The 72,089-nt window shown below is 38.5% G+C and overlaps 4 protein-coding genes and 1 pseudogene across 4 annotated transcripts; 1 reads left to right on the plus strand and 4 right to left on the minus strand.

Annotated features, from left to right (window-relative positions):
* Positions 1 to 8,633: 8,633 nt before the first annotated feature.
* LOC145628033 (uncharacterized) lies at positions 8,634 to 9,305 on the plus strand. Its single transcript, XM_081680364.1, has one exon. It carries the CDS (start codon positions 8,634 to 8,636, stop codon positions 9,303 to 9,305), a length of 672 nt encoding a protein of 223 aa, XP_081536490.1.
* A 2,996-nt stretch (positions 9,306 to 12,301) lies between these two features.
* On the minus strand, positions 12,302 to 24,456 carry LOC145628034 (uncharacterized; annotated as a pseudogene).
* A 338-nt stretch (positions 24,457 to 24,794) lies between these two features.
* On the minus strand, positions 24,795 to 32,627 carry LOC145627105 (uncharacterized). Its single transcript, XM_081679500.1, has 7 exons — positions 32,426 to 32,627; positions 32,231 to 32,299; positions 31,763 to 31,930; positions 31,020 to 31,190; positions 30,721 to 30,930; positions 28,470 to 28,558; positions 24,795 to 25,751 (listed from the first exon to the last, which is right to left on the minus strand). Exons 1-7 carry the CDS (start codon positions 32,523 to 32,525, stop codon positions 25,083 to 25,085), a joined length of 1,476 nt encoding a protein of 491 aa, XP_081535626.1. The 5' UTR covers positions 32,526 to 32,627; the 3' UTR covers positions 24,795 to 25,082.
* A 12,448-nt stretch (positions 32,628 to 45,075) lies between these two features.
* On the minus strand, positions 45,076 to 45,768 carry LOC145628035 (uncharacterized). The gene has a single exon (XM_081680365.1). It carries the CDS (start codon positions 45,766 to 45,768, stop codon positions 45,076 to 45,078), a length of 693 nt encoding a protein of 230 aa, XP_081536491.1.
* A 2,175-nt stretch (positions 45,769 to 47,943) lies between these two features.
* On the minus strand, positions 47,944 to 49,143 carry LOC145628036 (uncharacterized). Its single transcript, XM_081680366.1, has one exon. It carries the CDS (start codon positions 49,141 to 49,143, stop codon positions 47,944 to 47,946), a length of 1,200 nt encoding a protein of 399 aa, XP_081536492.1.
* Between the last annotated feature and the right edge of the window lie 22,946 nt (positions 49,144 to 72,089).

A 72,089-nucleotide genomic window follows, 5' to 3' on the forward strand; every position in this document is an offset into this window, starting at 1 on the left:
GGAGAAAACCTCTACCTGGGAATCGATAGTAAACGCTTTCATTGATAGGTACAAGTGCAATATTCAAGTTGAAACCGACCATAGACAACTTGAGATGCTAAGACAAAAGGAGAATGAAGGTTTTACTTCTTTATTTAATAAATGGAGGGAAACTTCCGCCAAGATGATTGAGGTCCCCACTGAAAAAGAATCCGTGAGGATGTTTGTCAAGAATCTCCAAGAGAAGTATTCGAAGCATTTAAAATATCAACACAATTTGAATACTTTCAAGGCCGTTTATAACATCGGAATTGAAATCGAAGATGACCTCGCAAAGCAAAAAGCTACTAACAATAGTAACCACGGTGGCTGGAAAGGAAAGAAGAACGACAATCCTTCTTCTTCCGAAAACGCCCACTCTAGTAATAATGTTAGTACTTTTGACCATAGTGGTGTCTTAGCCATGGACAATCAAGGATCTAAAAGGAAACCCAGGCGAGAGTTCACACCCATTGGAATGACCTACGATGCTGCTTTCGATCGTCTCTACGATCGAGGATTAATCAAACCTATTGGCCCTACCGAGGATCCAACACCAGAAAATCGATCTTCGAGATGGAATCCAAACTCCTATTGCAAGTACCATCGAGGAAACGATCATACTACTGATGAATGCTAAAGGTTTCAAAATCTCATTCAAGATCTCATTGAAGCAAACAAGGTCCCATTGCCTTTAGCTAGCGAGAAGACTGGGTGATGATGAAGCGAATGACACCAGACAAGAGGCGAGCTTCAACGACGAGATTTCGTGATCTCTTTTTTCTATTTCTTTTTTATTTACTCTTTCCCCAATAAGTCTAGCATAGGCACCTTTCTCTTCCTTTAGATTTATTTAGTAGGATCATTATATATTTTCTTTTTTAATAAAAATGAGCATTTATTTCCTTATATATGATCATTGCATTGCATTAAAAAAAAAATCCATGTCGAATTAAGCGCAAGGTATACCAATGATTTGAGGCACCCCTTGTAGCCACATCATATCTCATTTCACCCTTCAACTATACATCCTTTCTTCATAAACCACTTTGAGCCTCGTCTAACGATAGACCTTTCTTTTTTCAGCCTACATCTACCTAACCTTGGGATGGGATGGTGTGTAACTTATGCAATTGTAAAAAAGCTTGAGTAATTCAAAAGATAGCAAAAATAGCAAAAAATAAATAAAAGTGTACAAAAGGGCAAGTGTTCCAATGTCTTTGATATGAAAATATCTTTGATAAGAACACGTCTCAGATTGCGTCCCTTATCGAGTGCTCGGTACTGTGCCTGAGAAGCATGAATGCTAAGTGAGTGATAGACCGCATGATCAGTGATTGCCCACACTTATTAAAATAAAATAAATGCTAAAGCAAAGAGAGCTAAAAAAGAGTAGAAACTCAAGTAAAAATATAAAGATTCAAAAGCGAGGTTGCACACCTTGGGGGCTTATCTAGGGTCTTAAGCCTTTATCCCCTTCTTCTTCAGCCTTTAGCCTAACCACGTTACAACCCTTAAAAAGACCTTTTTGAGGTATACGCATACTTGTGCGAGGTTCGGCTAGAGCTACGTTCGGCCTGATTCCTAACGGATACGTAGGCAACCTCACATCGAGGTGCGGCCGTAATAAAAATGCATTCATATTCACATTCACACACTTACACCATGATCGTATCAAGGGATCTCCTATGCTCATCCCTATTCACTTAGAGCTAGACTTGGGGGCTTGATCCTTACATCATTAGCTTACCCAGCCTAAGAGTCACCATCATTTGACTCTTCTTGAAATAATATTTTTCCCACACACTTAGCTCTTGCGGCCTAACTTTAGTGTCACTTTCACACACATCACAGATACATAACCAAATATACTTCCCTTAGGAACCCTTTGTCATGAAATCTTAACACAGCGTTGAAGCATGCCTTGTCATTGCATCACGAAGTATGAAGTGCTTAGCCTCCGTGCCTAAGTTACCCAAATACTTTCATCATTGAGTCAACCATTGAGATAACCTAGGATGGATTAATCCTTGCACCTTGAGAGATATTATCAAACAACATTTGACTAAGCTCATTCAACATGCACCTTCAAACACTTCGATTCTTTTTTCGCGTCTTTCTTTTTCGGGAGAAAGTCGGTACCCAATGACGGAAAATTTTTGGCTTTTTTGCATTTTTGAGTCGCGCGACCACATTACTATGCACACACGAGTCATGTCGTGTCATATCTCTTTGATTTGAGTCTAACACATGTGTCATTTCACTTTGAGTCAAGTCAACCTCGAGTCAGTCAATCATATCAAGTCAAGTTTATACCTTGAGTCGTGTCAAGTCGATGAGTCAAGCAATGCTAAACCTTAGGTCAACCCTAAGATAATTGAAAAGATTTGCAAAGTTCTATGCTCAAAATAAATACAGGTGCAGCAGAACAGGGAAGACCCTATCACAGCGTTCGGCGACAGAGTCAATTCTTGGCGCCAGAAATATCTCAGCAACGACAGAGCTCGAAGCCTCTTAGAAAGGCGATTTCGACCTCATGCAGCAATTTCGGGTTCCTTGGTACGCCAGTTAGCCCCTATAAGCAATTTGACATGATTAAGTAGTCAGTTTGGTTGGTCCATGATATGGGAAAGTGTGGAAAGTCTAGTGTTGCGGAAAGTTTTATTTTCTTTTCTCTTCTCTCTGTTTTTGAAAACTTATTTTAAGAAAACATCCAATCCATTTTGGTTGGTCCATGATATAGGTCCAATAGTAGTGTAGTTGGATGGGGCTTGCAAAGACCATTCCAATGATATATTATAAGCCCAATTCCGATGAATATTGAGGAAGTTATGGCCAATTTACTAAACTGGGCTCGGTTTGAACTTTATATACGGCCCAATGATCTAGAGGAGGGCCTAATATGATTTATCATTCCTAATGCAATTAGGAATGGTTTTAGTTTTCTAGAATCTTCTAGAAGGTTCTTTTCATTCCTAATTCAATTAGCATTGATAAATTGACTTTTGTTGACTTTTTAGAGTTTTAATCAAAATCAAATAGCATTTTCGAGGAAATTATATGATTTTATCCTCCAGTACGGTAAACTTATCTGATTTTCGAAAACGCGTTGGAAATAGGCTTGGCGCCTAACCCCAGGCCTTGGCGCCTGGAACCAGGCCTGGCGCCTGGCGCTAGCCATTGGCGCCTGGCGTTAGTGTTGGTGCCTAGCGCCAGCTAGCCAAGGGTGGCGCCAACTCTGTTTTTTGTGCGTCAGACTGTGTTTTGTTTATTTTATCTTTTTGGCTGATTTTCTCTATAAATATCGTATTAAAAATCAATTATCATCATCTACATCCATCATTCATCTACAATCAGTTTTCATTCGCAATCATTAATTCTCTAATTCTCTCTTAATCATTCACCAATTCTCATGATCTACAATCAGTTTTAATTAGCATTCATCTCTCTTTCATTCATCGTTCTTTTCTAAACTTGTTTTCAAATACAAAATTCCGTATTCACAAGATCTATAAACACCTAGCCATATTCGAAGTTTCCTTCGCCCTAGACGTGAAAGGTTTAATTTCTGAGGGTTTGGTCCCAAATCCCTCTTTCAATTATTTAATTTAATTGTTTGATTATTATTTTCCTTGAAGTTACTAACGTGTGTATTTTGTTATTAGAAAGAGGTACGAAGCATCAAAGTAAGTACTTTAATGGTTTTAATTGATTTTATGATGTAGAAATCATGTTTACATTGTTATTATGATATTCCTAGTATCATGTCTAGGGTAATTTTAATATTAAATATGATTGTTACGATGCTTCCTATGTTCTTCCTAATATTTATGATTGTTAGTATCATGTTAGGGTTAAAGATTTGATTTTTATTGCTTAGTGACATGCTAGGGTTTGTTATTAATCTTGTTAGTATCATAACTAGGATCTTGCTATTATTATGCTTTAATATTAACATGAACATGATTATGATTATAATTGTTATAATTTATGGTGATTATGAATGTTATTATTATTATTATAATTATTATTCATGTTTATTCTAATCATTGATTATTTATTATTATCATGTTGCTTGATATTTTATTTATTTTTGTTGCTTGATCACACCTTTTATTGCATGTTTAAAGGGAATTAGTACTTGTAATCTTGCTTAATAAGATATTTAATAATCTTGTTAGGGTTATTTTGATTATAATTTCAAGTGATCGCCAATAATAGTTTTTTTGTGCATTAATATTCAACCAACATAGATAAACAGGTTTAGGGTTAACCTATTGATTGCATGTTAATTAAAAAGCGCACATGAATACGATCAGAATAAAGTAGAGGCCTATTATTAGGGCAGATTCAATCTCTTTTAGGTTGGATTTGTACCTTCATACCCGAACCCTTATTTGGTTCAAGACCTTATGGAGTTGACGATCTCTTGGATCGTTGGGTGTAACCTTCACCCTGTGAACGGTTTACAAGTTCCTAAAACTTGTTGGCGACTCTTTTGCTCTATCTTCTTCCCTTTTGGACGCCACCGTACTTTAGTGTATGATCACAGTGGGGTTCAAGCTAGTGGGATTAAAGCTTGAAATATTCCCTACGGTGACAGAAACACGAAGTATTTCCACCACAAAGCTTCGCAAAGGAGGAAGAAAAATGAGATAAGAGGGTTATTTGATTCGGAGGGGGTTTGGAGGGAGGACGAGGATGATTTTGAGGACATTGTTCAACGTTTTTATGCAAACCTCTTTACATCCTCGACACCTTCTGCCTTGGACCGTGAGAGAGTTTTGGAGGCAGTGGCTCCTTCGATTTCGGATGAGGATAACAGGCTGCTCACGAGACCATTTAGCAAGGATGAGATTTTTGCGGCGATTTGTACTATGCACCCTTGCAAAGCTCCGGGTCCGGATGGTCTTCATGCTATTTTCTACCAGAAATTCTGGCACATTGTGGGAGACGACGTTTTTGCTTTTGTTAGTAATATTCTTCATGGAAAATGCTCTCCGGAAGCCATAAATAATACTAACATTGCTCTGATTCCGAAGGTGAATTCCCCCACTTCTATGTCTGAATTTCGTCCTATTGCTTTGTGTAATGTGTTGTACAAAATTGCTTCTAAGGCTATTGTGATGCGTCTCAAATCTATTCTCCCCAGTATTATTTCTGAAAATCAGAGCGCATTTGTTCCTGGGAGACTTATTACTGATAATGCCTTAATTGCTATGGAATTATTCCATACGATGAAGAAAAGGAGCAAGGGTAGGAAAGGAACCATAGCCATGAAGTTGGATATGAGAAAGGCTTATGACAGATTTGAATGGGTTTTTTTAGAAAAGTTATTGTTGAAGATGGGCTTTGATGAGAATTGGGTAAAGGTTGTAATGGACTGTGTTTCAACTGTTTCTTACTCTTTCATCATCAATCGTAATGTATTGGGATCGGTTACCCCTTCTAGGGGATTGAGGCAAGGGGATCCCTTATCCCCTTATCTTTTTATTATGGTTGCAGATGCTTTCTCTGCATTAATCAGGAAAGCGTCTGATGATAGGCTTATTCATGGGGCCGGAGCCAGCAGACGAGGGCCAAAAATCACTCACCTTTTCTTTGCAGATGACAGTTTGCTTTTTGCAAGAGCCAACCGAGAGGAATGCTCCAAAATAGTTGAAATTCTCAACATTTACGAAGCAGCATCCACTAGTAGAAAAATTGCATTTGGCACCCCCCATATGGCACCGGTTCAGCCCAAACCGGTGCCAAAAACCGGCCCAAAATTGGGCGGGATTTTAAACAAAAGGAAAAGGCACCGGTTCAACTCAAACCGGTGCCAAAAATAAAAAGGGCACCGGTTTAAACCGGTGCCTAACCAAACCGGTGCCTAACTGAACCGGTTTTTAATTATTAAAAAAAAAACCCGCCCATTTATATACCCCAAACCCTAAATAATGACCCTATTCTCTCTCTCCTCTCCTCTCCTCTCCTCCGCCTCTTTCTCTCTCCTCTCCTCCTCTTTCCTTCTTGCTCAGGCCAATTCACCATTTCTATGTATTTCTGAAACTCCTCCTCCTTTCTATCACTTGAAGACGAAAAAGAAATGGAAGATAACAACAAATCGAAGACCAAAAACCGCGGTTTGATGTTGTTTTCGACTTTGATGTTTTTCGATTTCAATTTCAATTTAGATTTTGATTTTGTTTTTCAAGTTGCATGCGGTTTTGGGGTTTTGATTTCGTGATTTTCAGGTTTTTTTTTTCGATTTTCAAGTAATTTCGATGTTTTATTTTCGTTTTTCGATTTTTTTTTCAATTTCTGGGTTTTGTTTTTCAATTTCTGGATTTTTTTTTTCAATTTCTGGGTTTTGTTTTTTGTGATTTTCTGGGTTTTGTTTTTCAATTTCAAATTTGATTGTGTTGTTTTCGATTTTGATTTTGTTTTTCGATTTCAATTTCAATTTTGATTTTGTTTTTCAAGTTGCATGCGGTTTTGGGGTTTTATTTTCGTGATTTTAAGGTTTTTTCGATTTTCATTTTTTTTTTCAATCTCTGGGTTTATTTTATTTTTGTTTTCAAGTTTGTTTTAATCAAATTTTTAATCAATTTCGATTTTGATTTTTTTTTTTCAGATTTTGATTTTTTTTTTTCGATTACAATTTTTTTTGTTTTCTGGGTTTTTGTTCGATTTTAATTTTTTTGTCGATTTCTAATTTTTTTTCTGGGTTTATTCGAATGTTGTTAGATTTATTTTTTGGGTTTTTTTTTTAATCGAATTTAATTATATTTATTTTCAGGGTTTTTTTTATATCGAATTTAATTTTATTTATTTTGTGGGTTTAATTCTTTTTTTAACTGTTCTGGGTTTTTTTTTTCTTTTTTTCGCAGCTTGTTCATTTTAATCAATTTTATTGTTGATGTTTTAATTTGCGCAGGTATACATAATCCAAGAATCAAGAATCAAGAATCAAGAATATGGGGATTTTTAGATTGTGATGTTGTAATATTTTTTTTTTGATTTATATTGTAGTTTTTTTTTTTATTTATATGTTGTAATTTTTTTTTGATTTATAAGTAATTTTTTTTATTGATCTATGCTGTAAAATTTTATTGATTATATGTTAAACAAAATCGTTTATATTGATTGTGATGTTTGATTTATATTTTGTGTTTTTATTTAATTTAGTGTATTTAATTTTTAAGCAAAAAAAACAAAAAAAAAAAAAAAAAAATTATTTTTGGGGGTTTTTTGGCACCGGTTAACCGGTGCCAAAAACTTTGAAAAAAAATTTAGTGGGCCTTTTTGGCACCGGTTAACCGGTGCCTATTCCACCCTATGACACCGCTTTTGAACCGGTGCCAAAAACTTGGTTTTTGGCACCCCTCACATAGGCAGCGGTTCAAACCGGTGCCTTAGACCGGGTTTGAACCGCTGCCAAATGCATTTTTTCACCTAGTGATCCGGACAGAAAATTAATTATGATAAATCGGAGGTTTCTTTCAGCAAAGGTGTTTGTTTGACAAAGCAGGAAGAGTTGATTGATTTATTAAAAATGCGAGCAGTCAGTGAGCATGACAAGTACCTCGGTATTCCCAATGTGCTTGGTCGGTCAAAGAGATTGGTGTTTTCGGCTCTTAAGGACAGAATTTGGAAAAAACTCCAAGGTTGGAAAGAAAAGTTGCTTTCGAGAGCGGGAAAGGAGGTGCTTGTAAAGTCCGTTATACAAGCAATTCCTACTTATTTGATGGGGGTCTTTAGATTGCCTAATGGTGTTCTCGATGAAATTCGTTCTTTGACAGCTAAATTTTGGTGGGGAAATGCGGACTCTAGGAAGAAGGTTCATTGGATTAGTTGGTCTAAAATGTGTGAACCCAAGTGCCTGGGAGGCCTCGGCTTTCGAGATTTGAAGGTTTTTAACGAGGCTCTTCTTGGTAAGCAAGCTTGGAGGCTCATCACCGCTCCAAGCTCTCTCTTTGGGAGGGTAATGAAGGCCAAGTATTTTCCTCAGTCGGACTTTATTGATGCTGCTCTTGGTCTTAATGGGAGCTATTCTTGGAATAGCATTTGGGGGTCGAAGGCCTTAGTGAAGGAAGGCTTAATCTGGCGGGTGGGTAACGGTTCAACAATTAATATCTTTGATGACCCGTGGGTAGCTGACGGAGGAAGATTTATGCATACGGCTAGGATTGATGGCCTGACCCGTGTTTGTGACTTAATTGATGAAGGCACAAGGGACTGGAACTATGAGCTTGTTGCTGCCAATTTCAATGCTAGAGATGTGAAATGTATCTTAGCTATTCCACTAAGTTCCCGAGGTAATGAGGACCTCCTCACTTGGGCGTTCTCAAAACATGGGCATTACTCGGTCAAATCGGCCTATATGCTTGGGAAGGGGTGCGACTTGGATGCCTTCCACCAAGCATGGACTGACGTATGGAGCATAGGGACTATCCCGAAAGTTAAGATTTTCCTATGGCGTGCTTGCACTAATTCCTTAGCCACCAGAGCACTACTACACAGCAGGCACATGGTTGATTCGAGTGACTGCCCCTGGTGCCCGAATGTGGCTGAGACTTTTCACCACGCTATGTTTGCTTGCCCTGCTGTTGCTGACTTGTGACTTGTGGCGTATGGAGCATAGGGACTATCCCACGTTCATTTGGGGCCGAAGGAATGACAAGGTGTTTAATAACAAAGAAATCCCTCACTTGGTTATTAACGACAGAGTTAAGAGGCTAGTTGAGGACTGTGGAAAATATGCTGAGCATATATATGGGTCTATCAGCAAGGCTAAGAGGAAAAGTCCGAGGCATTGGCGCCCTCCCCCCCATGATTTTATTAAACTGAACTGCGATGCTTCTGTAAAAGATGACGGGTGGATGGGGCTGGGAGCCGTGGCAAGAAATGGTGATGGAGATGTATTATTTGCTGGTGTTAGGCGCACCCGAGGCTATTGGTCCTTTGAGATTGCTGAATGCAAGGCCATACATTTTGGAGTGAAGCTCGCTCGTCGATATGGGTATAAGAAGGTGATTGTGGAGTGTGACAGTGAAGTGGTGGTCTCCAAACTCTCAAAGGCAACTACTTACCTCACTGACCTTGATTCAATCCTCGATGATGTTTTTTCTTTGTGCAACGCTTTTGATTTTATTTCCTTTTCTCATGTTAGGAGAGATGAGAATAGTGTTGCCCATTATCTCGCTAGTGTAGTACCTTTTGGAACGGAGCAAGTATGGGAAAACGTTTGCCCAAATGTAATTGTTCCGTATGTTTCTATGGACAAATTGTCCATTGACGCTTGAATAAAATGGGTACTAACTTGGTTTCAAAAAAAAAAAAAAAAAAAAACTCATTTTATATTTTAATGCTCAAACTTGAGTCTCACTATAAGAATTAAAAATTTTGATGCTGAAATCTGGATTACATAAAATATAATAGAAGTACATCATAATATGATACTCTTAATAATGAAAAGATATTAGATAATCATATGTCCACAAAGAATCAAAGATGTCATACTCAACTACTCAAGACACGGTCTGTTGTCAACAAATTAAACTCATAGGATGATAAAGGCGTTTAAAGTACAAAAAACATACAAGTACAACTTCCCAAATTTTTTAGTGAATTCTTTGTAAGCTCCAATGCGAATGGAAACAAATACTTTCTTAATAAATACATAATGAATAAATAAATAACTATGTTATCTTGTTTGATTCATCTTTATTTATAGTTTTAAAATTAAAAATTAAATTTAAGATAATCATGTTTAAAAATGTACTCCGTATATTGAAAAAATTTATTTGTGAAAAAGTAGGACAATAATAAATAATTAAATATATAGATAATTAAATTGATTAAAGAGTTAGATTTGTATTCATGTGATGTCATGGTCTCATGGATGAATCTTGAGCTTCTTTGTTAATGCCGGGGTCCATATTTCCTATATATATATATATATATATATATATATATATATATATATATATATATATATATATATATATATATATTTTGACAAGACGAACTAACAAAGAAAAACAAAAAAAACAACTAAAAGGACCAAAGTAAAAAATGACGACGGCGATCCTGAATGGCCAACCAATGAGCAGGAGCAACCCATTGACGAGGGACTTTTCTAAGTTCACAAGCTGAGAACCTTTTAATGAAATCTGTAATATCCTAAATCAACCAGCAATAAGAAATATCCCAACCTCTTCTGTCTTGGAAAAAAGATAACATAGTCAAGCAGTCCGTATAAATCAACAAACTCCTGAAATTACGACGGGCAGTAGACTTAAGAGCCCAGAACAACGCCTGTAACTCCGAGTGGAGAGCAGAGGAAGAAAGGAATGCTTTGGAGCCCCCACCAATCCTATTTTCAAGTTGAATACAGAATAATCAACTTTCTTTGTCTCAAAGTGGTTGCCACACATTTTAGTCCATACCATGTACAGGATAAACAAAAAAAATATAAGGCTTGGTATAACCGTATAGCTGGTAAGAAATTTACCTTATAAAGTTGATCGAATCTTTTCATGATCATTGAGTAGAGGTGATCAAGGTTAACCCGGCCCGGCCCGATTTTGAGCGGGTTTTGGGTAGATTTTTCCGGCCCGAAAAATTAATTTTTTTGAACGGGTTTGGGAACACACTTTTGCGCATATTTAGTTGATTTTTTATGCCCGGCCCGAAAAACCCACACGGCCCAACCAATTTGGGCGGGTTTGGGCACAAAAAATTTGGCCCGAAGCTTGGCTCGGCCTGGCCCAAGAAGTGGACATAATTTTTTTTATCTTTGGCCCGGAAAGGCTCGCCCAATGATCACCTCTATCATTGAGCCTTAGGGGTGATAATCTCTTATCCTTTTCATGTCACTCCTTTAAAGTGTCCAGCTTGCAAAATATATTAGACTAAAAAACTACGAGTGTTAATATTTGATCAAGCTCGTTCTCCTTAACATAAATAAACAGTGCGGAGTACCAACTTATTTACCTCGGCTTGGGATGGTAATTGATCAAATTCAGATCAAGTTTAGTTAGGCTAAGACTTGAAACTTTTTTTTTTTCTAAATGTAAACCTAGATATGAGCAAGACTTATTGGGTGTAAGAAAATTCAAAACCACACCTAGATCTAGTGAGTTTAGGGTTCAAATTGAGCAATAATATATTGTTAACATTTTTCTTTCCAAATTTGTTTTGGGCGATTTTCATTCATTTATTTAAATATTTAATTATACATAAAGTATGAATTATGTGTTCCCTCTGTGCTCATTTATATTTTAAATGAGTTTTAAAATATACTAAATATAATATTGCATACATAATACTGAATCAACTACTTGGTGAATACAACAATGTTAACAAAAAGGACTAATGAGAGTGAGAGATAACCCAAGTGGTTGCTAACGAGAGTGAGAGATAACTCAAGTGGTTGCTAACGAGAGTGAGAGATAACAAAAAGTACTAATGAGAGAGAAATTTTTTTTTTTTTAAAAAAAAAAAAGGCCTAATTGTATTTTTGTAGTTCTACGAAAGCAAAATAGTTTACTATGTAAAATTGTAAATAATATTGATCTCAGGAAATATAAATAAATTAGAAATTTAGAAAACGATATTCAAATTAAGAGTGAACAAATAATACTCCACTAGCTTAAATGACCCAAAAGCCGAATCAGTCCATGAGACTCCTCCAGCTTAAAAGTCCAATGAAGCATCAAGTCGTCAAAGCAATCTACTTCTTTAATTTTTTATTAAATGCATCACTTTTGAAATTGCGAATCAATTTTTAGAAGATGATCCATATAATATGAGAAAGATAGAGAAAATATATTGACTAAAAGGGAAAATGATGCATCTAAATTGAAACTTCCATGTATAAAAAGTAATAATAAGAAATGAAGAAAGTATTTGCAAGGCCAACCCACATGCTATGAGGTCCATATTATTAAGGTATAAAACTATAAACAGCCAAATAAACACCAAATCAAGGTATCTACAAATACTCATGCATTGAATTCTCTCCTTGAACTTCAATCACACATAGTGACTTAGGTATTGTAGGGGTTTCCTCGGACACATCCCCGAAGCCAATTAATGCGCTCTTTTGTACAGGTGACTTCAGCCCAACTCACTTTTGATTCGTACAGTCTTCATCCCACAGATAAAGGTTAAAGTCTTGAACACATTATTTTAACCGAAATAATATGGATATGGAATATGTGATTTAAGATTTTATTCTACTGATTTAGCAAACAAAATTCAGTTGAAATTAAATTACATCCCTAAAATATCAAGATCAATAACCTTCTCTCTCAAATGCCTCCTAATACTGATAAATGATGGAAATAGCTAGCAAAATACCAGTGCCAGAACCAATTGCACCTAATAAGTCAGCCAAAATTGTGAGAGCACCTAAGCAAATCCCACCAAATGCAGCTGCTGTTGGTATGTATCTGTCCAATTCTTTGTACATTATGCTTGATTGCCTATGGCCTGGTATCATCATTTTGTTCCTGCATTTCAATTATTTCCCACGTATTAGACTATTAGTAGTATATATACACACCATATATTTTACACTAACAACATGTTTGGTAAACGGTAATTAATAAAGTTAATTGTAATATTCTTGTAGGTAACATTTTTTAAATATTCACTCCGTAATATATAAAAAACAAATGCTATTAGTTGTATAAAAATGTTGTTCAATTATAATATAGCGGGAAATGATTTTGGCACACCCTAAATTGATTTTGGCACACCCCTATGTGAGAGCACAGTTTTCTATGCTCTTCTCACATAGGGGTGTGCCTAAATTAATTTAGGGTGTGCCAAAATCAATTCCCGAATTGCACACCTTTAAATGGTTGGCAACATCTTCGACAGAAGATCCAGATCCTTCAGCCCAAATCTTAGAGAATAATGCACAAGCTGACAACATCAATACGGTGTAGAATAATGCATGGAATGGGTCTTCTACTACACCAGCCAAGCTACATACACACAATTTTTGCATCACACATTATGTTCAATCACAATCATCAGCCAAGCTCCGCAGCCCGCAGGTCATCGCTTGAAAGTAGAGGGGGAGGTATTATTGCCAAGCATTTTGTAGTTGGTGGAGCTTGGACTCGTGAACTCAAAGTCACAAAGTGAGTTCCCCACCTACTCCACCAAGCTTTGCTTGGGAGTATATCCTTAACTAATTGGTTGCAAAGAAGATGACAAGATTATAATCAGACCACTACTAGAAATAGGCTAAATTCCGACGGAAAAATTCCGTCGGAAACACCCTGAAATCCGTCAGAAATAGGGTTTCCGACGGAATTCCGTCGGAAGAGGTTGTCGGAAAAGAAGTTGTAGGAAAAATGAACTTTTCCGACGGAATTTTCCGCCGGAAAAATAATTTCAGGTACTGCAACAATCCGTCGGAAAATTCCAACGGATTCAATTCCGTCGAAAATTTCCGACGGAATTTCCGTCGGAAATTGCTTTTCTGAAATTTAAAAAAATACGCCGCGCCACCACTGGCACGGCGTATCACCACCTCCAATCGCATTTCACCCACCACACACCTAACCCAGCGGCCACCACACACCCACCCTAAACCCTAAACACACTTAAACGGCTAAACCCACCTAAGCCCAAACCACCCCCCACAAACCTAACCCGGCCAGCGCCACCCACCACACACCACCAACCCACCAAACCCAAATCTAAACCCGAACAACGCCCCACCTAAACCTAGATCTAAACCCACCAACCATGGTCTACCTAAACCCGACCCACCCACCACAGTCCACCTAAACCACCCACCGTGACACCAAAACAGCCTCAACGAAATCCAAAAAACCATTTCCAACCACCACACAAGCCACACCCACCACGTACCACCATCGAAATCCAAATAATAATAATAATAATAAAATAACAGAAACAAAATCGAAAATTTAAAATATAAAACATACCTTAAATTGAAATATGCTTCGAATTTCACCATGGAAACGGTTTAACAAGGTCAAATTCGGCCATTTAAAGTCTAGATCTAGGCTTTAAATGGACGAATTTGGCCTCAAAACCTTTAATTTGCTTTACTCATCATGAGAAGAGAGAGAAAGGGCGATTGTGGTGGTGTTGTTGGTGATTATGGTGGTGTTGGTTATTGTCGAAAAGGGGGAAAGAAGAGGAAAGAGAGAGATGAAGAAAGAGAAGAGGAGCAGAAATAAAGAGAGAGAAGGAGAAGAGGGGCTGATTGAAGGAGAAGAAGAGAGGAGCGATTGAGAGAAAGAGAGAGAAGGAGAATGAATAAAAGGAGGCGGAGGAAGCTTTAGGGTTTAAAAAAAATGTTTTTTTTTTTAAAAAATATATTCCGACAGAAAAATCCGTCGGAAATTTCCGACGGACTTTAAATCCGTCGGAAATGGATAATTACGACGGAAAAATCCGTCGGAAATTTCCGACGGACTTTAAATCCGTCGGAAATGGATAATTACGATGGAAAAATCCGTCGGAAAACACATATATTCCGACGGATTTCCGACGGAATTGTTAAATCTGTCGGAAAATTTCGACGAAACTAAAATTCGTCGGAATATATGTGTTTTCCGACGGATTTTAGTGTCCGTCGGAACCATTCCGTCGCTATTTTCCTGTTTTCTAGTAGTGGACTAAAATGATATATACTTCGTACATTATTATACTCGTATAATCATACGAAGTCCCATCCTCTGGTTTATACTTGTATTAGTTGACACAATGTTTACAAAGTAAGCATGATGTGATTAATGTCAAACCTTAGTAATAACTAATAAGTAAATTGTAAATAAAACCAAATGTGAATAGATCTTAAAGTCAAAACGTATCAACTAATATAATTACTTGCATACTTTAAAGATCGTCTTGTTATAGTTTTTTGCATAAATTTTTTGAAATATTACTTTGAAGTCTTTATTTGTCTATAAGATGATATTATACTCATATATCTTGTTACATTCAGTTCAATGTGCTTTCTCTGTTCGGTTATAGTTGAAAGACTTTTTTTTTATGTGGAAAATTTACATTGAGACGAATTTAACCCCAGAGCAAAATTTAGATTACCTTAGAGGAGTAGTAATATAATATGCTAGACCACCAACAGACCAACTGGAACAGACACGCCAAAAAGCTCGGATTGCTTCCATTTCCCAAGCAGGCTTACTATGAAATTGCCACCGAATTTTCTATAAAGAAGCTTTATATCAACAGAAACAAACTCAATATAAATTCAATGTACAAATAAGTTTCATAAATTCACAGTTTTCATAACAACTATATACACTTCATTTGTTCTGAACGTAATGCAATACGGGAGAAAGCACAAAATCTAAAAAATGGGTTAAATACAAGAGAGATCACAAAAACCATGTGAAGAAAGAAATTTGAAATGTTTGAATGTTTGCAGTGTAAAAAGAGATTAAATTTTCTTTGAAGGAAGTGTTATACTTCATAATATTTGTGAAACTTTTGTAAAAGATGATTGTTGTAATATTGAAGAATGGAGTAGGGTCTTTTTTTTCGATTTATATATATTATTTCAACTTATGAATTAAGTGCCTATAATCCAATATTGAAATTTCTCACACTAACACACATCCTAGTACTATTTTAAAAAAAAGTATACTAAAAAGAATATTTAAAGAAGTTGATAAACGAAAGTAAAATGAGAGGTTGTCAACGACTACACATCAACTAGCTATAGAAGGATGAGATATAATCAATAATATGTATTAATTTAAATCAAGTTCTGCCAAAACAAGTATATAAGTCAGATAACTTACCTGAGAGAAGAAGTAAACATTGGTGACAAAAGCGGATTGCAAAATGATGGGCATATTAGAGGTGTAAAACAGCTTGATTGGGTAAAACCCTTTTTTTCCCCTAACATTCATTGATTTTAAGGGCACAATTACTCGAAATCCATGGAAATAGACAGCTATGAAGAAGATCAAAAGGGTTCCAAACAAATTTGTTACATTTGGGAGATTTTGTCTATAAAATGCTTCTCTAAGAGCTCGAGCTTTGTCTTTACTGTAGAAATGTATAATTCCCCTTAGTCTCTGTATTCTCCTTATGGTAAAATATATAGGTGATCATGTACAACCTATTCTCAAGTATACCAAGAGTTACAATAAATATAGAATACAAAGGGAATGGCAGAATACAAAAGGAATAGCAATTATATCCACTAACACACCCCCGCAGTCGTAGCGGGAGGTGGCCGAACGCTTAGATTGTTTCGGAATTCCAAGAAGAGCTGTCGTGGCAAACCCTTGGTGAAAATGTCTGCGTATTGGTACGATGAAGGAACATGAAGAACCCGTGCTTGACCCGTGGCAACCTTCTCACGAACAAAATAGATGTCCATCTCTATATATTTTGTTCGTTGATGTTGGACGGGATTGCTAGACAAATAGACTGCCGAGACATTGTCACAGTAGACGAGAGTGGCCCGCATAATAGGGCAATGCAGCTCCAACAGTAGGTTACGAAGCCAACAAGTTTCCGCAACCACATTAGCGACGGCACGGTATTCTGCTTCGGCACTTGACTTGGACAAGGTAGGTTGTCGTTTGGCAGACCAAGAGATAAGATTATCCCCGAGATAAACGCAATAGTCAGATGTTGACCGCCGTGTATCCAGACAGCCGCCCCAATCAGCGTCCGTATAAGAGACAAGGCTGCTAGGTGGAGACCGATATAGGTGAAGGCCATGATCAGCGGTACCCTTGATGTACCGAATTATACGCTTGAGGGCATTGTAGTGTGGCTCACGAGGGGCATGCATAAACAAACAAATTTGTTGAACGACATATGCAATGTCCGGCCATGTGAAGGTGAGGTATTGCAAAGCTCCTGCAAGGCTACAGTACAAGGAAGAATCATCCATGGGCTTGCCATCAAGAGCACTTAACTTAGACTTGGAGTCCACTGGAGTTGAGACCGGCTTGCAATTTCCCATATTAGCTCTTAAAATAATGTCCTCATCATATTTTTGTTGGGTTAGAAACATGCCACTAGGTTTCCTAGTCACGGAAAGGCCCAAAAAATAATTTAGCTTCCCAAGGTCCGACATTGCAAATTCGGATTTAAGGAGCCCAATAATCTCGGACTTAAGAGCCTCGGACGATGCGGTGAGCACAATGTCATCTACATGCAAAAGGAGATATGCAGTAGAAGTACCCTAATTAAAGATGAATAAAGAATTGTCACTCTTGCTACACACAAAGCCAATGTGCAAAAGATAACTAGCAAACCGTTGGTACCATGCTCTCGGAGCCTGTTTTAAACCATATAAATCCTTGTTGAGCCGACAAACATGAGTAGGAGCTTTAGGATCAACAAATCCCGGAGGTTGATGTATGTAGACTGTCTCCTTGAGGTTACCATGAAGGAACGCATTTTTAACATCAAGTTGGTGAATGGGCCAATCTTTCCCCAAGGCAATGCTCAAAACAGATCGAATAGTGGCCGGCTTTACAACCGGGCTAAATGTCTCATCACAATCAATCCCAACCTGTTGAGACTTGCCATTGACAACAAGTCTAGCCTTGTACCTCTCCAAATCTCCATTATCCCTGTATTTATGTTTAAACAACCACATGCATCGAATGATATTGACCCCACTTGGTCGGGGAATAAGGTCCCAAGTATGTTGTTCATTGAGAGCATTAAATTCCTCAGTCATGGCGGCATTCCAATTCGAGTCAAGCATGGCCAATTTTGGATTTTTAGGAATAGGTGAGATAGCCTGAGTGGACAGATTAAAAGGAACCTTAGACTTAAAAATGCCATGCATTGCTCTAGTGCTCATAGGGTGAGTTGGAATAACAGATGGCTGAGGTTGAGGAGTGGGTTGAATGGGATTTGGATTTGGGTTGGGAGATAGAGGCCCAAACTGGTGTATAGGAGAAGTTGGGCCGGAGGGAGAGAGAGGTGGGCTTGCTGGCTGGGTAGTTCGTAGGGAGGCAGTGGCAGCGTGACTTGGGTCGCGGCCCACCTACGGATTATGCTGCCCATCACCATTTAAAGGGGGAGGCGAGATGGGTGGGCTTTGTGGGTTAGTGGGAGTGTTTTGGGCTTGGGCTTGTTGTTGTGTTTGTAAATAGAGAGGGATGGCAGAAACACTTGAATCCAAAAAATCATAGTCAGTAGACTTGAATTGTTGAAGGTTGGAGAAAGGAAAATTATCCTCAACGAAAGTGACATGCCTTGAGGTGATAATTTTATTAGAGGAGAGGTCATAACACAAATAGCCCCTATGGTTAGTAGGGTAGCCCAAGAAGACACAAGGAGTAGACCGTGGGGCAAGTTTGTGACGAGAGGTAGCGGAGAGATTTGGGTAGCAAAGGCAACCAAAGGTGCGGAGATGGTCATAAGACGGTACCCTTCGATAGAGAACCTCGGTTGGGGTTTTGTTGTGCAAGGTAGTAGTGGGCAAAATATTTAGAATGTAAGCTACCACGTTAACTGCATAAACCCAAAAAGATAGAGGGAGAGAAGCATGAAAAAGAATAGTACGAGTCATGTTGTTAATGGTGCGAATTATGCGTTCGGCCTTTCCGTTTGGGAGGAAGTGTTGGGGCAAGAAAACCGGAAAACCAAACCATTTGTGGCACAGAAATTGCGAAAGGGGGAGTTATCAAATTCACGACCATAATCACTTTGAAAGGTTTTAATGTCCCTCTCAAATTGAGCTTTTACATAGGCTCGAAAGTTCAAGAAAATATCAAAGACTTGTGATTTGAACTTTAAAGGAAATACCCAAAGAAAGTGAGTAAAATCATCAAGCAACACCAAGTAATATTTATGACCCAATTTGCTAAGGATAGGAGATGCCCATAAGTCGACATGTATAATATCAAAAGGAGAGAAAGTAACACTAGTTGAAGACTTAAAAGGAAGTCGTACATGTTTTCCCAAAGGACATGAATAGCAAAATGGAGAATTAATTCTCTTATTACAATTGATCAAATTACGGTTCTTAAGAGAATAAAAAACAGGTGCACTTGGGTGTCCGAGTCTATGGTGCCAAGTTGAAGGAGAGATAGCATCTAGAGAGAGTTGGTGTGAACCATTTGTAGCAGAAGCGGTAGAGAAAGGATATAGGTCCCCCACACTATTGCATCTCGCTAGAATTGTCCCCGTATGAAGGTCCTTCACAAAAAAACCAAAAGGGTCAAACTCAACCGAAATAGAATTATCACTTGTAAATTTTCGGACGGAAATGAGATTTTTAATGATGTTAGGAACATATAACACATGTTTCAGTTGGAAGGAGGGGTAGGTGTGGAGGTATTGCCATAACCATGAATAGGAATGCGTTTGTCATCGCCAACCAAAATAAACTGAGGATTGCTCAAAGTGAACAGTTTAGAAAATTACCCGAATCATGAGTGAGATGAGATGTTGCGCCCGTGTCCATATACCACCCATTGTCAGGAGTTTGAAGGCTCATGGAGCTGTATGCCTGCCACAATTCGGTTGGACTCATAAGTGGGCTCATTTGTGGGCCATAGGCTGAAGGTGGACCAGGAGTGAAGTAAGCTTGTGCTGGCCGTGGACCTAGAACACCTGCTTGCTGTCTCTGGAAAATGGGGCCGGCCCAGTAGGATATGGGCAAGGTGGAGAAGCCCACTGCCCATATGAAGGAGGCTGCCATTGAGGTCAGGCTCCCCATTGTGGTGCGGATTGGGCCTTGGCCTGGTAATTGTTATTTTGTTGTTGATGGTGTGGGTTGGAATTATTCTGAGATTTTCCTCCCCGACCACGTCCCCTGCCATTCCGCCCATTGTTGCGGCCGCGTCCCCTACCACCACCATGCCCACCGCCACGTGGCTAATGGTCAGAGGATTGTTGTGGTGCCTGCGTGGTGGTGTTATTAGCATGAGACTGCTGAGCAACCATAGCATGTTGACCATGCTATTCTTGTTTGGATTTCCTAGTTTCTTCCAATAAGAATCGGGACCGAGCCTGATTAAAACTAGGAAGGGGATCAGATTGTTGAATTATTGCGGCAACCGTGTCATACTCGCCCCTAGGGAGTCCGGAGATGAGTTGAAGGACCATCTTTTTTTCGAAGACCGGATTGTCGACATTACTCAATTGATCCGCAAGCAATTTGATTTGCCTGCAATATTCAGTCATATTGGCGAAATTCTCAAGGCGAGTACCATTGAACTGCTCCTCAAGGTACACAGCACGGGTGTGCTTATTATCATGAAATATCTCGGCAAGGCGACCCCAAAGCTCGAGAGCTGTAGCCCCAGGTTTCATGATCGTGTTAATCAAGTCCTTTGAAATTGTACCATAAATCCACTGCGGCTTGACAATAGCATCAAGTCGCTTCCATGTAGCATCATCGATGTCGGCTGGTCGAGAGACGTCGCTGTCAATATGATCGAGTACGTTGAATGCACATGCTTGTATTTGAAATAGTTCAACCCAAGTAGCATATTACCCTTCGTCCTGATAAAATCCCCCGTATTTTTAAATATATTATAAATGAAATTATATTTTATTTATAATATTTATTTGTATTTTTCCGGAATTTAATTTCAAAAGTTTCAAATTATTTTGGGTTGAAAATTATTTTTATTACAATATGATTTTTATGGACCATCATTCTATAATTTATGTCCAACAAACAAACCTAACCCACTTTACTTACTTAATTGGCCCATTAATTTTTGAGGCCCAATTTTACTACTTACCCTACGCCACTCTCTCTCCTATAAATACCCCATACACCCCAAAATTTTTCCCCACACAAAAAGGTTAATAAATTCTTTTCTCTTTATTTTATTTCTTTATTTTTCCTTTATTTTTTTTTTCTTTTTCTTTCTTTTTCTTTCTTTCTTTCCTCCTTCACGTGAGAAAGACCTCACTGCCGCCCACTAAGTGCTTGCTGCCGCCACTTTCCTTGGCCGGATTCCGGCGCTGCCGCCCCCTGCTCGACGGCGGACCACCAGCCAGCCACCGTGGCTATCTCATCTCCTTCCCCCTTTGTTTTATTTACCTTTTATGAATTTTAACGTATAAGTTTTGGGTTTTGATTTTGTGGTATAAAGATTATATTTTTAGTATCAAAATCATGTTTTTGAGGTTTTAAACTAATAATTTCAGATTTTAATTATGTTATAAAATTTCAGATTTTGTGATTATAAAACCTAGGGTTTTAATTGGTTCAAATTGGGATTTTAGGGTTCTAATGAGCAATTAATTTGGGGCTTTTATTCCTATTGTATTTCTATTGATTAATTAAGCATAAAAACATGTTTTTAATGAAGTTTTGAGGAAGTTTAATCTAAATTATAATGCTGGAAATTTGGTTAAGTATTAATTTATTGTTGTTGCTTGTTTTCTAGGAAGTGATTATTCCTTAGGAGACTTTTAAGTGATTAAAGTGGCACAAAGGATTGTTTACACGAGGTACGTACATGTCTACTTCGTTATAAGTAGTATCATGTTTAGGTACCAAAGAAAAGAACTTAGTTTCATGATTAGAGAACACTTGGATGAAAATTGTTTGGTTATACATTCAATTAATTCATGTGCTTATGTTTATGAGACATGTTTTGATGAATTGATTATGTTTGTATGAAATTATGAATGCAAACATGTTGAATTATATTGGATTAGTTGTTTGTATGGAATGTTGATACAAGCATATTTTTATTGGATTGGTTTGTTAACCACATTTGGATTATTAAAGGATTGAAATTGAATGGTTTAAGTGGAATGAATTAATTAATTATTCCACAAGGTTGTTATTTATTTTATTACTCAATCATGACTTGTTAGTATGTTGAGTAAAGGTGGATTAAGACGAAATGGCTAGGTGAGTTGACTATGTTCAACAATTTGGATAATTTGGAAGTTTAATGAAATTAAAGGTCAATTTGTGATGTGATCACCATTGTCCTAAATAAGATTAAAAGTAAATTGATGTATGATTTTTATGTATGGTCTATTGGATTGAGTCGGCTATTAATTAAAATTGTAATCACGTAAAGTGAAACATGGATGAACAATAAAACTCTAGAAAGCGTGCACTTCTAGAGTATTGACAATTATGGGTTGGGGTGCACGGTGGTAGCCCGTGGCTTTTCGAGGCTTGTTTGATCAACATGTCCTCTTTTCTTTTGGTATTTACATTTTTATTTTATAATGAAAGTTAGATGATGGGATCCCAGACTAACTTTGTGAGAATGGAGTCGCGCCCATTCTTGCATCGCGCTAAACTTTTATTTTAAATGGTCATTTGGGACCAAAATGATTTGGTGGATTGTACAACCTCGTCTATTGCTTACTCCAAACTAAATTAATTAAATTAAATATAAAGAGTCGAGTGTTTAGAATTGGTTAGAAAGTATGTTGAGTCAATTGAATTTTTTAAGTGTGGAGCCTTGATTAATGAATTCAAGTTGTATGTTTATTTACTTTAAGTAGTTGAGCATGTCAGGTTTTGTGCATTGTAGCTTGTATGTACTCAGCTTTGTTGATTGCGTGCTTTTGTGTGTTTTCTTTTGGTCATGGACTTCGCCTTTCAATGACCCTGTGATGATCCAATTATTACACTTATATTATTGGGGAGCAGTATTGCACAGATTAGCTTGATGATGTGAAGTTCGGGGATTTGACATACACATTGTCAAGGGATTGGTGTGATTGAGAGTATTCGTTCTTTGTGTTGAACTTATTTATGTTTTACTATTTTAATTATGTTTTGGGATTTTGAATATTGGTTTGGTTTTAATAAGGGCCTTTATGGTTCCAATTTGTAAGCTTTGACTTATTGGTTTTCTAAATTATATTATTTTAAGTTGTAAGTTGGATTTCCGCTGCAATACTTTGATAAAGCCTTAACGTTTTAACACGTGGCGGTAACATGCCAATGGTTCTCCTCTATTTTTATTTAAAGTAAGTGGTTTGGAAATGGGAGAATTATTGGGGTGTTACACCTGATCAAGAGTGATGTTCATCAAGTTTTTGATGTTGTTGACGGCATAAGCCGGATGGAAGGTGGAGGGAGGAGGAGGAGGAGTTGGGTGTTCATCATCACCAGCCATTGGAGAAGACGGTTGGGTGGCAGAAGGTGGAAGACGGTTAGGCACAGAGACCAAGATCGGCTAGGTTAGAAAGAAAAGAAAAACCTAGGTGGCTGTGATACCATGTAGAATTGTATAATTCCCCTTATTCACTGTATTCTCCTTATGGTAAAATATATAGGTGATCATGTACAACCTATTCTCAAGTATACCAAGAGTTACAATAAATATAGAATACAAAGGTAATGGCAGAATACAAAAGGAATAACAATTATATCCACTAACATTTACGAGTTATAAGTAAGTGAATTAAGGCAATGACAGACCCTTGGAATTCTGGCCCTCTCCCTAAGTTGATTGTTGCTGGACTGAATGTCATCCATATCACATTTTCACTGCGTAAACCATACAAGTCTTAGGTGAGACGGACTTACAATATTTTGTAACATATTAAAAAACTCCGTTATCTATTGTGTTGCATAAAAGTAAGAAGTCACTTTTTAAAAATAGGAAAGTCACCTCGGTTTCACAAAACATTGTTGTAATCCACTTTACACAAAAATAGATTCGCTTAGGCATGCATTTACACAACACGCTATATAAAAATTCATTGTTCTATTCTCTAGTTAAATTTATAGTCTCTTGTACTTGAGTGATTTAGCAAATTCTGTGTATAAGACTACCTTACCAAATATTTGAGGCCATGAAAAGGGTGATTCCGGAGCCTAAACCGTATCCATTTTGAAGCATTTCGTCGAGGCACAACATAATGATTCCAGCAAAAGTAAGTTGGAGAATTATAAGAACTGAATTTGCAGCTCCAAGTTGAGCAACACTTCCATACATTCCAGAAAGAACGTAAGCAGTAGCCTCACCCGCTGTTATAAGAATTCCCAGCAACTTTTGTGCACCATTCCTACAACAATAATCGTATATAGTAAGGTCATGAGGCTAAACCTAGCAAAAGTTAAACATGGTGTATTTGTGAAGTAGAGATAACTCGGTAAGGTACTTACAAGAGCTCCTGATCTTCCATAACTCTGTAATCTACTTGAAAGATGTCTGAAGCAAGCAAAACTTGCACCACCATGCCTGAGGTAACTATGGGGGAAATGCCAAGCTCCATGACAGTCCCACGACTCGAGGCTAGAATGAGTCGCATCCAGTAAAAAGGATCTGAACCAGATTTCGAATGGATGCCATCCAGAGGAAGTTGGCTGCAAACAAGGAGAATGAAGAGGGATAACACAGTGTATATGACCTTCTCTTTGAAAGGTACAGTCTTATCCTTATCCGGCTCTTCAACTCGAGGTAAAAATGGAAGAAATGGTCTTACAAGATTAAGTGCTCTAAAACCCCCTCTCATGTTCCTGTACTGCTTACAGCTACAGACATTTCATTGATCAGATGAACTTTCAAAACACACAATTTCGTGCGCTTGTATGGTTGGAGGTGTGGTGGATGTCTTTAATGATGATGCATATAAAAGCCTAAGAATTAGGGTAACGTTACTTGAGACATGTCATGAGGAAACACTCAATACACATTGAAGAAACATAAATTGTTAGAAGAATGAATATTGTATGTTACTTCTGTACTGTTGCACAAGTTCTGTAGTATTGAATGTATGGCAAGGAAATGGGTATTAGAGAATAGAGATTCAAGACAAGACACTAAACAATACATAAGATAGTTAACCCGAAATAAAGGATATGCATGGGGAAACCGAAGTGAAGTATATGCTATGTAATTTTTCCTCAGAAGTGATAAATACAACACGAATACAGCCTACAGACCTGCCCCAGAGAAGTTCTTACATCTATTACAGAACCCATAAATGATTTTTGTAATCTTGAGCAGCTCAGATATCTCAAATGTAATTTCACTCGCATTCTTAGAATAGGACCAAGTAAAGATAGCCATACAACATCATGGCAAATACAAAATTTGATACCATAACATGCCGACATCACTAACCGTTAAAAAGTCAGTCTAATAGCGGTAGGAAGCATCTGGCATATACCTATTCCCCACATTGTAAGGGTTAAACCTTGGATCATTGTAATTTACCCCTTTATATTCACCAGGTTTAGGCTCAGGTGCATGAGCCCCTGAACTTACTTCTCCACTCTTATCTCGGTGGCGATGCTTTGACCTCTCCTTGTGTGCTTTAGACCTTATCTGCCCAGTTTTATGAGGGGCTTCACTAGAACCATAAAATTCTGAGTACTCTTGTCTTTTGGAAGATCTGTGTTTGCTTGACAAAGAAGGGTCCTTCATAGACGCTGATCTCATCTTCAAAGTCTTTGCTTCAGAATGCTTTTCTGTAGTATCTGGAGCATATGCTTGCCAGGATTCAGAAACTGGGACAGGGGTCCTCTGCTTTTGGGCTATCAATTGCGGCTGTACTCCATCTTCAGGCATCTTTAGAGCGTCTTTCAAGGGAGTGAGTCCTTTTTTCGGGCTAAAACGAGGGGGAATTAAGGGAACAATGACATTACTCAGCGACTCATGGGCTAGTTTCCCAAGATCACCTATCATCTGTCCAAATGGAGGCCATCCAGATCCAGCAGGAACTTGTTCCTCCTTTACACTCTCCAGGATTGAATTTTGCTTCTCTTTGAGCAGTTTTTGTGGATCATCTGACGCAGAAGATTGTAGCTGCAGCAAGATATAGAAAGCCAAGTGAGAATTACTAAATATCCGAGCTTTGTAATGTTTACCCACAAAGTTCCTTGAGACAATTTTAACTTTGAGGCTCATACAGATCAAATAAAAAACACCAACCACATTGAAGTGTATCATGAGAAGCTATTATTAAAATATATCAGAAACATTATGATGGATAAGATTCATAACACGAGCCACTTGAACAATGGTAGGGATTGGAGAATGTTTGCATAGGTGTTTTTGAGGACACGAGTTCTAAAATCATATTCTCTAAAAATTCTATAGAAAAAAGGGAATGATATCTAAAAGTTGCATGTTGCTAGGAAGTGGTTTAAACTTTTTTTTGGGAGCTTTTGTACATACAAGCCACTAGAAAAAGCAATAATTTCAATGAGGTTGTAGTAAACCAACGAGCTGTGTTTACATCCACACACAAAAATAGTTGCTAATCATATAAGCTACAAGTTAAACAGGGAAAATCATGACAGATTTTTGCCATGGTATATGATTTTGACAACTTGATGAGCTACAAAATTTTCAACTTGATTTCTGAGAAGGTGATGTCTAACCATAACAATTTGCTAGGCCAATTGACTATATTGGTATATAAGTTAACACCCTTATGACATATTGGTATATAAGTTATTGCCGGCGACATATTGGTATAAAAATTAACATGTGGCGACATATTGGTATATAAATTAACAAATTGTGACATTTACCCCTATTTTTTCTTCGGATGAAAGAGCGTGTTGTATACTTCAAAATTTTGTTTTAATTACTTTTGCAATCTTATTTATTATCATAATATACTTATTCAGCACCAAATAATAATTTTTCCCTTTTCCCTTCCAATACAATAACTTTGATAAATCAATCAAACGATAAAATCCCAGAGAACTAATAAACAATAAACAAAATCTCAATATTAGTTATTTAATTTCAAAACCAATAATTACTAGTAGACGCTAACTTTCATTATTACTTCATTTGTTTAATTATACCCACAACTTTGTAAATCAACAATATAATCAGAAAAAATATATATATGAGTGTTTTTTTTTGGAAAAATTGAAAAGAATAATCCCACCTTTGGCACATCTTCTCAAAATAATCCCACCTTTGCGTATTCTGGAAATAATCCCACCTTTATACCCCATATTCTCAAAATGAGCCTTTTACCTATTAGTGAAATTGGTAACCGGTTTTGAAGGTATTTTGCCACGTGTTGTCTTCTGATTGGTTGTTTGTATTTATTTATTTTTTAAAAAATTAAGGGAATAAAGAAAAAAAAAACTTCTTCTTCCTTGCTTTGCGGCCCTGCCAGAGCCACCCCTCCCTCATAAGATCGGATGCCCGCCGGAACAGCCAGAAGCCGACCAACCAGACCTAACCGCAGGATTCCCTCCCACCTAATTCATCACCACCACCACATCCCGCTTCAACCCCTAATCCCTTTCCCGCAAAGTACCGGTGGAGGTCGGTTTTAAGGCAGGTCTAGTGCGGTTGTGTTTCGATCTAGTTGGGTGGGTTTCGGTCTAGTGGGACAGGTTTCGGTCCAATGTGACGGGTTTCCGAGTGGGCTAAAGTTCGAGCTAATTGGGTGGGTTTCGGTCTAGTGGGGTGGGTTTCGGTCTAGTGGGGTGGGTTTCGATCTAGTTGGGTGAGTTTCGATCTAATGGGTGGCGCCTTGCTGGGGGTGTCGGGTGTAGGGGCTTTCGGTGTGGGTGAGCAGTTGGACTAAGGGGATTTTGTGGTGGTCAGATCAGAGGGGTTAGGTTTGAGAGCTCGGGGTTTCAGGTGGGGTGGTAGTGGTGGTTATGGATTGATGGCGGTGGTGGTGGTTATGGATGGATGGTGGTGGTGGTCATGGTGGGGAAACCATTAAAGGGGATGAGGAGGAGATGGGAAGGTAGGAGGAGAGAGATAAAGAAATTAAAATAAATATTAAAACTTAAAAAAATTTGACCTATTAATCAGGTTGTAAGTAAAAAGGATCATTTTAAGCACATGCAAGATAAAGGTGGGATTATTTCCAGAATTCGCAAAGGTGGGATTATTTTGAGAAGATGTGCTGAAGGTGGGATTATTCTTTTCAATTTTTCCTTTTTTTTTAAAAAAAAGAAGAATCTACCCTTGTGATGCTTCAATGACCAACGCCCTCAATACATTCAAGCTTATATCCCTTTGTTCAAGCTTTCCTATTCGTTTTCTCCTAGCTTCTTTCTCATCACTTTTGGGCTTTCAACTTTTTTTTTTTTTTTGGATTTTTACTTCATAATTTTTTTAAATTAATATAAAAGTAGAAAAAGTACTAAAATTAAGCGCGTGTATCATACGCATATCCTCCGACGAGAAAATAGGGGTAAATGTCGCAATTTGTTGACTTTTATACCAATATGTCGTCACATGTTAATTTTTATACCAATATGTCGCCGGCAATAACTTTCATACCAATCTGTCATAAGGGTGTTAACTTTTATACCAATATGGTCAATTGGCCCAATTTGCTAGGAGTGGTTTGAACTTTTGTTGGGGGCATTCATACATTAAGCACATTTATAAATAAAAAATAAAAATAAAACGAGTAAAATTTGCATCCAAGTCCAAGATACTAAAGCAAAGAAGAAATTTGAACGGGGGTTCAAGACATAAAGTGAATCAATGAACTCCTTTTAAACACAAAAATTGCTGGATAATAGTACTCACAAATTTCGAGATAAAAGCAGGTCCAAATCCCTGATGAAGCAAGCATGAGGCATACCCAACAAATATAGCACCAAAGACCATGACGATATCTGACAGTACACAAGAACCAGTTAATTAATTAAAATTTGTTCCAAAACACAAACATAAAAAAACAATCCATCATATTTGATGCTCAAAGATAAGCAGCTATTTTAGCACAACAAAAGACATCAGAACTTCAGTCAAATTCATGAAAACATAATAAAATTGAATTTAAACAGAATGTGCACAGCTACATGTGCAAGCATCAACAAGCAACTCTAGTTAGAAGTACTGTTGTCATACTAGAAAAATTTCCATTAGAAATAAATCCTTTGACAATCTAAGCAGGACAATAAGAACAAGTAAACATAAGAACGCAACACAAGACATTCATGTGGAAAATTCTCCACGCACGCGCAACCCCCCCCCCCCCCCTCCCCAACACACACACACAGACACACACCCACCCGTTCAATTCACTTTCTTTTTTGTCCGTTCTTTTTTGCTCTACTCACTTTGCTCCTATTATCCTCTTATACCACACCTTTCCACACACACTCTTTTACTCTATTAACCTCTCTCTCTCAAACACACCCACACCTTTTTAAAAAAATTATATAATTACGTATCTGCAGTAACTGAATAGAGCATAGAAGAATGAACTGAGTACTAAGAAGCCATTGCTCATCCTAAAACAATTAATAAATCAAACACCATGGAAACAATCTATAGAAACTAGAGTGCACATGACTCTAATTTTAAAAGCCACATGTTGTTGGCATGTATGGACCTTAGCATTGTTATTAAAATCCCGATTTAAATCTTAGAATCTTACGATTTTACGATTCATGTATATCATACGATTCGATTTACGATTCTACCCGATTTTACATATTTTTCTTATTTTTCTAAACTAGCAAAATCCTTACAAGTAAAAAACATGTTTATATAGGTTTTTATAAATAAATATTATCAAGTATTGATTGCTTAATGGTTAAATAACTATTATCTATCAATAATTAGGTTTCAAACTCATAATTTCAATATATTTAATTAAATTTACATTTGACATCTTGATTATGCATGTCGGTAGAATCTTACGATTCTACGATTCGATTTTACGATTCGATTCCGATAGCCCCTTTCGATTCAAAGTAGAATCCCGATTTTAATAACTTTGGACCTTAGGACCCTGCAGCGCTCCGCCATACAATAATTTTCACTGCAACTGTGGCTATTTAGGTTCTTCATTTCCACACATTGTGAGACCTTACTTAACAATACTATTTCTTTGACCAGCATACAGACTTTATTATATGGACTTATGCACCATCTGTACATTAAGACATGAATACAATTTGTACACACTCTAAACTTAGCAAGCCTCCACTTATGAAATATGATCGAAATACTGCTCCCATAAATTTTATTATTAGAGTCAAAGAACTAATAATTCATAATACATGATATTCAGCTTTTTCATCAAAATCGTCAGCTAAATATTATCTTAATTACTTACTCCCTCCAATTTATCAATGTGTCATATTAGCTAGTTCAAATTACTTCCAAATATAAGTTATGGCATAATTTTAATTCAACATTAATGTCACTATACATAATCCATGTAACATCAAAGGTGATTTAATAATATCAATAATAATGTTGCATGCCATCTTTCAATACTAGTCCATGATACAACTTAAACTAAAGCTAACAAATTTCATATTGTGTATAAAAATTACTCCCTTTGTCCCACAAAATCTTTCCATTTCTATTGGCAAAGAGTTTTAGGAGAGCATTTGTAGTGTGATCAATATATAAGGTATTAGGTTTTGTTATCTTTTCAATAGAGATGAGGGAAAGGGAGGACCATAATAATACAAGGGAGAAGAATAAAAATAAAAATGAAAAAAGAGGAAAATTAAAACATTATAATACCACGTGGACCCAACCCAAGGGAGAAATGAGAAGCTTTTTTGTGGAACAGGGATTTGAGAAATTAATTTTACTAGGAGGGAGTAGCTACTAACACCATTAATATTTTGATACAGAGTGGTTCTTATATAGTGCCTGAGAATTCAGTTATCATAAAGGTCAACAATTTAATTTCTCAAGATCTCAGAAATTAAGAAGCTCTAGTGAGCAAGGAAACTTCAAACACAAGTGATTAAGGAGATCAATACACAAGTGATTGAGGAAATCAATACACAATAGATGACATGAAGCCCACCTGACACTGAAATGGAACTGTAATTAGAATCACAGTCTTCTTGATTAAGAGAAATTTGCCGAAGTGCAGCATTTCCTCTGTCAACAACTAACAACGAGCAAGTGGATGGCACATAGACCACGTCAAAATCTGCGGAGAACTTTGCATCTTCACTTGGCCCATCTGTGTATCCTGCAACATTTGACTTCCCTCCAGCAATTGTTGTCACTCCTGCATACAGTTGTCAAATATAGGTTGAATCAATTAGGAGTGAAATAAACCAATTGGATTAATATTGATATCATTTTCAATGAACATACCCCCTTCTCCAACCCTTCTGATAGCAAGATTATCAGTGTCAGCAATGTAAACATTTCCTTTATCATCCATGGCCACCCCTTTAGGATGATTAAAACGAGCATCATTTGGTTTACCATCCACATGCCCTGTTTTACCCTGAAATGATCCAGCCACTAGCCTTGCTCGACTATCTGAAGCATGAAAAATCAATGGCACAAAAGAATTTAATTAAGATGCACACTCAAATTCCTGTTCTTTACAAGTTTCCAACACTTAACATTACTTTCAGATGAACCCTTCACCAATCTATTGCACAAAGTATAGACAAGTAAGCATCCAAATATACTAGTTATCTTCTGTATAATTGTCTTGGCTAGCACCACAAATTACACAAACATGACCTAAATAATACAATTTGGTATTCATCTGTTTGCAAGAGGAATTGTCCTACATTCTATAAATGATCTTCGACCAAAAGCTACACATCAATACATGACATATGGAATCCATGTATAATTGGCTACAAGCCTTACAACCCTTTTCAAATCATGCACAATATGAATCAAGCTTGAACAAAAATCAACAAAACAAACAAATAGTCTTATATTTCAAACGCAAGCGTGGGCCAATATTTAAAACATTACATACAGGTTACAGCCTTTTTCCCAATCATGCACAATATGGTTCAAAATTGAACAAAAACAAACAATCCAAACAAAACCCAGAAAACAAGCATTCAAAGAGAGTGATGAAAATATCATACACTGTGACAGTGGAGGAGTTATCCGCACAATGTTGCTACCCTCTGAATCAACAGCAAAGAGCTCTCCATCATGAGATACCCTAATGGAATAGGGTACAACTCCAATTGCATTCCCTTCTACAATTGTCTCCACTAAATACCCACTCTCAAACTGAACTACTGGTCCATCTGTAAATTATACATCAAACATTTGATTTTCCGAAACAAAATTCAACATCACTAAAAATGCATTATATAATACACACCCATCAAATAAATTAAGCTTTAACACATAAATACATGTCAATAGAGTCAGTAAATTATTTAAATAAAAAAACCCATTAAACATTTCCATACTTAAATTCAACAAAACTAAAAATCCACTAAATAATAAACAACCATCAAACATTTTAAATCTCTAACATATGATTTAACATAACTAAATTTAGTAAATTAAATAAAAAAATAAAAACTATTAATTTTATATACCTGATTGGGATGATTTAGGGGAATTCTTAGTCCATTTGAGTAATGAAGAGAGGTGTTTAATCAATGGACCTGCACCAAAAATTACAAACAATATTAGAAACATGAAATCCGAAGTAATAATGTAATTAAAATGGGTAGCTAAATTATAACAGAAATCTAATTTGAATTGGGGTTTTAAAGAGAAAGAGAGATCACCAGCAGGAGTAGAAACAACAGCAGTAGCAACAGGAAATTGAGAGAAAAAGGGAAGAAGAAAAAAGGGTATTAAATTAATAAAAAGGAAGAATGTTCGCATTGTTGAGGAATCACATAGAAGAAGAGAGAGAATTTGAAGATTCTGGGTATTCTGAAATGGTGTAGTAGTAGAACACTATACACTTTCCAACTCCTTTCACACTCTCCTTTACGATTTATTCCGTATTAGTAAAATCCTTTGCTTTATGCATCACTCACCCAAAGTGAAATTTTTTACTTTTTTTTTTATTTTTTTTTACGCATATCTATACTTTATATTAAAAGGCTTTAATAAGTTTTTCCTCAAAAAAAAATAAAAATGCTTCAAAAGTTCAAAGTATGTGTGCTATGTCACAACGCCACATCATCATCCAAAGTATATGCGTCACGTAAGTGTAGACACCTACTTTTGACCTCTTGTCCCGAAAGAAAGTGCGATGATGTTATAAAAATCCGTTCTTCATGTTAGATCAAAGTTGAAGTATTTATGGACTACAAAATGCATTATGAAGTAAGTTTTCTCATATTTGAGACCAAGTAATCTTATAGCCTTGTCTGATTACTAATTAGGCCTAAAACGTGCTCATGCATGTTTAAACTTGATTAATAACGGACCAAAATGCGGCAAATGCAATGAATCGATCCTATGGATCTTACATTGTTGAACCGAGCCAAACATATAAAACAACCATCATATTTCCATTCATGGCCTGTACAGGTGGATAGCCTTTCAAAGAGCTTTCCAATGGTATATTATAAGCCCAATTCCGAGCCAAAACGAAGAAGTTATGATCAAAACACTAAAACGGGCCCTAAAACCGACACCCTTGCACTCCAACAGCCATAACTTTTGATCCATAACATATTTTAACCTAATTTCAACGGAATTGGAAAGTAAACATTCAGAGCTTTCCAATGATATCTCACACGCCTTAATCCGACTCTGCAATAAAAAGTTATGGAATTTTTAAAAACACGTTTTCGTATAAGGCAAACTGCATCCCAGCACAACTCAGTAAGTTGCGCGCGCACGGCACCCAGCGCGAATCAGAGAGTTGCGCGCGTGTAGACACCCATTTGTGTCTCCCCAAAACCAAACCCGGTGATGAGTGCCTTTCACGTCGAATCATAATCGAATGAAACGAAGTGTGGAAAGGTCTAGCGTTGCGGAAAGTTTTATTTCTCTTCTCTTCTCCCTGTTTTTGAAAACTTTATTTTAAGAAAACAGCCAATCTAGTTTTGTTGGTCCATGATATGGGTCCAATAGTGGTGTAGTTGGATGGGGCTTGCAAAGACCTTTCCAACGATATATTATAAGCCCAATTCCGATGAATATCGAGGAAGTTATGGCCAAAATACTAAACTGGGCCCAAACCGGATTTTAGCTACGACCCAATGATCATGAGGAGGGTCCAAAGGTTTAATCCTATTCCTAAACTAATTAGGATTGATTAGAATCTTCTATAAGTTTTTAAAATATCTTAATTATCCTTTTTTGAAAAGATAAGATTAAGGAATTTGATTTAAATATAAACTTTCCTTTTTTTATAGAACTTTCCTTTTTTTAAAGTCCTAATTCTATTCGGATTTAAACATGTTCAAAGACAGTCAGATATTATTTTCGTGCCTCATATTTTTTATCCAAATTTTATATGGTTGGATAGATCTTTAAATTATCTTTCCAATGATATATTATAATATTAAATCCGAGCTATAACGAAAAAGATATGAATGAGACATGAAACTTTATCCAAAACTAATACCGTCCTACTATTTCGGCTATATCTTTTTATATACAAAATATTTTAATCTGATTTTAATTGGGTTGGAAAGTAGACTTCAAGAGCTTTCCAACGACATAATATATGCTTTATTTGGACTTGTGGATCAAAAGATATGATAAAAACAAAATCCGCAAAAACTACTGTCTACGAGTTTTATTTCGATTCGAATTTGGATTCTTTTCTTAATTCTTCGACCCTCTTTTTTCCTATAAATAGAGGTCATATCTCCCCTTTTTCAATAACCAACTCTCATCAAGATTTTCTTGATTATTCTCTCTCTCTCTCTTTTTCTAAACTAGCCTTTTCTCAAATACAAAATTCCGCATTCATTAGATCTAGAAACACCTAGCCATATTCGAAGTTGCCTTCGCCCTAGACGTGAAAGGTTTTAATTTCTGAGGGTTTGGTCCCAAATATCTCTTTCAATTATTTAATTTAATTGTTTGATTATTATTTTCCTTGAAGTTACTAACGTGTGTATTTTGTTATTAGAAAGAGGTACGAGGCATCCAAGTAAGTACTTTAATTGATTTATGATGTAGAAATCATGTTTACATTGTTGTTATGATATTCCTAGTATCATGTCTAGGGTATTTTTAATATTAAATATGATTGTTGCGATGCTTCCTATTCTCTTCCTAATATTAATTCATGTTAGTATCATGTTAGGGCTAAAAATTTGATTTTTATTGCTTAGTGACATGCTAGGGTTTGTTATTAATCTTGTTAGTATCATGCCTAGGATCTTGCTATTAATATTAACATGAACATGATTATGATTATAATTGTTATAATGATTGTGAATATTATTATTATTATTATTTTGATGATGATTATTTTATTTATGATAATTATTTCAATTATTATTATTATGATGATTATTATTGATAGATTATGTTGCTTGATACATATTATATTCTTTGTTGCTTGATCACACCTTTTATGCATGTTTAAAAGGAAATTGGTACTTGTAATCATGCTTAATAAGATAATTAATAATCTTGTTAGGGTTAATTGTGATTATAGTTCAAGTGATCGCCAATAATAGTTTATCTGTGCATTAATGTTCAACCAACATAGATTAAACAGGTTTAGGGTTAAACCTATTGATTGTATGTTAATCAGAAAGCGCACATGAATACGAGCAGAATAAAGTAGAGGCCTATTATTAGGGCAGGTTCAATCTCTTTTAGGTTGGATTTGTACCATCATCCTCGAACCCTTATTTGGTTCATGACCTTATGGAGTTGACGATCTCTTGGATCGTTAAGGGGTGTAACCTTCACCTCGTGAACGGTTTACAAGTTCCTTAAAAACTTGTTGGCGACTCTTTTGCTCTATCTTCTTCCCTTTTGGACGCCACCATACTTTAGTGTATGATCACAGTGGGGTTCAAGCTAGTGGGATTTTAAAGGCTTGAAATTATTCCCTACAGTTTTTGGCGACTCCGCTGGGGAGGATTTCTATTTTAATTCTTGAATTTGTTTCGGCAATGATTTAGAATGAGTGGATGAGACTCGAAAAGTTCTAAGTATTTCATGTGCGTAATTTTGATTAACATTATTGTCATATGCATAAAAAGGTTCTCATTGGAAAGATCATCCGTAATGAGTAAAAAACATAGGATTTTACACGTAGGAAATTTGAGAAATGTCTTTCACAACTAGGACTGAAATAACACTGCGCGAAACTGGATGATTTTATTGAGCACAGAAAGCTGCTGAGGCATGTGGGAAGTAGCGTCAGGGGCCAGAGCTTGGCGCCAAACTTTTAGCCGTAGCGCCAAACGCCAGTATTGGCGCCAGGCGCTACAGTCAAAAGTTGGCGCCAGTCTCTGTTTGCTAGCGCCAATTTCCCCCAATACCGAGCCAGAAATATGCGTTCTAATTTCGATCGGTTTTTCGTATTGTTTGCTCGATCCTGCTTCCTGATTGAATTTTTTCTCACTTTTCTGAAACCCATATGTGTTCTACATATGGACATAACCCTCTGGGAATTCATGCTCTATCTACCCGATTGAACGCTCCTGGCAACAAAGGGTACATCTGAGAGGTTGAATTCACCAAACCATGGAAGTGAGTTTTTTCTAAAAACTCGCGGTGTCCTATCCACACGCGCTAACCCTTCACGGTTAGGCTTCTGCGCGGTGCATCTGGACAATTAACCATGGACCCTATTTGACTAAACCATATCCCGAACTTTAGAGAACTAGAGTCATGGTTAGGTTGCAAACTCATTGCATCATATTGTGCCTACTTGACTAATTGTGCATTATTTGTTGTGCATACTCTATGTGATTTTTCCTAACCGTTTGTTTGACTTGTGTTAATACTAAAGAAACTGATTAATGACTGAAGGACTTTGTTTAATTAATTAATTAATTAATTTGAGCTAATAAATAAGGGGGGTGTTAAATACCGCCGTCCAAATTTATCGCCACCGCCATCATTTCAAGCAAACTGACGATATTGCCCTTACTAACTTTTTTTTTTCCATTTCATTCTCTAACATTAGTCCATCAACCACAACCGTGTCAACCACCACCTTCTACACCGAACAGCCACAACGACCGCGAAAGTCGATGAGAAATGGATGGTGATCGAGGTGGCTCGATGAAAAAAGAATCGGGGGTCAACTGCAACTCCACGTTAACCGGTTTTGACCTCCGGTTACCGTGGATGGTAATCGGATTTGGGCTCCGGTTACCGCAGTCAACCGAAGGTCAAAACCGGTTACCGTGGATGGTAACCGGATTTGGGCTCCGGTTACCACGGTCAACTGGAGGTCAAAACCGGTTACCGTGGACGGTCAACCGGAGGTCAAAACCGGTTACCGTGGACGGTAACCGGAGGCCAAAACCGGTTACCATCCACGGTAACCGGAGGCCACAACCGGTTACCGGAGCTTAATTAAAAAATGGGTCAGTTTTCTTCAAAAAAAAAAAAAATTAAATATGGTGGCTGATAACCAGAGGTGAAAACCGGTTAACGGCTGCAGTCAACCGAATTTGGTCGCCGGTTATCTGGCAACCGGTTTTCACCCTTGGTTACCATCCACCTATTACATAAAAAAATGGAAACTATTTACCTCCTTTCCACCCATTCCACCGTCGTAGTCGCCACCACTGCTTGAGCTCGCCGCCAATTGCTTCCCGGTAATTCTCAAATATGTGTCGTGTGGTAAGAAAGGTGAGTGGTTGGTGTTTGAGGGGAGAGAAAAAAATAAGGCTGAAAAATGGATTTGGGTTTAATAAGGGCAAAATTGTCACTTTGCTCAAAATGATGGCGGTGGCGATAAATTTGGACGGCGGTATTTAGCATTTCACATAAATAAACATAAAATCGAGTCATAGTTCCTTTAAGTCAACCCGGATTTTTATTCCCGTATACTGCACAAACATCAACTTGTTTTGGTCATAGCCGGAGTTCTAGGAAGAACTACGAGTCGTACAACCTATGGATCTGTAGCCCCGAGTTTTATCTTTAATTCGGCGTTGGTTTCATCTCAATCAGAGTCGCAGATCAAAAGTTATAACTAAAATACCACAGTCTGTCCAGTTTAATGCATATACGTGAAGTCTTAACTTAATCTTTGCTTGAGTCTAGTTACATAGTCTAGCCACATGGTCATGACACGAGTCTCAACATGTCACCTACACTCACTAGTCTTAGCACACACTTTGAGTACATATCACCATGGCCATGTCTTAGGTTCATGCATGAGTCGGTCTTTTCCGTCATTTGAGTTGGGGGGTACATTCTATTCCTAATTTTTCATATCCCTCCATCTAAATCTTCTTTCACATTCTATTCCCATCTTTTTTCACTTCTTCCATCCATGTGTGTTGAATCGAGTTTGAGTCATATGATTGACAAACAAAAAATGAGGGTAATGATGAAACAACACAAGACAAGAGATGAGCTTCAACGACAAGATTTTATGACCTCTTTTTCTATTTCTTTTTCATTTTACCCCTTCCCCAATAAGTCTAGCATAGGCACCTTTTCTTTTCTTTTAGATTAATAGGATTTTTTCCTTTTTCCCTTTTTAATAAAATGAGCATTTATTTCCTTACATATGATCATTTCATTATATTGCATTAAAAAAAAAAAGAAAAAAAATCCATGTCGAATTAAGCACAAGGTATACCAATGATTTGAGGCAACCCTTGTAGCCACATCATATCTCCTTTCGCCTTTCTAATTTACAAATCCTTTCTTCATAAACCACTTTGAGCCTCGTCTAACGATAGACCTTTCTTTTTTCAACCTACATCTATCTAACCTTGGGATGGGATGGTGTGCAACTTATGCAATTTTCAAAGAACAAAGCTTGAGTGATTTCAGAAAATCAAAATAGCAAAAATAAGCAAAAAAAATAATAATAAAAACAAGTGTACAAAAGGGTAAGTGTTTCAATGTCTTTGATATGAAAGTATCTTCGATAAGAACATGTCTCAAATTGCGTCTCTTATCGAGTGCTCGGTACCGTGACTGAGAAACATGAATTCCAAGTGAGTGATAGACTGCATGATCGGGATTGCCCACACTTATAAAAATAAAATAAATGCTAAAGCAAAAAGAGCTAAAAAAGAGTAGAAACTCAAGCATAAAATTATAAAGATTCAAAAGCGAGGTTGCACACCTTGGGGGCTTATCTAGGGTCTTGAGCCTTTATCCCCTTCTTCTTCAGCTTTTAGCCTAACCACGTTACAACCCTTAAAAGACCTTTTTGAGGTATATACACACTTGTGCGATGTTTGGCTAGAGCTACGTTTGGCCTGATTCCTAACGGATACGTAGGCAACCTCACATCGAGGTGCGGCCGTAATAAACATGCATTCATATTCACATTCACACACTTACACCATGATCATATCAAGGGATCCCCTGTGCTCATCCCTATTCATTTAGAGCTAGACTTGGGGGCTTGATCCCTACATCATTAGCTTACCTAGCCTAAGAGTCACCACCATTTGACTCTTTTCAATAATATATTTTTCCACATACTTAGCTCTTGCGGCCTAACTTTAGTGTCACTATCACACACTGCACAGATACATGACCAAATATACTTCCCTTAGGAACCCTTTGTCATGAAATCTGAATACAACGCTGAAGCATGCCTTGTCATATCAAAATCGCTCATCAATCGTAATCATCATTGCATCACAAAGTATGAAGTGCTTAGCCTCCGTGCCTAAGTTACCCAAATACTTTCATCATGGAGTCAACAGTTGAGATAGCCTAGGATGGATTAATCCTTGCACCTTGAGAGATAGTATCAAACAACATTTGACTAAGCTCATTCAACATGCATCTTCAAACTTTTGATTTTCTTTTTCACGTCTTTCTTTTTCGAGAGAAAGTCGGTACCCTCCACAAAATTGACGGAAAATTTTTACTTTTTTGCATTTTTCGAGTCGCACGATCACATTACAATGCACACACAAGTCACATCGAGTCGAGTCAACCTCGAGTCAGTCGATCACATCGAGTCAAGTTTATACCTTGAGTTGTGTCAAGTCAGTGAGTCAAGCAACATTAAACCTTAGGTCAACCCTAAGATAACATTAAGCCTTAGGTCAACCCTAAGATAATTAAAGAAATTGGCAAAGTTCTATAGTAAAAAATAAATACAGGTGTAGCAGAACAGGGAAGACCCTATCACAGCGTTCGGCGACAGAATCAATTCTTGGTGCCAGAGATATTTCAGCAACGACAGAGCTCAAAGCCTCTCAGAAAGGTGATTTCGACTTCATACAACAATTTTGGGTTCCTTGGTACGCCAGTTATCCCCTATAAGCAATTTGACATGATTAAGTAGTCAGTTTGATTACAATCACAATAAGTGGTCGACCTGATGAAAGATCGTCTCGCTTAGCTTAAAGCGCCTAAGATATGGCTCATTACGGAAACACCGACATACTGGTTTTAGCGAAAGCAAAGTTCAGGCGAGCTTTAGAGATCGACAAACGCTGGTCTTCGGAAATTTTTCTTCAGAACATTATCGCAACAAACATTCAAGCACCGAAGCTCTATTGTTCAGAGACGCGTGGACATTTCATTGAAGCTCTTTTGCTCAGAGACGCGTGGGCATATCATTCAAAAGCTCTATTGTTCAGAGACGCGTGAACATTTCCATCAAAGCTCTTTGCTCCAGAGACGCGTGGACATTTCCTTTCAAAGCTCTTTTGTTCAGAGACGCGTGGACATTTCTTTCAAGCTCTTTTGTTCAGAGACGCGTGGACATTTCTTTCAAAGCTCTTTTGTTCAGAGACGCGTGGACATATCATCAAAGATCTCCTATTTTCAAGCTCTTTTGCTCAGAGACGCGTGGGCATCCTATTATCAAGCTCTTCGTTCAGAGATGCGTGGACACATCATTCAGAAGATCATATCAAAAGGAAGCTCTTTGTTTAGAGACGAGTGAACATCGAAAAAGCAAGGTGGCGTTCCCTAGATTGTGGAAAATTGTCACAAGCAACTGAAGGTAATTTCGGGCGAAGTTGTCTTCGGTCATATTCCCTTAGGCATGGAAGATGATCATAATGCGGATGAGAATTATTTCGAGAGAAATAATTTTCAATGATGTTCCCTTGGACGTGGAATGTTTTCATTGCGGAGGAGGATAGTTTCAGGCGAAGCAATCTTCTAATTTGGAAGCAGTTACGGGCGTAGCGGTTTTCAAGCGGGATGACATTCTCTAGCTTGCAGGAGGTCATCAAAACAGTAAAGCAGCAACAAATCGGTTACTTTCAGAGACGTGTGCTCGACGGTGCAAGATACGCGTTTCTTAACTCTTTTATCTGTTTAACTAATGCTAGTTTTTGCAGGTATCGGCGTTACAAGAATGATTTAGGATCGCAGAACGTTTTGAATCATTCTCCGTCCCTATCGCTACTTTGGCTTTCGTTTTCGAAACTTGCGTTTCTCCAAACTCAGTCAAAGTGGGGGCTTCTGTAGACACCCATTTGTGTCTCCCCAAAACCAAACCCGGTGATGAGTGCCTTTCACGTCGAATCATAATCGAATGAAACGAAGTGTGGAAAGGTCTAGCGTTGCGGAAAGTTTTATTTCTCTTCTCTTCTCCCTGTTTTTGAAAACTTTATTTTAAGAAAACAGCCAATCTAGTTTTGTTGGTCCATGATATGGGTCCAATAGTGGTGTAGTTGGATGGGGCTTGCAAAGACCTTTCCAACGATATATTATAAGCCCAATTCCGATGAATATCGAGGAAGTTATGGCCAAAATACTAAACTGGGCCCAAACCGGATTTTAGCTACGACCCAATGATCATGAGGAGGGTCCAAAGGTTTAATCCTATTCCTAAACTAATTAGGATTGATTAGAATCTTCTATAAGTTTTTAAAATATCTTAATTATCCTTTTTTGAAAAGATAAGATTAAGGAATTTGATTTAAATATAAACTTTCCTTTTTTTATAGAACTTTCCTTTTTTTAAAGTCCTAATTCTATTCGGATTTAAACATGTTCAAAGACAGTCAGATATTATTTTCGTGCCTCATATTTTTTATCCAAATTTTATATGGTTGGATAGATCTTTAAATTATCTTTCCAATGATATATTATAATATTAAATCCGAGCTATAACGAAAAAGATATGAATGAGACATGAAACTTTATCCAAAACTAATACCGTCCTACTATTTCGGCTATATCTTTTTATATACAAAATATTTTAATCTGATTTTAATTGGGTTGGAAAGTAGACTTCAAGAGCTTTCCAACGACATAATATATGCTTTATTTGGACTTGTGGATCAAAAGATATGATAAAAACAAAATCCGCAAAAACTACTGTCTACGAGTTTTATTTCGATTCGAATTTGGATTCTTTTCTTAATTCTTCGACCCTCTTTTTTCCTATAAATAGAGGTCATATCTCCCCTTTTTCAATAACCAACTCTCATCAAGATTTTCTTGATTATTCTCTCTCTCTCTCTTTTTCTAAACTAGCCTTTTCTCAAATACAAAATTCCGCATTCATTAGATCTAGAAACACCTAGCCATATTCGAAGTTGCCTTCGCCCTAGACGTGAAAGGTTTTAATTTCTGAGGGTTTGGTCCCAAATATCTCTTTCAATTATTTAATTTAATTGTTTGATTATTATTTTCCTTGAAGTTACTAACGTGTGTATTTTGTTATTAGAAAGAGGTACGAGGCATCCAAGTAAGTACTTTAATTGATTTATGATGTAGAAATCATGTTTACATTGTTGTTATGATATTCCTAGTATCATGTCTAGGGTATTTTTAATATTAAATATGATTGTTGCGATGCTTCCTATTCTCTTCCTAATATTAATTCATGTTAGTATCATGTTAGGGCTAAAAATTTGATTTTTATTGCTTAGTGACATGCTAGGGTTTGTTATTAATCTTGTTAGTATCATGCCTAGGATCTTGCTATTAATATTAACATGAACATGATTATGATTATAATTGTTATAATGATTGTGAATATTATTATTATTATTATTTTGATGATGATTATTTTATTTATGATAATTATTTCAATTATTATTATTATGATGATTATTATTGATAGATTATGTTGCTTGATACATATTATATTCTTTGTTGCTTGATCACACCTTTTATGCATGTTTAAAAGGAAATTGGTACTTGTAATCATGCTTAATAAGATAATTAATAATCTTGTTAGGGTTAATTGTGATTATAATTCAAGTGATCGCCAATAATAGTTTATCTGTGCATTAATGTTCAACCAACATAGATTAAACAGGTTTAGGGTTAAACCTATTGATTGTATGTTAATCAGAAAGCGCACATGAATACGAGCAGAATAAAGTAGAGGCCTATTATTAGGGCAGGTTCAATCTCTTTTAGGTTGGATTTGTACCATCATCCTCGAACCCTTATTTGGTTCATGACCTTATGGAGTTGACGATCTCTTGGATCGTTAAGGGGTGTAACCTTCACCTCGTGAACGGTTTACAAGTTCCTTAAAAACTTGTTGGCGACTCTTTTGCTCTATCTTCTTCCCTTTTGGACGCCACCATACTTTAGTGTATGATCACAGTGGGGTTCAAGCTAGTGGGATTTTAAAGGCTTGAAATTATTCCCTACAGCGCGCCACCTGACGGTGCGGCTCTAAAACCCTAAACCTAGATCCCTACGCCTATAAATAGGGGTCTTTGTTCAGCATTATGAGGACAGAATAATCAGAATTAAAAACCCTAGCATTCTCAAAACCCTAATCTCTCAAATTCTCTTACTATCATACTACTTTTCTTCTCTCTTCCCAAATACTTTCCAACCCTAATTGAATTCATTGAAGTCCTTAGAGGTACGAAGAAGAAAGAAATTCCATGCACGCATTAAACGAAGATTTAACATAAAGAAGAACGGTTAGTTTCCCGAGCACTTAGATAAATCACTTTTCTTTTATTGTTTAAATAACTTTAATGGATTAATTAGTGTTATTTGATTACTTTAAACAAACTTTTAATTAAATAATTCACATAGTATTCTTTCGTTTAATCAAGACTAGAATTTGATAATTAATCGTTGTTTTATCACTTAAGACAAGGCGATTGTTTATTTTGTTCTTTTCACGAATATTGATTAAATAAAGAATAACGACTTTTGCAATGTAATTCCTACGTGATTAATGCTTGTAAATAAAATCAACTAACTTAGTTTTAGCTAGGTATCACGATGTATATATTGTTTAGTGATGAAATTGTAAAAAAGGAAGAGCTAGTAGAGGCCGCAATAGGGCTAGAATAGCAATTCTCCTTTAAAGGGAATGTTATTTTAGTACCCTCGCTCCCGAACTCATTTCTGGTTTATGTAGATCAATTTGGGCATGGGTAAACTTACGATTCGTGCTAATTATCCCTTGAACTCTACTTGGGAGAAAGGCATAAACGAGGTTTATGAGTTTTTTTAAAACTCATTGGCGACTCCTACTTGTTTCTTACAAAAAAACGTGATGAGAGTATCATTTCTAATTCAAGGTCTCCCAAACAGTCAGGAATTCAAATCCTAATAGACCCTAAAAAGTGTAAAGTCCTAGGCTTTTAAAGGGCCATGGACATCTAAGGAGAAGGATCCCCTACGATGGGAACACCCTCCTTACAGTAAGCTAGCCACTTCAATTAAAAAATAAAATATAATTTCAACAAGATTTGAACTTAAAGCCTCTAATGCATACTATCTCAACCAAGTATTATTAATATTTCATGTTTCGCATAATTTTATATGTTCCATTCATTTATTAAGTAAATTAGAGGTAATATAATTCCTTTCAGTGCGTTTCTGGTGTGGCCAGCCGCACGGTGTGACAAGGTGTCACATTAGTAACCCCCTGAAGTAACCCCTCTAGTAACCCTCGAAGTAGCCTCTACTAGTAACCTCTCTAGTAACCCTTGAAGTAACCCCTCTAGTAACCCTTGACGTAACTACTGTCTAGTAACCCCCGAAGTAACCCCTAAAGTAATCCTTGAAGTAACCCCTATTTAGTAACCCCCAAAGTAACCCCTAAAGTAACCCATGTCTGTCTTAGTAACCCCTGACCTAGTAACCCCTAACCGGATCTAGTAACCCCTGGCCGAATCTAGTAACCCTTGACCTAACCATCTTTTCCACCTCGAAAGCTTCCACGAAACCACCAATTCCAACCACCACAACAATCAACCACCATCCATTCCAACCAAAATTAAAAAATTAAAAAGGAAAGGATCAAAACAAGTTTCTGAGTTTGAAATCAACGACGACGATCAAATCTGGGTAACTTTTTTTTTTTTTTTTTTTTGAAACACGTTTAGTACCAATTTTATTAATCAAAGGACAATTTGTCCATTAGAACATAAGGAGAAATGTCAGGAGGGCACATACTCTCCCAAACTTGTTCGACACCAAAAGGTACTAAACTAGCAAGGTGATGGGCAACGAAATTTCCATCCCTTTTAACATGAGACCACACTACATAATCAAAATAGGAGCAAATAGAAAAAATATCATCAAGCACCGAGTCGAGGTCCGAAAAGAAAGAAGCAGCCTTTGAGAGACGGTTCACAACTAGCTGGCAATCCGATTCCATCACCACACTCTTATACCCATAACGCTGCGCAAGCTTAACACCAAAATGCAGAGCCTTGCACTCAGCCACCTCGGGGGGCCAGTAGCCACGAACGCGACGCACCCCTGCAAATACAACATCACCAGCCGCGTCCCTAGCAACCGCACTAAGACCAATCCACCCATCATCCTTCAAGCTAGCATCACAGTTGACCTTGATAAAATTGGAAGGGGGAGGTAGCCATTTTTTAGGACTGTTGCATCGAGTCCTTCTAGCAGGGCCATAGATTTTTGCAGCGTATTTTCCACAGTCCTCCACCAAACGCACCACACGATCTTTCACCACTAAATGTGGCACATCGTTGTTGTTGAAAATCTTTTGATTTCTTCGATACCAAATTTGCCATAAAAGAGCAACCCCAATCTGGCATTTCTTTGCACTGATTTTCATCCAATCGAGCAGGGTGCTTTTGAAATCCACATCAACATTATCAATTAGAAGCTCAGGGACATCACATTCATACCAGAGGTCATGGACAGCAGGGCAACTGAACAAGCATGGTGGGGCGTTTCAGCAACATTCGGGCACCAAGGGCACGCATCAGATTCCTTCATATGTCTGTAGTGAAGCAGGGAGCATGTTGGCAGGGAGTTCGTACATAGACGCCACAGAAAATGCTTGACCTTTGGTATAGTGTCAAGAATCCAAATCAGTGCCCAGACTTGATGAAATGCATCCAAGTCGCATGACTTCCCTAGCATATAAGCCGACTTAACTGAGTACAAACCGTCCATAGAGAACGCCCATGTCAGCAGGTCATCCGGGCTCCGGGGAATGAGAGGAATTGCTAAAATACATCGAACATCCCTCTCGACAAAGGAGTTCGATAGAAGCTCATAGTTCCATTCCTTAGAATGCTCATCAATCAAGTCCTTCACCTTAAAAATACCATCAGCAACAGGAGAGGTAGTAAATATGCCATTTTCATCCGCAAGCCAAGGATCCTCGAAAATTCGAATCTTCGAACCGTCCCCAACTCGCCAAATAAGACCCTCTTTCACAAGGGACTTTGCCCCCCAGATGCTACGCCATGAATAGCTACAATTCAATCCCAGAAGGAAATCAGAATTTGGGTAGTACTTACCCTTCATCACACGCCCAAGAAGTGAATTCGGCTTAGAGATCAATCTCCACGCCTGTTTCCCCAGAAGAGCCTCATTGAAAACCCCCAAATCTCTCAGACCCATTCCGCCCAAACATTTCGGTCTACAAAGAGCGTCCCAATTCATCCAGTGCACCCGTCTCCTGTTATCCGAATTACCCCAAAAAAATTTTGTCGTAAGAGAACGTAGCTCATCAATCACACTCGTAGGCAACTTATAAACACCCATTAAATACATCGGGATAGCTTGAATAACAGATTTAATAAGGACCTCTTTCCCTGCTCTCGACAAGAGTTTCTCTTTGTAGCCCTGCAACTTCTTCCATATCCTATCTTTCAAGGCCGCAAAAACCATTCTCTTCGATCTTCCAATAACAGAGGGAATGCCAAGGTACTTGTCATGTTTATTAACAAGTCGCATTTTTAATAAGTCAATCAACTCTTCCTGCTTCGACACTACAACGCCTTTGCTAAAGGAGACCTCCAATTTTTCATAATTAATTTTCTGCCCGGAAGCTACTTCATAAATGTTGAGAATTTCAACTATCTTTGAGCATTCCTCTCGGTTGGCCCTTGCGAAAAGCAAACTGTCATCTGCAAAAAAGAGGTGAGAGACTTTTGGTCCTCTTCGACTAGCTCCAGCACCATGAACTAACCTGTGGTCCGAGGCTTTTTCAATAAGGGCGGAAAAAGCATCAGCCACCATAATAAAGAGATACGGGGAGAGAGGGTCACCCTGTCTCAACCCCCTAGAAGGAAACACCGAACCAGTCACACACCGATTGATAATAAATGAGTAAGAAACAGTCGAGACACAATCCATCATAAGTCTGACCCACTGATCTGCAAAACCCATTTTTTGAAGAAGCTTCTCTAAAAAATACCATTCAACTCTGTCATGGGCTTTGCTCATATCAAGTTTCAAAGCAATAGTACCTTTTCTCCTCTTACTCCGTTTTTTCATCGTATGAAAAATCTCCATTGCAATCAAGGCATTATCAGTAATAAGTCTCCCCGGAACAAAGGCACTTTGATTTTCCGAGATGACTTTTGGTAGTATGGTCTTAAGGCACATAACAATAGCCTTTGAAGCAATTTTATACAAGACATTACACAAAGCAATGGGGCGGTACTCAGACATATACATAGGGGACTTGACTTTCGGGATCAAAGCAATATTAGTGTTATTAATCTATTCAGAGGAGTGCATACCATGGAGAAGGCCACTGACAAAAGCAAACACCTCATCCCCAATCACGTGCCAAAACTTCTGATAAAATATGGAATGAATTCCGTCAGGTCCCGGAGCTTTATAGGGATGCATAGCGCATATTGCAGCATATATTTCGTCCTTTGAGTACGGTTGGAGCAGAGCAGCATTGTCCTCATCAGAAATTTTTGGTGAAACGGCCTCCAACACTCTCTCGACATCTGTTAAACACGGCCCTGAGGATGTGAACAAGTTAGTGTAAAAGTTTTGTGCAATTATCCTCAAAGTCCTCTTCTTCTTCCTTCCATACCCCTGCCTCATCAAAGAGCCCTTTAATCTCATTCTTCCTCCGACGCTGAGAAGCCTTGTGGTGAAAATATTTTGTGTTACGGTCACCATCCTTAATCTCCGAAACTCTAGATCGTAAATACCAATAAGCCTCTTGTTTTTCCCCAAGTTCGTCTATTTTTGCTTCCAGAGTAGAACAAAGCTTGATATTATCCTCGGAGATCACACCCCCCTGCGCTTCTTTCAAAGCTTTCTCAGTTTCAATAATTTGCTTATCAAAGTTATCAAACTTTTTTCCACTCCATACTCTAAGTGCAGCCATAAGAACCTCCAATCTCTCAGACATCAGACGCCCATCAGACCCCGACCACGCCTCCCTGACAGCAGCTTCACAAGAGGCATCAAGGAGCCACGCTGTTTCAAACTTGAAGCTCATCTTTCCCCTCTTGCGCTTCTTATTTGGTCTCTTTAGCCTAGCAAGAATTGCGGAATGATCCGATTTAACCCGACCTAAGTGTTCGATCGAAGCTTCTAGGAACAAATTGAACCACTCCTCAGTCCCACAAAATCTGTCCAAACGTTCTCGAATCATATTTCTCTCAGTCAAACCTTTCTCCCAAGTGTACCATTGCCCCACAAAGCCAAGGTCACGCAACTTGCAATCATCCAAGGCTGCCCGAAACTCATTTATCTCCCTCCTTACCGAATCAGCCCCACCTTCTTTCTCTTCGTAGCTTAAGATCTCATTATAGTCACCCCCTATTAACATGGGACCCTCAACAGAAGAGCATAATTCTCTAAGAAGTTGCCATGTTTTCCATTTGTTTCCCGATTCCGGCCAACCATACAAACCAACAAACCTCCAAGAGTTGCCATTTAGCTCCCTAATTTCTCCACAAATATGATTTTGAGACATAGAAACTAAAGTAAAAGAGATGGACTCCCTCCTCCAATACAAGCACAAACCTCCTGCCAAACCAATACTACTAACACCTACTGCACTATCAAAGCCAAGTCTATCTTTAAGTTTTTCAGACTCTAATTTATTAATTTTAGTTTCACAAATAAAAAGTACCTCCGGGGCATAATGCGAGCACCATCGTTTAAGTGCTTTAACTGCCTGAGGGTTGCCCACCCCTCGGCAGTTCCAACAAAGTAGATTCATTGTTGTTCGCGGGGTTGGGACACTTCAACACCCGCTACTTCATTGGTAGCCAATGCACTATGTACACGAGCTTTTTTCGAAACTTCATCAACTTCCATCTCATCATCCTTCGAACATTCCTTCCTCTTGCCACATTTATTTGCCCCACTAGAACCTTTCCCTTCGAAAGTCTCTCTATCCTATTTCCTAAGCTTCACTCCTTTCTTTGCCATACCCTTTTTAGAAGTTGCTGCTGTTGTGAAAGAGAATAAGGAATTATGTTGAGTATCTGCAGGCTCTACTCGTAGGTCCTCGGTCCCATCACTACTCTGACCTTCGAGACCACTAGGAGAATCCACTACTAGGTGGTTTTTAGATGCACCCCTTGCTGCTATACACTCCAGTTCAGCAAGCTTCGTGAGAGGCAGAGACATGTCATCACGAAGTATGGTGCTTGCAGACTGCTCCTCCACACCTTGCATCTCACTGGTCTCTTTGTTCACTTGCCCAGGTTTTTGGACAAACAAAACCCTCCTACCAGCCTTCACCTCTTCAAACTCATCAACATACTTCCGTCTGCCTTTTTGTGGGGTAGCTCTGAGGCGTAGACTCCAGCCAAGGCTTTGGTTCTGCTCCTCATCAGCACAATTGAGACAATCTTTCTCGCTATGGCCAATAACCCCGCACATTAGGCAAAAGAACGGAAGTCGCTCATATTTCAGGTCGATGCGGAAAATTCGATCGTCCTTGCCTCTCATGTTAATGAATCTTCTCAACGGTTTGGATATGTCAAGATTAATTCTCACACGTCTGTATTTGTCCAAGCCAAGGTCATCCTGTTCAATTTCCATAATTTCCCCCATAGAAGCAGTAATAGCCCTAACAATGTTATCAGAGCGTTTATTAAAGGGTAAGTTCTCCAATCGCACCCAAAAAGGGGAGTGTGATGGTATAACATTAGTAGGTTGTTCATCCCCTGCTACTTCGCTCAAAGCCAATAGGTTATTCTCGAAGCACCATGGACGACCCTCTAAAACTTTCTCACGATCCTTCCAGTGAAAGAACTGAAAGGCAAATAAGTTTGTACCAATTACTCGAATCACCACTCTTTTTGAAACAGACCATGATTGAGATATGGTTCGTTTAAACGCTTCAAAATTGTAGCTTCGATCCGTAATCAATTTACCCACCAACATTAGGGAAACACGTTCCTCCGACTCCTCATCCGCAACCTCACAAACGTCCACAATTTCGTTTTCTAGATCATGAATTCGCAAATTAGAACACTGATTCACTAGTTCATCCGCCATTGATAGCCTAGGGAAGCCTCTCTCGCAAGGTAGGGCAACCTTTCTCGCAAGGTAGAATCGCCCCTCTCTTTCAAGGGAGTTTTTTTGTTACTTGCAGTAGTTAGTTGAATAACTCCCTCCGTTTGCTTAATTACTGGGTAACTATAAATCAATGCTTTTGAACGAAATTTAATGTGCCTACCACCAAAAAATACAAATATAGAAATGGACTAAATTATTTCACAATGTTACTGTAAATAATTGGCCAAACCAATGCTATTATCGATGGGTTGGTTTGGAGCTTTGAGGACCTTCAACAATGGCAAACACGAAGATGGTGATTTAGATCTGGGTTGGTTTGGAGCCTCGAGAACCTTCGATAACGACGATCAAGAAGACGACGACGGCGAAAATCAGTGCTCCGGAGATGACGGTTAGAGATAGAAAGTTTGAAAGAGAAGATGAGGAGAGAGGAGAGATAGAAATTTTATTATTTAAAATAATAAAAAAAAAAAATTGTGGTTGGTGACACGGTGTGGCCAACCACATATGAAAGTTTGTGAATTCCTTTATTTTTCAAAGATTAAAATATACTTTCTCCGTTTTCAAATACGCTCTACTTTCCTTTTTCGGCTGTTTTTTAAATACTTGCTACATTTCCATAGTTGGAAAGATTTTACAATATTTAATTAATTTCTCTCACCTAGTGGACTCAACATAAATTATAGTACGTATTTTATTAATTTCATATTCTTTCTCCTCCTCTTCCCACTACTTTATATTTATACAATTTTTTATTCTTCCACCCACCCCACTACCTCCATATTTTATTACTTTCTCCTATTTATCCTAAAACTTTGCGCATGGAAATATGGAGCAAGTATTTAAAAACGGAGGGAATAAATACATATGTTGAAAAAAAAAACATTCGAGGCAACGCCCAAACCATTACACACACTAACTATACAAATAGTCGAATATAATTGTTAAATTAAAACAAGAAATACACAAACTAGCAACTAGAGGCATCGCCCGGGTACGCACTAGTTATAATCTTACAACTAGTGAGTATCCCAAGCCCTAGGTTGCTACTATTATAGAATATAGATATACAACTACTAATTTTATTAAAAGACTATTTAAAACTGAAATTGTCAATGTCAAAACAAAATTGGCTGCAACGTGCTACAATCATCCATACTTGGGCTCCGTCTTCTATTGGAGTGATTATAATAAACCCTGATGCTGCTTGCATTAGTGACAATACCACTAAGCTTGGGGGTGTTATGAGGGATCATATAGGTGATTTAATGGTTGCAACGTGCGTTCAGATTCAAGGATGCTTCGAGATCAATATTGTAGAAGCTATGGCTGCCAGACACACTCTACTCATGGAAGCTAGTTTAATTTCAATCGAGTTATTCAGGAAATGGACAACCTCAAATAATTGTTCAATCATCTTTCCAAAGGCATTTGCGATCCTTCTTGCTTTGACCTGATTGTGAAAGACATTACTCACCTTGCTTCTCTTTGTCTTTCTTGTAGCTTTTCTCATGTGGGAAAGAGGGGAAATAGGATGGCTCATGTTATGGCCAATTGTAGTAGAGACTATGTGGATACGACTCATACGAGGGTATGAATTGAGGATATCCCTCCATGCGCCTCTGCTGCTGTTTCTCACTCTTTCATGCGTTAATTAAATAAAAGCTTTGGCCATATTTGGTAAACATATTGGTCCTGTTTGGTAGTTAGCTTATTGAGGGTATATTAGCTTATTTGACTAACTTTAGCTGATTGACTAGTCAAACAGGCTAATACAAGTGTTTGGTAGTAAGCTTATTGAAAGAGCTTATTCCACTAAATAAGCTCTTTTTTAAAAAGCTCATTTTAGGAGCTTTTTCAATTAGCTTATTCATTAATTATTGTGAAATGACACTTATAACCTCATTTAATTTAAAATCCTATCTAAACTACCTACCTCACAATTAGCTTATTGGTCATTTTACATACTCAATCACCTTTATGCTATCAGCTATTTGACCAAGTTTAGCGGATTGACTAGTTAAATAAGCTAATTTTGGTATTTGGTGGTAAGCTTATTGAAAAAGCTTATTTGCTTCAATAAGCTAATTTACAAAACGTTGGTAATAGCAGCGTATTTGAAAAGATGATTTGGTTGATTGTGTTTAATGACAAACTTACCCTCTTATTTATACTAATCACCCAAACAAATCATTTCACTTTAATTTCCTTCACTTCCCACTACTACTCCTACACTCAATAGTCCATAGTAGATCTCAAGGTAAGCTTTCTCAATTATCTTTGCCATAATTTTCTTTAATTTTCTTTTTTTAGTTTTTTTTTTAATAATTGTACATGCGTTATTTTTTTAAAAAAAAATATTAGTTGCTTACAAATAAACCCAAATAATAGCAATCCTTATTTCCTCTAAATAATTTCCATCTTATCTAAAATTTTCCAAATCATTATTACCCATAAATCTGATTTTTAAAAATATTCTTCATGCTTTTTTTTTTTAAAAAAAAAATTATTTGATTTTAATTTTTTTTCCTGTTAGATGAATCAGGTATTGAAGACTCATTCACAAATTAATATAGCTCCCACAGCCGCCTTATAAATTGGACTACAACATTTGTTCATATAAAAAATAATCTCACAACTTCATTAATAAAATTATACGTCCAATTATATGTATACATAGCATGTAAATTTGTTTAAAATATATCTTTTATGCAATAACTAATCCTTCAAAATTAAATATGGCAATGTCCTTATTGGTCATTTTGCATACTCAGTCAGCTTTAAAAAATCAGCTATTTACCACACACTTTTATACAATCAGCTCATGCAATAAGTTAGTCAAATCAGTTAATAAAATCAGCTAGCCAAAATCAGCTAACTCAATAACTTTCAGCTTTCCCCCAAACAGGGCCTTTGCTCCCCTTCCCCCCCCCCCCCCAAAAAAAAGAAAAAAGAAAATAAAATGAACCTTGCGGTTTGCATTTATAATAATTTTTTTACATATTAATAACATGGTTGATAATTGGCTTAAATGGTTAGATAGTCATATTTCTTATAAGAAGTAGTTGAGGGTTCAAATTACCTTATTCTTATGTTTTTATATAGAGTAATGTTGAGATATTGGGAAGTTGACGTGGCGTAATAAAAAAAGGAAAAATTGCCCGGAATAATCCCACTTTTGAATTATTTTTATATAATCTCACCTTTACCCCTAATCTGCTCCTAATGGTCCCAGGTGAGCAATTACCTGTTAAAAAGAGAATTTTTTTTTTTTTTTGGTTTGAAGTACACATGTCACTGTACAATTTGTCCAAAATTTTTAATAAAAAAATGAAAAAAGAGTCAGACAGCCACCCTCCACCAGCCCCAGCCACCTTACTCGGTCGCCGATTTGCAGCAACCATTAGATCGGAGCTCGCAACCATCTGATCGGAGCTCCCCGAATTGAAGCAAACATCAGGGATGCAAAATTCGAGCTGGGGAAAGGGGAGGGAGGCCGAAACCCACCACACCAATGCCGACGATGATGGAATCAAGGCAAGGTTTGACTCGCGGAATCGAGGCAGGGAAGTTCGGCGCGGCTGGAATTCGGGAATGGGGAAGGTCGACGCGGCCAAAGGGGGGCGGGGGACGTCGGTAAAGCCAAAATTGGGGGATGGGGGTGGTTGCGAGGCCGGAATAGGCGATAGGGGTGTCGGATTCATAGGACGACTGGGATAAGGGAGTTCGGCGCGTCGAGGTTGGTGGCTAGGGAGGTTGGCGTGCCGGGATTGGTGGCTGGGGAGGTCGGCGCTCCGGGATCGGTGGCTGGGGAGGTGGTTTGGCTGGTGGGTGGCTTTAATATTAATTAATTGTTTTTTTAAATTTTTTTTTTTTAAAATTACTTTTATTATTTAGACTAATCGGGTGTCGACACGTGTCAAGTAACTTGCTACAGCAAGTTAAGTGACCGGTTGGGACCATTAAAAAAGATCAGGGGGGTAAAAGTGGGATTATTTAAAAATAATCCAAAGGTGGGATTATTTTCAGCGGACGGCCCAAAAGTGGGATTATTCCAAGCAATTTTTCCTAAAAAAAAAGGACTATGTGACACATCGACGTTTTTAGGAACGATTTTTACTTTTTATTGGTAGTGTAGATACTCCGCCACTCCCTCTCTTACTGATTTACGAATTACTCACTTCATCCCATAATATAGTTCAAAGAATTATTTGCTCATTTTATAAATGGTGGTTAGATCTTTGTTAGTCTTTGAATAATTATGTAAAAATGGTGGTTATATTTTAATCAAAATTGGATTTTTTGTGGTTACTTTTGATTATGGTGACTTTTGTGGTGGTTATATTATGGTGACTTTTGTATGAGCTGTACCCAGTTAATTCCCTAAATAAACAAAATCGATATAATCGTCTTTTTAAGTACCAGTGGAGGGGTACATGTGTCTTTTCATGTACTAGTTGAGGAGTACATGTGAAATTTTCTCACTAAACAGTAAAAGCAAGTTGCAAATAGTAATTGGACAACTTACCAAAAATACTGAATAAATGACCACGCTTTTTCAATATATTTACAAAAATGCATCAGATTAACAAAAATTTGTTTATCAGATTACTTGTATTTGCCCCTTTTATACCTAGCGTTTATTTGAAAATTTGCTCATTTTATGAATGAACAACGAGCTATTTGCTCATTTGACAAATGAGTAAAGAAATACTTGCTCATTTGTTAAGTGATGAAATAATTGATTGTTAATTTGTAATGCTTGTTGATTTAATGAATGATTAAAGAAATGTTTGTTCATTTGACAATTGAGCAACTAACTATTTGCGCATTTGCTAAATGAGCAAAAAAATGATTGCCCATTTCCCAAATTAAATGATCAAAGAAATGTTTGCTTATTTTACAAATAAGTAACTAATTAGCTGCTTATTTCCTTTTATTTGATAAATGAGCAAACAAATGGTTGCTCATTTCACAAATGAGCAAAGAAATGCTTGTTGATTAAAGAAATGTTTGCTCATTTGACAAATGAGCATCTAACCATTTGCTCATTTAACAAAGGAAAAATACATTTTAATAATCCCAACTATTAGCGATTTACTTCCAATAATCCCAACTAAGGTTTATTATCTAATAATCCCAACTATGCTATGAGTTTTCCTCCGGCAGTCCGAGTAACCGGGTACCTACTGAAGTGGTAAATGTTTTTTTTTTGGTTTTTTTAATTCCACTTGTCATCACGTGGTTGGTCTAGAAAAAAAAAAAAAAAAAAAACCCAGACACCCCGGCCACTCCCTTCTCCACCTTCCCCCACCGTAAAACCATTAGTCCAACCCCTGACCCCCCTCGGAAACCGGCCAGCCGCCCCCTAAAACGGCCGGCCGACCCCTCCCAAATCCCAACCCCCCAAAACCAACACAACCGCAATCAACCACCTGCAAACCAACACCTCAAGCTTAGTGAAAGCCGAGAACTCTGACGGAATTATAGCACCGGAATTTCACCGCCATAAACCACCTGCAAATCAACACCGCCACTCACCGCAATCTCAACCCCCAGAAACTTGCATCAATGGCGGACACAACTCGAATCCCAATCTCAAGCCTCGTAAAACCCCACCCCCGATCTACCATCGTTTCGAATCCTAGGCCAATCTCTCACCATTTCAACCTCTATCCTCAAATTCTTCATTCCTCGCCGCCGAAACTCCTCCGACGATGTCACTTCCATGGTCGTCACACTCACCAACCTCGGCTCTTGAATCAACGACTGTGCTGATTTGGTCTGCTAATTGAAGTAATCCCGCTGGCCGTTGTGTTGGATTTAGGGGTTGGGATGGGTCTGGCGGCTCTTTAAGGGTGTTAAGGTGGCGGCGGCTGGTTCCAGGTGGGGTAAGGCCATAAGGGGTTGGGCTGAGGGGTTATACGGTGGGGGAAGGGGAGATGGGAGTGGCTGGGGATTTGTGTTTTTTCTTTTCTTTTTTTTTTAAAAAAATTTTGAACCAATCATGTATCGACATGTGTCATGGTTACCTCTTATAATAGGTCGTTGACTCTTCGTTGACCGGTTGGGACTGCTAGAAGAAAACTCATAGCATAGTTGGGATTATTAGATAATAAAACTTAGTTGTGATTATTGAAAGTAAATCGCTAATAGTTAGGATTATTAAAGTGAATTTTTCCTTTAACAAATGAGCAACTAAGTTTTTGCTCATTTGTTAGATTAACAACTAAGTATTTGCTCATTTGACAAATTCACTATGTTTTGCTCATTTAAATTTTGTTTGCTTATTTTAATTATGTTTGCTCATAATACGAAAATCCTAAATTGGGAACACTCAACTTAAAAAATCTAGCAAAAATTAGAATGTTACATTTGAATAACAACCAAGTTTACGAGCTATCAAATTTGTAAATTTTCTGAATACTAAAATAGAAAATTAGAACATCAAATTTGTAAATATTGACAAAATACTATCTTGGGACACTTTTAGCAAAGAATTGCAATAACTCTGAGTTCATTGATTAGTGTTATTGACGAAAATACTATCGAATGAAGTGAAAGTGTGGAAAGTCTAGTGTTGCGGTTAGTTTTTATTAAAAATCTCTCTTTCTGTTTTCGAAAAACTTACTCTATTTTATGAAAATAGCCAATTCAGTTTAGTTTGGTCCATAACAAGGGTCCAATAATAGTGTAGTTGGATTGGGCTCGAAAAGAGCTTTCCAACAATATATTATAAGCCCAATTCCGATGAATAATGAGGAAGTTATGGCTAAATTACTAAACTGGGCTCGGTTTGATCTTTATATGCGGCCCAATAATCTAGAGGAGGGCCTATTATGAATTATAATTCCTAATGCAATTAGGTTTGATTATAGTCTTCTAGAATCTTCTAGAAGGTTCTTTTGAATCCTAATGTGATTAGGATTGATAATCAAGTTTTATGAGTTTTATTTGGAATAAAAGAAGTGTTTTAAATGAAATTACGATTTTACCCCTCGTACGGACTTATACGACTTAATTTTATTAAAAAATATATAAAATGTGTGGAAAATCGCCTGCAACGCCGAACGTCAGGTTGTCGCCTAGCGATAGACCCTGTCGCGCGGGCTGTTGTGGCGACAACGACGTGTTTTATTACTCTTCGAACTCTGATTCTTTTTTATCAAATCCGAATTGTTTTAGTTATAAATAGCGTTCTTAGACCTTCATCAATTCTCACCAACTCTCATCAAGAAATTCTTGATACTTTCTGTCTCTCTTTCTAAACCAACATTTTCACAAACAAAATTCCGCACTCACAAGATCTAGACACACCTAGCCAAATTCGAAGTTGCCTTCGCCCTAGACGTGAAAGGTTTGATAAATCTGAGGGTTTGGTCCCAAATCTAGTTTAAACTTTCTAAATTCTTTCTTTCTATTATTTAATTTAATTGTTTTTATTTATACTTTCCTTGAAGTTACTAACGTGTGTATTTTGTTATTAGAAGGAGGTACGAGGCATCCAAGTAAGTGCTTTAATTGTTTTAATTGATATTATGATATAGAAATCATGTTTAGATTGTTATTTTGATTCCTAGTATCATGTTAGGATGCTTTTCCTAGTATCATGTTAGGATGCTTATCTTAGTATGATGTTTAGGGTAAGAATAAGTTTCTTAATTATATCAATTATGATTTTTGTGATGCTTCCTATACTCTTTCTAATAGCATGCTAGTATCATGTTAGGGTTAAAGTTTTGATCTTTGATGTTTAGTGACATGCTAGGGTTTGTTATTAATCTTGCCAGTATCATGCCTAGGATCTTGCTATTATTATGCTTTATTTTTAATATGATTATTGTTATAATTGTTATTATGATTATTATTATTATGTTGCTTGATATTATATATATTGTTATTGCTTGATCACACCTTTTATGCTTGTTTAAAGGGAATTAGTACTTGTAATCACGCTTAATAAGATAATTAATAATCTTGTTTAGGGTTAATTTGATTATAATTCAAGTGATCGCCAATAATAGTTTTATTTGTGCATTAATATTCAACCAACATAGATTAAATAGGTTTAGGGTTAACCTATTGATTATATGTTAGTCAGAAAGCGCATGAATACGAGAAGAATAAAGTAGAGGCCTATTATTAGGGCAGTTTCTCTCTCTTTAAGATTGAATTTATACCTTCATCCCCGAACTTCCAGTCTTGGTTCCAGACCTATTGGAGTTAACGATCTCTTGGATCGTTAAGGGTGTAACCTTCACCATGTGAACGGTTTACAAGTTCCTAAAACTTGTTGGCGACTCTTTTGCTCTAGCTTCCTTCCCTTTGAACGCCACCATGCTTAAGTGTATGATCACAGTGGGGTTCAAGTTTGGGGTAATGCTTGAAATATTCCCTACAATATGTCTCCGAACAATTGAATCGTGGTTGCCTGTATTGGTCTTTGGGATTGCAAGCATTCTACTTTGCTTTTCCTCTTCTGATCTAGATCTTCAGCGCCATAGCAGTGTTTGCATGTATTTGTTTGAATTTATCAAAATTTGAAGAACATGATATAAAATTATCAAAATTACAAAAATAAGGACAAGAAGTTTGGGAATTCAACTGAAATTATTAAATTCAAACTAAGAGATATTCGAATAAGAGAAATATGAAAATTACTACTTGACATTATGCAGCAGTGAAGAAGAGGAGAGAGAAATCATCGGTCGATTTTTAGTTTCCATTGTAATCCCACCTTCAAGTTTGAAGAGAGAAAAAGAGGAGCATAATTGTACGTAATTTGGGTTTTAGGACTGATGTGTTTGTTTTAAGAATTACATTATTGCCATTACTAATCGAACAATCTCAGTTGTTGAATTTAATACAATCTCAATGGCTGAGATTTGTCCTCTTTCTCTCTCTCTCTCTCTCTCTCTCTCTCTCACACACACACACACACACACACACACACATATATATATAAAGAAACCTTTCTTATGTAAGAACACCTTATGTTGTAAACTTTTTCCTATGTTCCAAAATTTTTTAGCTTATATTCTATAGTTTTTCCGATAATCTAAATTTTTCTACTTATGTTTCAAATTATTTCCTACTATGTATGTTCTAAATTTTTTTTATTTAGCTTATGTTCTAAATTTGTTCATATGTTCTAAATTATTTTTTCAGCTTATGTTCTAAATTCTATGTTCTAAATTATTTTTTTAGCTTATGTTACAAATTTTTTCCTATGCTATAAATTATTTTTCTTATGTTCTAAATTTTTGCTATCTTCTAATTTTTTTTTTCTTATGTTTTAAATTTTTCGGCTTATGTTCTAAAATTTTTCCAATGTTCTAAATTTTTTTTCCATGTTATAAATTTTTTTTTTCTATCTTTTAAACATGAAAACCTCAAAATTACAGAAATGCCATTACTAAAGGATCATTTTAGATGGTTAGATCAAAACTAATAAAGGGATGAGATTGGTTCTTATATAAGATTGGGTTATTATATAGAGGAGGGTTTTTACATGAGTCTTCCTATATATTGAAAGAATTATGTCTTCGATAAGTGTAATTACTAGATATATCAAGGATCACTATTATGGCGATAATAAGTTCAATATTTTGGGTCGTCATTGTCTATTGCTATATTATGGTAAATAATCTTTGGGCTAGTCAAATAGTCCAAAGCCCACTAGAATGGATCATATGAGGTCACACAACAAGGGTATTGGGTTAAACAAGTTAGGGGCCCATTATTGGGCCTCATGAGGATATGACATACCATAAGTGGAGTTGGACTAGAGTAGTTAGATTAGAGTTAGGTATTTGGGCTTGACATGGAGTCTTATTTAGAGATATAATCTATAAATAAGATCCATCCTAGAGTTGCATTAAGTCACAATTGACTTACAATAAATTGTGAAACAAGGCAACCAATCCCAAAACCCTAAGCTCTCTCTCTCTCTCTCTCTCTCTCTCTCTCTCTCTCTCTCTCTCTCACGCACGCCCTCCCCTCTCCCCCCTCTGTACAGCCGGCCACCCTAGGTGGGGCGTGGTGTTCGTGGTGGTGGTTTTTGGTTGGTTTGTTCCTCTCCTCTCCGTAGAAGGTTGATCAAAAGATTCAATCACGACTAACTAGCATTAGTGGAGGTTTAATCTGTGCCTGTGGACCAAGTAAAGGAATCGCACTTGAGGTTCTCTATCTCCCCATTGTTCTTGCTCGATCGCACGTGGAATCACGCTTTAAAGGTACAATTACTTGTTCTTTATGTGTTATGCAATGATCTTGGTTATTAAATGCTTATGAATATGATTCATAAAATTCCGCTTAAATTATCTAAAGTCCTACAATGGTATCAGTTAGCCTACTGCATTTACGCATATTGAATTTTAATTCTTTGATAGTCCACAATTTTGATTCAATTAAGAGGGAGATTAATTTAATTATGGTTCATTCTTTATATTAAATGGAGATTTAATTTTTGGAATTGTTTAAATGTCATTCAAAATTGCTAAATTTTTCTAACAAAAATCCGAATTATGCCCTAGAATTTTCAAAAATTTTAGTTGAAATAAAGCCCCATATTTTGATTTGTGCTTAATTTTGATGATTTTCAAATATTTTATGCTTCATAAATTTAATTTGATTGATTTGATACATAAAATGTGATTTTTGTATAATCAAAATTTTATCTAATTGTTAGATTAAATTAAGGATTTTTTTTGAAAATAACACCAATTTTACAAAAAATGGATTATAACACCACAATTTTTCAAATTTTGATTATAACACCACAAAAAAAAAAAAAAAAAAAAAAAATTGATTTCACCGCCATCTAACGGATTTTTGGATGTAATCCGTTAAAGGGACTCACGATGAACACGTGTTGATAAGCCCTTGGTTTTTTTTTTTAAAAAAAAAAAAACCCTAACCTAAACCCAGCCAACCCTACCACCAACACCATCTTCTCCAGCCGCACCAACGCCTAACCCAAGCCGACGGCGTCACCTGCCCCCCCGAAACCCGGCGAAATTCTCCTTTCCCTTCTTCCCCCTCCCTAAAAACCACCCTAACCCTCCTTAACCACCATAAATCACCGCATACCCACCGCAATTAACCACCTACCACAGCAAACACCAACCCCGAAAACCACCCTCCCATGCCTTTCACCCTCAAAACGGCCGAAAATCGACCACGAAAGCCCTCGATTGGTCGATTTTGACCGCCGATTTCGCAAAACTGGGGGGAAATGGGTGTTGTTTTGGGTGATTTTGTCCCTTGGGAGAGTTACCTCACGAAGTCTGATCCGGCTGAGTTGTACCTGCAAAACAACAGAGACTCTGGGTGGTTGGAGCTTCGCCTCCGACGATTAAGTTAGTAACTTGAAAGAGAGTAAAGAATGCGGAAATTTAGGTGGGGATCTGCTTGGATTCCAAGCTCATGTGTTTCTCTGATGTGAGAGAATGTAGGTGTAATAAATGATTGAATGTGTCCCCAAAATGGGGAAATATCTTCCTATTTATAGGGTCGTTGGAGAATGTGCCCTCATCTAGGTCACTTGACCTAGATTTTAGCAGACTGCGCCATTTTACGGCGCTTCTTAGGATTTGGGCCCTTGAAGGCCGCCATTTCAGATATGTATCCAAGGGGGCCATGTGTCAAGAGGATATTAAGCATGTGGGCCATCCTGAACTCGACACGTGGACTCCTCTCATTGGTCCACGTGTCTAGGGTATTTTTACCCTAAACATTTGCCCCTCACAGGGCTCACGTGCATATCGCGTGAGGCCTGTGACACGTGTCCACCTATCAAAGGTGAACGGTAACGGGTAGTAAAATTTGAATTTTAAACAAGGATTCCCCCCCGTTTTCACCTTCTATAAATAGAATTTTACCTCCCCCTTTTTCTTCACCTTATTCACATTTGACTTTTTAGAGAGAGAAAAAGAGAGATTCTAGAGAGAGATTCTCTGCCTTCGTCTACATCAAAGCAGTTTCAAGTTTCCGTGCGCTAGAAGTTCAACACTTGGTTTACCGGTTGTAGCGGTTTTCAGATTTTTCAGAGTAAAAGTAAGGTAACCGCCTGTACCATTCTAGCTTTCCTCTTTTTCAACTTGTATACAATTCTTTCTCTGCGTGTATACATAGTTTTAGAAAATAAAAATGGGTTCTCCATCCACTCACTCGGCACTGCCTAGGACACTCAGCCGGTCCCCCGGAACGGCTGAGTCTAGAATAGGGGGTGCCTTTTCTAGACTGTCGGAACCGATATGCTCATCTCCGAATTCCTCCCTCTCTGTGTCTGTGCATGACACAATGGCCAGAACGAAACAGACGGCCAGAAGGTCTAGGAGCCGGCGCACTATAAAAGTGCCAGCCGATGAGGTTGTTCCCGACGGGGAATAGAGGGATTTGGAGGAGAGTGGTTCTGATGAAGAGGCTCCCTCTACTTCCGGGAGCTCGGGGGTACGAGAGGTAGATGGCGAGGGAGCCGCCTCCTCTAATGAAGTCGGCGATGCTGAGGTCGGCGAAGGGTCAAGGGCCGAATCTTCAGGCTCTGACCAAGATAACTTTGCGGTTGACTATCAGCAACCGCCTAAGGTCGCCGACCTACCCAACCCCAAACGGACTAGGATGCTGTCGGGTAACATCGCCCTACTTAAGAGCGGCTTTAGGGATTTTAAGGAAAAGCACCCCTTTGGAAGGGGCTGGGACATCATCGTTCCACCGGCTGACGCTGTAATGGCCTGGAGCGACGATATTGATAATGCAGACCATTACTTCGTCTGCTACGAGGCGGTCATTGAAGCCGGCCTCCGGTTCCCCCTCCACCCCGGGATTAGGAAAATACTAAAGGGGTATGTTGTAGGGGTTTGGCAGCTCACCCCCAATTCATGGGTGAATATTCTTAGTTACATCGCCGCCTGCGAGCTCCAGAATATAAATCCAAGCTTCTTCGCCTTCGCTCACATGCATTATTTGAGTAAGGCCCCAGGCGGCCATGGGGCATGGTATACTCTGACTACCTTGCCCCAATATTTGATGACTTTGGACAAGGTGTCCAAATGGTCCGGGTGGAAAGACAAGTTTAACTTGATTTCTTCCCCAACTTTGAGACATAACCGAACACTACGCCGGTACAACACTGAGCCGGCTCTTCTAGGCAGGAAGTGCCCTCTCCCGGCGATATCTACTAAGGCCCGGGAGCAAATAATAGAGCCGGAATTTTTTGAAACAACCACCGAGCCCATGGGGGATGGGACTCACATTATAGTTCCCAAGAACTGGATCCCCAATCCGAACTTCTTCAAGGACGAGTGCTTCTTGTCCGCCTGCGGGCTAAGTACCATGTTTCCCAAGGGTAGAATACCTTACATCCGGAGTGTTTGTTATTTTTATTTTTATTGCAAACTTGCCATAATTTCTTCTAACCTTGAATTATGTTCATGCAGCCGACGCCTTGAAAATGGTCAACCCGGCAAAGACATCGGCTAAGTCGGCGGCGCTGCTGCACAAAGAGGCTACACTCGCCAAGAAAGCACCCGTCGAAGCCAAGGACTCTAAGAAAGGCGGGGTAAGACCGCCTGACTTTTTATGTGTATACATTTTCATTCATCCATTTTTTTTAAAAAAAAAAACAATTTGTCGGTTGGGTATACTTACCCTTGTTCATTTCTCAGGACTCTGCAAAGCGAATTCAACGATCCTTCTCCAAGCTTCTCAAAAGGCAAGGAGATGATATGGAGAAAGCTCCGGCTGCGAAGGCCGCCAGGAAGGTTCCCCCTCCCCAGACACATTCTTCTGCTAAATCCGATCGTCCAACGACCGGAGGCAAATCGCCTGCTGCGATGAAGATTTTGAGCGAAATCTCAGAACGCTCTTAGCAGAAAGCGTCGGATGCCTCTACGACATCGAAGGGTGGCGAGCCACCTAATGTTGCAGACGGTGCGGCAACAACCGGGGAGGAGCAGACGCCTAAGCCCCATCCGGATACACAAGGTAAGGGAAGGATTGGAATACCTTGGCCACTTGACTTCATGAGAGTCAAGACTAAGGCTGATCCCTCTGGGGGTTCAGGCAACAGCCGGCAACGGATGAATGCCAACTATGCTGCCTCTTTCTCACAGAGTACTACTTTTGATGCAGATCTGACATCCGACGAGCCGGATCTTGTGGGCTTCGCAAAACGGATGGTGAGGACCCTCACCCGGTCAGAGAAGAACTCCATACCTGATCTGCAGGTGGTGGACTTCGACCGGATAATGGGCCAACTGGCTGAGGTAAAAAATCCCACAACCCCAATACTTTTCCTTTATTTGAACTAAGCTTATCATAATCCGGCTGCTCTTTTCTCAGGTGATGCTGAGAGTGGATGGCCTCCGGGGCCCCTTCAGGCGGAAACAGGAAGAGGTAAATGACGCCAAACGGAGGGCCCTTGAAAACCTCTACTTTGCTGAATATGCTAATTATATGTGTGATTTAAAGATTAAAGTAGTAGAGTTGAAATAGGAGGAGATGATCCGAAGTTTGACGGCTACGAACGACGAAGCTAACAGGCGGGCTGATGATCTTGATCAGAAACTGAAGGATGCCAAGTCTGAGCTCAAGGCATTAGAAGATGCTGATCAAGAAAACACTCAACTTCGAGCAGACGTTTCCCGCCTGGGGGTTGAGCTTGTCAATCTGCGAAACAACCAGTCGGACGAGCTAGCCCAAGAGCAAAAGCGGCTGACGGAGGAGAATGAGCGTGATAATCTGGCCCGGCTGAAGATCACTTGGAGCCTCCTCTACCCAGATATAGACTTTGAGGTCTATAAGCTAAGGTATGATTACGCCACTGAGGTGTATGATGCCCAACTATTGGGTGATGCTCCTCCGGTTCGCTTTAAAGATTGGGCTGCCGAGCAGGGATATGAAGTCTCTGATAAAGAGGAGCCGGCGGCGGATGAGCGAGATGAGGGCCAAACCAGCCAAACTCAGCCGGAGCAGCAGCATCCACCTCAGCCATAGGCGGGCCTCCCCACTTTCTGCAGCAGTATGCCATTCTGTTTCTTTACCGGCTTGTATGCCGTCTTTTGTTGTATCTTTACCAACCATGGGGTTGGGTTAACAATTTATTTTTTGTTTCTTCACCGGATGTAACTCTGGTTAACACAACTTCTGGCCTTTGAGCCATTTATTAATATTTATGAAGTATTCCGACTCAGTCGGTGTTTATACATGTTTGAATTTTTCAATTTGAATTTTCCGTATGTTTGCAATTCTTTAATATTTTGCCTAACTTAAAAAAGCATGCGACAACTTGCAATCCGGGTGCTCTTGCCCCTGAGCGGCTGTGTGGTTGGTTTTGTTTTAAATTGATTGATTGGCTTGAAAACACTTGATACTAGGAGAAGTATGGAGTGTTTTTAGGCCAATCAATCACAATGGTGATTGCCCCAAATCAAGTGCACAGCCGGCCATTAGAGCGGGTGCTTTGAGCTTCTTACCCAGGCGGTTATATTCCGTCTGGGGTTATTACATAGCCATTACACAAAATCTTTTGCCCCAATTGGGAGAGAAAGTGCAACTTTGGAATAAATAACCTAAGTGAGAACTTCAGCCGGATACCGACTGATGCCTCGGGGCATCCGGTATTCGATAACTTAATCTTCATAGATTATTCTGGTCAGACGGCTATGAGTTGACCAATTTGGTCGTTCAATTTTCGCCGTCTGCGTAGGTACGAGAACCGACGAATAGTCTGTTCTCTGCGACAATTGCACCCGAAGGGGTGTCGCCGGACGCCTTTGTCCATGTTGGGACAGGCGATTTATAACATAAGCAATCATCCGGCCATTTTGGCCTTTAGGTCTTGTTTGAGACCGGTTGTATAGCCACTAAGCGTTTTTGTGCCCAGTTTTTAATCGGACCATCGGCCGAGCGTTATTACAAAAGTGAATTTACGCTAAGTGCGAACTTAGTTAGTTAAAGAAATAGTCCATCTGAGCGTTACCCAGACGGACAAGAAATTATTGAATTACACTAAGTATCAAACTTAGTTAGTTAAACAAAGAGTCCGTCTGGGTATTACCCAGGCGGACAGGCAATTATTAAATTATACCAAGTGTCAAACTTAGTTAGATAAACAAAGGGTCCGTCTGAGTATTACCCAGGCGGTCAAGCAATTATTGAATTACACTAAGTATCAAACTTAGTTAATTAAACAAAGAGTCCGTCTGGGTATTACCCAGGCGGACAGGCAATTATTAAATTATACCAAGTATCAAACTTAGTTAGATAAACAAAGGGTCCGTCTGAGTATTACCCAGGCGGTCAAGCAATTATAACCTTACTAAGTATCAAACTTAGTTTGTTAAATAAAGAATCCGTCTGAGTATTACCCAGGCGGATAATCAAAATTATCAAAACAATTTTGCAAACAAAGTCTGGATTCTCATTAATTGACTCACTGTTTACAAAAAATTTACATTCTCAGAAGTAGTACTTTTTTTAGGTTATCTACGTTCCAAGTTCTAGGCAGGCGGCGGCCGTTTGGGTTTTCCAGACGGTAGGTGCCGTTCCTGACTTCTTCATAGATCCGGTAGGGGCCTTCCCAATTAGGGGTTAGCTTCCCAGCCTCATTGGCCCTACCGGTTGCCTCCATTTTTCGTAACACAAAGTCATCCACTTTCAAAGGGCGCTTGTGCACTTTCTTGTTGTAGGCTCTGGTCATTCTCAGACGGTATATCTCATGACGCAGGGCAGCGTTGCCCCTGCGTTCCGGAAGGGACACTACTAAAATTCTGCCAATTTGCGACCGTTTTTCTACGACCGTCATGAAAACGGTCGCAAAATAGTAATTTTGCGACCGTTTTTAAAGCGGTCGCAGATTTGCGACCGTTTTTAAAGCGGTCGCAGATTTACAGCCGTTTTTGAGCTAAAAAACGGTCGCAAAGGTAGTTAGATATTTTTTAAATTAAATTATATGTCACAAAAAATTCAAAATAAAAATAATGTTGTTGCGACCGTTCGTGGCGGTTGCAAATTCCCACAATTGCGACCGTTTGAGAGTCGGTCGCAAAATTACGACCGCTAATGCCGGTCGCAAAAGATCTATTTTTTTTTAAAAAAAAGGGTACTATAAAAGAGGAGCATACCCTAACCCTAATCAGTTTCGGCCGCTCCTCTTCCCCTCTCTCATTTTTTTAATTCTCTCTCCTCACGCCTCTCTCATCTTCCCCTCTCTCTCGCTCTTTCCTCTTCTTCTTTCCTTGATTTGTTTCCCCTTCTCTTTCCTCTTCTCCCAGATCTCTTTCCTCTTCTCCTTTTCCTTTATTATCTTCTTCTCCTCCCTCCGTTCTCTTTTACACCAAAGCTAGCTAGCCTTTGCTGATTCTTCACTGAGAAATTAACAAAGTTTGATAAATTCAACGAGCAACATACGAATTATGGTGTTAATGGTCAAATTCGACCATAAAAATTCTAGATCTGGAGTTTTTGTGGTCGAATTCGACTATATGAACCATTAGAGGAAAAAATATTGATAAAGGTATGTTGAATTTTTGTTTAATTTATGTTCGAATTTGTGGGTTTAATTGTCGAATTTAGGTTCGAATTTGTGGGTTTAATTGTCGAAATTAGGTTCGAATTTTTTGTTGAATTTAGGTTCGAATTTGTGGGTTTAATTGTCGAATTTACATTCGAATTTTTTATTGAAATTAGGTTCGGATTTGTGGGTAAATTAGTCGAATTTAGGTTCGATTTATGAGGGTTTATTACGTTTTTATTTGATTTTTTTGTACTAAAATTCTGGGTTTAATTGTTATGTTTGAATTTTTTCGTTCGAATTTCTGGGTTTAATTTTTGTGTTCGAATTTTGTTGTTCGAATTTTTGGGTTTAATTGTTGTGTTTGAATTTTTTTGTTCGAATTTCTTGGTTTAATTGTTGTGTTCAAATTTTTTTGTTCGAATTTCCGGGTTAAATTGTTGTGTTCGAATTTTTTTGTTCGAATTTCTGGGTTAAATTGTTGTGTTCGAATTTCTGGGTTGGAATTGTTGTGTTTGAATTTTTTTATTCGAATTTCTGGGTTTAATTGTTGTGTTCGAATTTCTGGGTTAAGGGTGGGTGGGTGGTGGTGGGTATGGGTGGTTTAAGGTGGGTGAAGGTAATGGTGGGTAGAGGCGGCGACTAGTGGTAGTGTAGGGTGGGCAGTGGTGGTGGTTTGGGTGGGATCTGCTTTGGGTGGATCTGGGTTTAAGGGTGGGTCTTTTTTTTTTTTTTTTTTTTTTGTTATTTTTAATACTTTTAGCGACGGTTTATGACGGTCGCTAAATTCAATATTTGCGACCGTTTCATAAGGCGGTCGCAATTTCTAATATTTGCGACCGTTTTTTTAACGGTCTTTGAAAATAGGTAAAACGGTCGTTAAAAATCTGCGACCGTCAAACGGTCGTAATATTTTTTTTTGTGACCAAGATAATAACGACCGCCATGTTGCGACCGTTGCCGGTCGCAATTATGTTTTGCGACCGTTTTTACTATTTTTTGTGACCGTTTGCGCCGGTCGCAATTTGGCTAATTTTTAGTAGTGGGAGTCCAATGCCAGCTGCATGGCCTCCCAATTTGCCTCTTCATCATAGAGCATGACTCTGAGAGTCGGCTCGTAGTGTTCAATGGGCAAGACGGCTTTAGCACCGTATACCATAAGAAATGGGGTTTCTTCGGTTGCCCCTTTGGCAGTAGTCCGGATGGCCCATAGGACATGAATTAGTTCTTCTGCCCATAAGCCACTGGCTCTTTGGATTTTCTTTTTTATGTCGTCTGAGATAAGTTTGTTGAAGGCTTCAACTTGGCCGTTTGCTTTGGGTCGGCCGACTGATGCAAAACAATGTGAGATGCCCTGATCTCCCAACCAAGTCTTAAGATGAGGGGTTTCAAACTGAGGGCCATTATCAAAAACCATAGACATAGGTACCCCAAACCGGGTGATGATGTTCTTCCATATGAAAGCAATGACATCCTTTGTCTTGATGTTCTTAACCGGCTCAGCTTCCACCCATTTGGTGAAATAATCAACAGCCACCAAAATGTAGCGCTTTCCGCCCGGAGCAGGCGTATAAGGATCCAAGATATCCATGCCCCATTTAGCAAACGGGACTGGGCTGTGGATTGCCGTCAGGTCAGTAGCTGGGCGGTGAATAAGCTTGCCAAACCTCTGGCATTTGTCACATCTCTTCACCAACTCTTTAGCGTCTGCTTCAAGAGTATGCCAAAAGTAATGCTACCTGGCTCTGACGGCTAGGGACCTGCCGCCTATATGAGAGGCGCAGTACCCAGCGTGCAATTCTTCGAGAACTTCTATCCTCTTTTCTGGGGTAACACACTTCAATAGAGGTTTAAGGAAACCCTCCTTGAAGAGCTCTCCGTTTCTTAACTCGAAGTTTGCTGCTCGTTTTTTCATGACGGCTGCCTCCTGTGGTGAATCAGGAAGTTTGTCGTCTGCTAAATATGCCCGGATTCCATCCATCCAGGTAGAGCTTCGGTCTAAGATTCCAATGGGCTCTTCATGTATGCTTCTCTTTTCAAGAACTTCCCAAAAGACCGACCGAGGCGTATCACAGCAGGCGGATGAAGCCAATTTGGACAACGCATCCGCTTGATTGTTATCCGACCTGGGCACTTGATTCAGACGGAATTCCTCAAGTGCCCCAGCCTCTTCTTTGACTGCCTGAAGGTATTTGATCATAGCCGGATGAGTTGCCTCATATTTTCCCTCATACTGGCTAACGACCAATTGTGAATCAGAGTAGGCATCAATTTTAGTTGCCCCTGCTACCTTACACATGCGAATTCCTGCTACCAGGGCTTCATACTCTGCCTCGTTATTTGAGGCTTGAAATTTAAACTGCAGTGCATATTCAAATCTGTCCCCCTCAGGAGACTCATATAAAATTCCTGCACCGCAGCCGTTCTTCGTTGAGCTCCCGTCTACATACACTTTCCAAACCTGGTCAATGTTGTCCGGTTGCACTGGCCGTGTCATTTCAACAATGAAGTCGACAAACGCCTGACCTTTCACTGCCTTTCTAGGTTCAAAAGTGATTTCAAGACTTTGCATTTCAATGGCCCATTTCAGCATTCTGCCAGATGATTCCAAGGTAGACATTGGCCGCTTGAGGGGCTGGTTGGTGTAAATTACCACCGGATGGGCCAGAAAATACAGCTTCAATTTCTTGAAGGCCATATACAGAGCAAGGCCAAATTTTTCTACCATAGGATACCGGAGCTCAGCATTTTTTAGAACATGGCTAATGAAATAGACCAGGAACTGAACGCCGTCTCTCTCAGCAAGGAGAACGGCAATGAGGGCATGATCTGAGACGGCTAGGTACATGTATAACACCTCTTTAGGCAGTGGACTAACAAGCCTTGGCAAAGAGTGCAAGTGTTCCTTCAGCCGTTGGAAGGCCGCCTCAGCATCATCCCCCCATTCAAATCTGGTCTTCTTCCTGATTGCTTGGAAGAAGTAAAGGCATTTGTCACCTGACCGGCTGAGGAATCTCCCCAAGGCCGCCAGGCAACCGGTTATTCTCTGAGCTTCCTTGACAATGCGGGGTGACTTCATGTCAATTACCGCCTGTATCTTCTCGGGGTTAGCCTCTATCCCCCTTTGATCAATCAGGAATCCGAGAAACTTCCCAGACTCAACACCAAAGACGCATTTCTTAGGATTTAACATAACCTTATGCCGCCTGAGTGTGGTGAAGGTTTCTTGGAGATCAGCAAGGTGATTCGCTTGCTGCTTGGATTTGACTATCATGTCATCAATGTACGCCTCTACATTCCTCCCAATTTGATTGATAAAGACCGTATTAATCATCCGTTGGAATGTAGCCGACGCATTTTTCAAGCCAAACGACATCACAGTGTAACAGAATAACCCCTGATTAGTGGCGAGGTATATCAACATGTTCTCCAACCGGTTGGGGACGGAGCTCATCTGACTGTTCACCGGTCAGTGATTGCTATTTTTTTTCTCTTTCTTCACCTCCACCAGCAGAGGTGCCTTTCTTTTCTTTCCGGCTGCTGGTGGGGCTGGGTCGGTATCCTTGACATTGTCAAGGTCTATTGGTTCCTGGCCGTCTGGGGCCACAGTATCTTTGACGGCTGAGATATAGCACTCCCGGGCCGTCTTCTGATCCCCATTCAAGGAACCAACAGAGCCGTCATCCCTCTCATACTTGATGAGCATAAGGGAGGGGATGATTACAGCCTTGGCTTCGTTGAGGGTTGGCCGACCTAGAATAATGTTGTAGACGGTCAGCTCCTCAACGACCAAAAACTTGACGACCAGGTGTCGCCCTTTTCCTTTCTCACCCAGCCGGATTGGTAAATCAACCCTTCCGACTGGGTAAACCATTCCACCCCCAAAACCAACCAAGGGGTGGGTGACCGGATGCATGCTGCTGACATTGTATTTCAGCTTTTGCAGGCACCAGAGGCTGACTATGTCTGATGAGCTGCCGGTGTCAATAAGGATCCGTCCAACCAGTTGGTTGGCAACCTTACATTCAATGAGGACCAGGTCATCATGCGGACGGCGGACGCTGCCCCTGTCCTTCTTAGTGATCACGACGTCTGGGAAGGAGGAGCTAGCGGACGCCTGC

Source organism: Chenopodium album, chromosome 4 (genome assembly GCF_948465745.1).
Source record: "Chenopodium album chromosome 4, dcCheAlbu1.1, whole genome shotgun sequence".
In the NCBI taxonomy this organism is placed as follows: domain Eukaryota; kingdom Viridiplantae; phylum Streptophyta; class Magnoliopsida; order Caryophyllales; family Amaranthaceae; genus Chenopodium; species Chenopodium album.

What these genes read in the sequence shown, in the direction of transcription:
- LOC145628033 (XM_081680364.1), top strand. Translation starts at nt 8,634, where the DNA reads ATGGAGCATAGGGACTATCCCACGTTCATTTGGGGCCGAAGGAATGAC.
- LOC145627105 (XM_081679500.1), bottom strand. Translation starts at nt 32,525, where the DNA reads ATGCGAACATTCTTCCTTTTTATTAATTTAATACCCTTTTTTCTTCTT. An exon ending in CCCTAAATCATCCCAATCAG is followed by an intron (nt 31,931 to 32,230) that starts GTATATAAAATT and finishes TATAATTTACAG; the next exon opens with ATGGACCAGTAGTTCAGTTT. An exon ending in AACTCCTCCACTGTCACAGT is followed by an intron (nt 31,191 to 31,762) that starts GTATGATATTTT and finishes TTCATGCTTCAG; the next exon opens with ATAGTCGAGCAAGGCTAGTG.
- LOC145628035 (XM_081680365.1), bottom strand. Translation starts at nt 45,768, where the DNA reads ATGAAAATCAGTGCAAAGAAATGCCAGATTGGGGTTGCTCTTTTATGG.
- LOC145628036 (XM_081680366.1), bottom strand. Translation starts at nt 49,143, where the DNA reads ATGAATCTACTTTGTTGGAACTGCCGAGGGGTGGGCAACCCTCAGGCA.